The sequence below is a fragment of the Filicampus tigris genome, chromosome 7 (genome assembly GCF_054856515.1).
Source record: "Filicampus tigris isolate MCC_2025a chromosome 7, RoL_Ftig_1.0, whole genome shotgun sequence".
Classification (NCBI taxonomy): Eukaryota; Metazoa; Chordata; class Actinopteri; order Syngnathiformes; family Syngnathidae; genus Filicampus; species Filicampus tigris.
The window spans coordinates 20479526-20551417 of NC_141223.1; the positions used below are offsets into that span (position 1 = coordinate 20479526).

General features: G+C 41.2%; 5 protein-coding genes and 1 long non-coding RNA gene across 7 annotated transcripts; 5 read left to right on the forward strand and 1 right to left on the reverse strand.

Moving 5' to 3' along the window:
- Window positions 1-5077: 5077 nt before the first annotated feature.
- Window positions 5078-18976, reverse strand: LOC147145111 (extracellular calcium-sensing receptor-like). 2 transcript variants are annotated; one of them, XM_086035329.1, is made up of 11 exons: window positions 18965-18976; window positions 13955-14208; window positions 13587-13890; window positions 12212-12298; window positions 11019-11126; window positions 10395-10561; window positions 9867-10320; window positions 7318-7548; window positions 6801-6924; window positions 6262-6734; window positions 5078-5550 (listed from the first exon to the last, which is right to left on the reverse strand). In XM_086035329.1, the coding sequence occupies exons 2-11, from the start codon at window positions 14137-14139 to the stop codon at window positions 5116-5118; spliced, it is 2568 nt and encodes an 855-aa protein (XP_085891455.1). In that variant the 5' UTR covers window positions 14140-14208; window positions 18965-18976; the 3' UTR covers window positions 5078-5115. The 2 variants fall into 2 exon arrangements, with proteins under 2 accessions (XP_085891455.1, XP_085891454.1); XM_086035328.1 differs by lacking the exon at window positions 18965-18976 and having other exon boundaries at window positions 13955-14217.
- A 3229-nt stretch (window positions 18977-22205) lies between these two features.
- Window positions 22206-26006, forward strand: LOC147145112 (extracellular calcium-sensing receptor-like). The gene is made up of 6 exons (XM_086036061.1): window positions 22206-22294; window positions 22363-22654; window positions 22736-23530; window positions 23615-23836; window positions 23911-24034; window positions 25093-26006. The coding sequence occupies exons 1-6, from the start codon at window positions 22206-22208 to the stop codon at window positions 26004-26006; spliced, it is 2436 nt and encodes an 811-aa protein (XP_085892187.1).
- A 1545-nt stretch (window positions 26007-27551) lies between these two features.
- LOC147145113 (extracellular calcium-sensing receptor-like) lies at window positions 27552-32114 on the forward strand. The gene is made up of 6 exons (XM_086035752.1): window positions 27552-27700; window positions 27803-28091; window positions 28180-28992; window positions 29522-29749; window positions 29824-29947; window positions 31204-32114. Exons 1-6 carry the CDS (start codon window positions 27564-27566, stop codon window positions 32112-32114), a joined length of 2502 nt encoding a protein of 833 aa, XP_085891878.1. The 5' UTR covers window positions 27552-27563.
- Window positions 32115-38395: 6281 nt separating this feature from the next.
- Window positions 38396-40049, forward strand: LOC147145114 (uncharacterized). The gene is made up of 3 exons (XR_015087569.1): window positions 38396-38471; window positions 39231-39288; window positions 39367-40049. It is a non-coding gene; the product is annotated as an uncharacterized LOC147145114 (long non-coding RNA).
- A 1944-nt stretch (window positions 40050-41993) lies between these two features.
- On the forward strand, window positions 41994-44936 carry LOC147145115 (extracellular calcium-sensing receptor-like). The gene is made up of 6 exons (XM_086036062.1): window positions 41994-42173; window positions 42227-42526; window positions 42619-43422; window positions 43505-43735; window positions 43820-43943; window positions 44026-44936. Exons 1-6 carry the CDS (start codon window positions 41994-41996, stop codon window positions 44934-44936), a joined length of 2550 nt encoding a protein of 849 aa, XP_085892188.1.
- Window positions 44937-46130: 1194 nt separating this feature from the next.
- LOC147145116 (vomeronasal type-2 receptor 1-like) lies at window positions 46131-54102 on the forward strand. The gene is given in 11 exon segments (XM_086036063.1): window positions 46131-46264; window positions 46380-46665; window positions 46758-47576; window positions 47903-48124; window positions 48864-48987; window positions 49062-49964; window positions 51550-51605; window positions 51678-51801; window positions 53139-53256; window positions 53258-53473; window positions 53475-54102. Coding segments are annotated over 11 exon segments (3615 nt in total). The 5' UTR covers window positions 46131-46145.
- The last annotated feature ends 17790 nt before the right edge of the window (window positions 54103-71892 follow it).

A 71892-nucleotide genomic window follows, 5' to 3' on the forward strand; every position in this document is an offset into this window, starting at 1 on the left:
AATACATACATAAAACTAAACTAAAAACAACGCTTATTTTTACATATAAGTAAACGCTATAAATAGAAATAAAAAAACAAAAATATAAACATAAATAGACATGCCCCTATTTTACACGTGGATAGATAATCATATTCATAAACCAAAACTAAAGACAGTAAGTAAAGAGATTCACTTTCATTTCCTGTGTCTATACTTGATTTATATATTTTTGTAATACTATATTTTTATTCTATTTATTTGACCTCTTTTTAAATACTGAAAATGATTCACAACTTTTCAGTTGTATTTCATAATTGTTCCATAAATTCGCACCTTTTGAAGAAACACACATTTGCTTTATGTTTGTTCTTGTCCTTGATTTTTTTAAAGACACTTACCCCTTAGACTATAACAAACTTGTCTGATTTTGAACAGCTTCTGGATACTGTGGCAAAGTCAGTTATTGTAAGCTTTGTACATCATTTGTGCTGTTTTAAATTCAACAAAGTCATAGAATTTGAGAGTGTTTAACTTGACAAATAATGGATTTGTTGATTCTATATAAGATGATATAATAATTCGTATGGCCCTTCCCAATTCTTTTGTGTATGAAATGAGGGAAACACTGCTTATTGTGCAAAATACTTTGAGTGAATTGTGATCACTTGTGATTATCTAATTACAAAATTAGATCATTTCTTTTATAATCAAATGACTTGATTTGGATGGCACTTGATTGATTCTTTTGCAGTTTTGTCAATGGACACACATAAAACAATCCAAACATTTTATGACATGAAGGCTTATTAATGTTCCTGTTGAATTCAAGCTGAAGGGGATCAAGGGAATGAGAACAAGGAGTCGAGGAAAGGCGAGGAGGAGGAGGAAAGCCAGGAAGTGTGGCATAATTGGGCCAACACTTGACTCTTGCAAGGATGACAGCTCTCGACTCCTTCTTTTCTCTTTAATGCTTCTCATCCTAATTGGGCCCTATAATCAATGCCTCCTGCTGATTGCATTTAAGCAACACACGCACCCTCATGTCCACGCACCGATAATTCTACAGACAGTCATCCACGTCTTCACAGACATTATAGCTGGAGCCTGTCTCGGCCGTCTTCGGGCAGTAGGCGTCGTACACCCTGAATTGGGTGCCAGAAAATCGCAGGGCACACACAGACAAATACTCGCAATCATACCTAGGGACAATTTAGAGTCTTCAATGAACCTACCATGCATGTTTTTGGAATGTGGGAGGAAACCGGAGTAGCCGGAGAAAACCCACACAGGCATGGGGAGAACATGCAAACGCCACACAGGAAGGAAGGGATCCAACCCACGACCTCCACACTGTGAAGCAGACGTGCTAACCAGTCGACTACCGTGCTGCCCGAGACCACGATAACTTCCTATTTTCATAATGCTTTATCCCAATCAAAACGAGTGTATGCTTTAATTTAATTTGAGGAGTCAGTGCTCTTCACTATATTTCAACAGTATGATTATTTCTTCATTTTCCTTGGAACCTTTCGACATTCGGCATCTTTTGTCATTGAACAAATGCTGCAATGTCTGCGATTAGCTGGTAACCAATACAGGGTGTACCCCGCCTACTGCCCGAAAACAGCTGGGATAGGCTCCAGCACCCCCGTGACTCTCGTGAGGATAAGCAGTTTGGATAATGGATTTCCTTTAGTAAACCTTCACCACCTAATGAGAATGACGGATCACTTCCTTCTGAATAATCAATACAAGTCTAAAGCAGCTACAGCAAGTCACACGACTAAGATTGTTTGTTTCTGAGCGACATAAATATGACTATGAATTTTTAAGTTGAATCTTAATGGCTCACCTGCAATTTATTTATTTATTACCTGTTCATTCTAAAAATACAGACATTTCTGCAACAATAAGACAGACAACAATTACATCAACTCATAACAAGTGTAAAATTTAAAATACACTGTCACAAACACAAGGCTGTACAAAATATTTCATGTCTGATAATTATTACCTTATCCTGCTGGCAAGTCTGCTCCAAAGTTCAATATTAGATGGGTATATATCTAATGCCTCAACTAAAAAAAGGTTAAATGAATTTAAATGTACAGAGAAAAATAGTTTGAAATGGATTTGCAGATCTGGCTCACCAATATGTTTTAAAATATGTTTTAACATTTTTTTGTTTGTTCTTTGCTGAAGGCAGTGCATCACTAGCTTCTGCTACCACCTAGTGGTAAAATAAGGAGCAAATATGACTATTAATGATCAAGGACCAGTTATGTCTTATGTCCAGAATGTCCCTATTGTGGGACTAATAAAGGCTTAATAGGCAGATTCTAATACAATTTTATTATGCATCATAACATACAGTGCTTAGAAACGGTATTAAACATAGGTTTGTGCCACAGCTGCCCTAGTAGTAAGAACAAGTATTATTATGTTACTATTACCACCAGTATGTAGAAGCGCCAATGACATTCTTTATATATATATATATATATATATATATATATATATATATATATATATATATATATAATGGTCAAACTGAAAACAAGCTCACTTAAAATGATAGCGATAAAACAATCTTCATTATGCAGGATGGTCTGTATAAGATTTAGTTTAATGCATGTATAGATGCTGGATGGACAAATTGTCACTTTAAAATGTCACTCTAATTTGACATAATTGAATAAACTAAATTTGCATTTGGGGCTGAGCCAATTTAATCGACTTCTTACTACCACCGTGCATTGTCATGTTGCAGTTATAGAAAACTAAGAACATAATAAAAAACATGAATAGCTTTGAATATAAGGGATGTGTGTTGAAATGCTTTCATACACACAAGTGAAACACTTTCATACACGCTAGTGAAACGATTTCATACACACAAGTGAAATGCACTCACACATGCTATTGAAATGTTTTCATACACACAAGTGAAATGCTCTCATAAACCCTACTGAAATTTTTGTTTCTCATAAACACAGGTGAAATGCACTCATAAACTCTAGTGAAATGCTTTCATACACGCTAGTGAAATGCTTTCATACACACTTGTGAAATGCTTGCATACACACAAGTAAAATGCTTTCATACACACTAGTGAAAATGCACTCACACATGCTACCGAAATGCTCTCATACACACAAGTGAAACGCTCTCATAAACCCTACTGAAATTAATAAACAGGTGAAATGCACTCATACACTATAGACTCATACACACTAGTGAAATTTTGGTTGCTCATAAATACAAGTGAAATGCTTTCATACACACTAGTGAAATTTTTGTTGCTCATAAACACAAGTAAAATACACACTAGTGAAACGCAGACACCCAATCCACTCTGGACTATCACAACACAGATAGCCATTTCACCAAGTGGTGCACAGACAACCATCTCCAAATCAATATCAATAAAACAAAAGACTCACAGTTCAACAACCGACCCCCCCAACCCATCCCAGCACCCCACCATAAACACTTACAGTTGAAACAGTGAACACATTTAAATATTTGGGAATAACTCTGGTCACTTTCACCAGCACACTACGGACATTCAAAAAAGAAGCCAACAAAGACTGCCAGTTATGTGCAAACTTAAAGGACTCTTATGTTGCACCCAACCTAATGTTATTACTTTATCAAAGCATCATTCAACCCATTCTTTTGTATTATTCCACATGCTTCTTCACTATTCTTTCTGTAACTAACCGGTCCAAACTTGCACGCATCACAAACACAGCTGCCAGAATCATTGGTCTCCCCACATCTAATCTCACATAATTTAACAAAGGTCCATCTCTCGCCTAGCAAACACTATAGCAGCCCACCCACTACACCAATATTTCAGACTGCTACCATTGGGGTGAAAATACGGAATGATTAAGTTGAGGATGGCTCACCTGGAAAAAAGCCCAATACTTGCAGCTATAGCCACCTTGAATAGCAGGCCTCCCTTGCTGACTTGCCTGTATGCTACTGCCTTGTTTTTGTCCTGTGTTTTATTGTCGTTTATTGTTGTTTTGGGTGTTTGTGATGTGCAATTGTGCCCACTCTGTAATGTATACAGTCAGTGAAGATAAATTTCACAACAGGGACCAATAAATCTAATCTAATCAAATTCTGTTGCCTCTCACCATACAACGGCTCACTTTTTGTTGTCTCACTGTATCGCAGATAACCCCAATGAATGAGGCACTACTATATATACGTTTGTATGTATGTATGTATGTATGCATGTATGTATGTATGTATGTATGTATGTATGTATGTATGTATGTATGTATGTATCTATCCATCTATCTATCTATCTATCTATCTATCTATCTATCTATCTATCTATCTATCTATCTATCTATCTATCTATCTATCTATCCATCTATCTATCTATCTATCTATCTATCTATCTATCTATCTATCTATCTATCTATCTATCTATCTATCTATCTATCTATCTATCTATCTATCCATCCATCCATCCATCCATTGATCTATCTATCTATCTATCTATCTATCTATCTATCTATCTATCTATCTATATATCTATCTATCTATCTATCTATCATCTATCCATCTATCATCCATCCATCCATCCATCCATCCATCTATCCATGCAGACCATACTATATTTACTCACTAGAGATGCTGATTTTGATCTTTAAATGTATTAATGTGGCCATACTGCAACAAGTTTGTTTAGCTTTAATCAAATTTAGCAAAGTTGACCCGAACAGGTTTTGCTCTCAACCAATCAGATGATGAAAAAAATGCTGACATCATTGAGTATTAGTGCTCTGGGCTCTCGCCGTGTGAGGATATATTTGAAATGTGTTTTTTTTTCTTTTTTTAAAGTAACGGTCCTTTTGCTAATCAGCACTACGGATGTTGAGCCCTATGGGCAGATTCGATACATGGCAGCGCATCGAGACTGAAATCTGATTGAACAAAAAAAAATCTAACATCCATCCAACACTATGAAATGAAGACAACAGACTTTGGGGGATTAATTAGTGCAATTTTATGGAACAAACACTAGAAATTAAATGTAAGTGAGTGCTTCTGAAAGTGTTTCAGCCAACAGAGAATGCTTCCAGAACTATTACAACATGAGGAAAGTATTTCTTAAAACTTTTCCACTCTGGACATGAGATGCTTCCTGGTGTTTTTTTCAGGCTTAAAGAGAATCAAGTAGCACTTGGGTGCAAAGATGCAGCCCAGGAGGCCGTAGCTGGAGGCCAGGATGGCAAACACCTCAGTGACTGTGGAATATTTTCCTGGGGAGCTGATGTAGGCGGGAACAAAGGCCACCCACACGGCGCAGAAGATGAGCATGCTAAAAGTGATGAAACGTGCCTCATTATAATTGTCCGGAAGTTTCCGGGCCAGGAAGGCCAGCAGGAGGCAGATGCAGGCCAGTAGGCCGATGTAGCCCAGGACCAAACAGAAGGCCACAGGCGAGCCCTCGTCGCAAAGTAGAATGACAACGGCGCTCTCGCGGGGGATCAGCTGGCGAGGGGTCGGGGGAGCCACGATGAGCCACACAGTGCAGATGAGCACCTGTATGAGTGAAAAGTTTAATAAATATACAAAAAGTAGACCCTGCCAAGGTTATTATAGTTAACCAAAATGAACAAAGTAACTACAACAAAAATTGAAAAAAACAAGCTCTAGTGAACAAAATAAAATAGGGAGCTTTTCAAAAAATGTTAACTAATTAAAACTACATTTAAATTTTATAAAACTAAATAAAAATAACAATAATACTATACTCTTAGTGTTTAGTTTTTTTTCATATATATATATATATATATATATATATATATATATATATATATATATATATATATATATATATATATATATATATATATATATATATATATAAACTAAAAAAAGACCACACTCTAAGAACTGATTAAAATTAACTCAATTTAAAAAAACAAAAACAACAAAATGAAAAATAACCACTGAAAAATGCCAAACAGCTAATAGTAGAATATAAAAGGAAATCCCATATCATGGCCCATATAAATGTATATGGGGGATATTTTTTTATTGTTTTTCAAACCCCCCAAGAATCCTAAAAAAAAAAAAAAACATTGCTAAGCATTCAATATGTTTTCCATGAAAAATGGGGAGGAGGAAATGGGGGAAAGAAATCCCTGAAAAAAAAAAAAAAACATTCAAAGTCCTGACAAACGTTTTTTTTTTTTGTTTTTTTTTTTGTGGATGCAATATGCGAAAATATAGTCTATGAACAGTCCTCACCTGAACCAGAGTGCAAAGACTAATAATGGCTTTTTGCTGTGCGGGCCCGAACCATTTCATGACTCTACTCCCGGGAAGTGAGGCCTTGAATGCCATCAGCACCACAATGGTCTTCCCCAGGATACAAGAAACGCAGAGTACAAATGTGATGCCGAATGCCGTGCGGCGCAGCATGCAGGACCACTCAGAGGGCCGGCCAATGAAGGTGAGCGAGCACAGGAAGCACAACGTTAAAGAGAAGAGCAGAAGGAAGCTCAGCTCTGAATTATTGGCCCTGACCACGGGGGTGGTCCTGTGGTAGGAGAAGACGAAGACCACGACGCAGGTGCAGAAGGAACCAATGAGCGATATGGCCATCAATGTGATGCCCATGGTGTCGCTGAATGAGAGGAACTCCACCTGTTTGGGAATGCAGGCGGTCCTCTCGCTGTTGGACCAGAACTCGGGTAGGCAGCGCACACATTCTATGGCGTCTAGAAAGAGACGTAGGAACACGGTACCAGAGAGTCTTGTCACGTACGAGGCACGAGTATGCTCACCGGTCTGATTGCTAATCTCCCCTGCTGTACAAACCACGCAATCATGGCAGCAGATAGGGAAGTTAGGTCGGATTGCCTTGCGGGTGCCGGGAGAACAGATGTTGCTGCATACTGATAGTGGGACCTGTGCAACAAGGGCAACACTAACTACACTGGTTCGTATATAGTCACACAACAAAACAGAGACGGTCACCAGATGCGTCATTAGGTAAAGACACACAAGCTAAAGAGATGCAATACAAGAGCTGTATCCAAAACTCTTTTTCTGCATGAAAATTTACATTGTGCAACAATGACCGGAGGGGTACCACCACTTTTGTCCATGTGTTACCCATCGTAGTGAACGCAATAGAACAGCGGGTCGGACTTGGTGGGAATGGAACATCCTCATTTAACCACTCTCCATCTGTGCTGTATCTTTGGTAAAGGCAGATTTTGTTGACACTTTGATCCAGCTCTTGTATTGGATAGTGTACCTAATGTTGTGTTTCCACCAGTATTTCAATGCGATCTCTACTTGGGTCTGGTTGCCGTTCCACACAATGTCCTCGCTTTGGATTTGGAGCTTCTGCTGTCTGTCGCTGACCGTCTTGTCAAACTTTCCGATGGTGACAAACTGCATCCCTCCGCTTGGTCTCAGCTGCCAGTTGACCAGGTCGTACATGGCCGCCGGGTCGCCATTCTCGTCAAATGTGATTTCATCCCCAAAGGAGTTGAAGTACTCCACTTGTTTTACATAGTGAAGCAGCTAAGGATAAAGAGTATTGGTTAGATGATTAAGAACCAAAAATCACTACACTACTCTCAAAAAGGTGTACGGCTTTTGGGTGAAATTTCAGGATGATCCAAATTTTCAATTTTTCAGTAGTTTTTTGCGCAACTTATTGTTCTCTAACAAGGAACTGAATGGCAAAATTCACAACAGAAATGTAATCCATCAAGTGACCAATAAATCTCCAAGAGTGTCCACTTTTATGCCTTCTCGTGTCTCTCCCAACCTCTCTGTATCATTGTGGCAATCTGCTGATGACAATCTGTGCCACTGTAAGACCATTGGCCACATCCCTTTGACAGCATCCTGTTTGAAACCTTGCAATGGCAAGCCTGTTGTTCAATTATTAGTGTCATCTTGGTCTTGTGATGTTAAAATGTGAACAGCATGATGAATAGTTTTGATTAAATATCAATTCTAATTGAACCAGGAAATGTATTGGTCGATTCATGGATCAAATGCCTGTTGTGTATTTTGCTCTAGGTATTTTGGCTCTTTGTTAAAGAGCAAGGTATGCAACAAATATTGAAACATTGAATGATTGAACGTGCATTCAACAATTTAGAATGTTAGGTGGTAAAAATTAATTAAGTTCACCTGGAAAATAGGAAGGTCAGATTAACTCATTCACTGCCAACTGATTTCAAAGCAGGTTTGCCCATGTTTGCACAACCTTTTAAGAGCATTTTGACTGATCATTCAAGACCCACAGAATATTGTGTTCTGTGACTCAACTCAACTCAACTGTATAAAGCACTTTAAGACAACCACCACTGTATAAAAAGTGCTGTACATGGAGCAAAACTAAATCATACAAACAATAAATCAAATTCATAATGAAGACGATAAAAACCACAAAAAAACAGATTCATGCTGTATCAAAAGCCAAAGAATAAAACTGTGTTTCAAGACGAGTTTTAAAAATGGGAATCGAGGGGGCTTGCCTAACGTTTAGCGGGAGCTCATTCCAAAGAGTGAGACCGGCAACGGAAAAGGCTCGATCCCCTCTGAGCCTTCGCTTAGTCCTCAGTACCTCTACTAGCATCTTGTCCGCAATCCCGAGGCCCCAGGCAGGTGCATTGGGGCTCAGATAGGTAAGATGGGGCGAGGCCATTTAAAGATTTGAAAACAAATAATAGAATCTTAAAAATAACTCTAAACTGTACAGGGAGCCATTAAAGGGGCGCCAGAGTAGGAGTTATATGCTCCCTCTTACGAATACCAGTCAAGAGGCGAGCGCCAGCATTTTGGACCAACTGGAGAAACTTGATGGAATTGTCTCACTCCAAATCAAAGTGCATTATAGTAATCCAGCTGAGATGTGATGAAGGCATGAATTACTCTTTCTAAGTGCTGTTGAGAATGGCGTGTGTACCACTACACCATCAGTGACCCTGGCCTCAATGTGAAAGTGTCTTTTTTGATCAGCGAGACATAGATCTTACAGTCGTCCACATAGCATTCATTCATTCATTCATTATCCATACCGCTTATTCTCACAAGGGTCGCGGGCGTGCTGGAGCCTATCCCAGCTGTCTTTGGGCAGTAGGCGGGGGACACCCTGAACTGGTTGCCAGCCAATCGCAGGGCACAGAGAGACAAACATCCGCACTCACAATCACACCTAGGGGCAATTTAGAGTATCCAATCAACTTACCATGCATGTTTTTGGAATGTGGGAGGAAACCGGAGTACCCGGAGGAAACCCACGCAGGCACGGGGAGAAAATGCAAACTCCACACAGGGAGGCCGGAGCCGGGATCGAACCCACGACCTCTGAACTGTGAGGCGGACGTGCTAACCAGTCGACCACCATGCCGCCGTCCACATAGCAGTAGAAGGAAATACCATGTTTCATTAAGATGGAACCCAAATAGAGCAGATACAAAGAAAACAGGAGAGGCCTCAGAATTGAACCCTGTGGAACACCATATGAGAATGTAGCAGTGCAGGACCATGGGTAACAAAAAGTTCTGCCACCAGAAAAAACATTTACAGATGTTTCCATTCTTTTGTTTGTACATACCCTGTACGAATCTAAAGTGATGCAACACTGCCATCTACAGGGATCTGTTAGTCATTACAGTTGTGTACAAACCTGAATTTCATAGACAAGCTCAGCCTGTTCCATGCCAACCCTTTGAAAAACGTACTTGACGAATATATATTCCCGTGGCAGTGAACGGTTGGTTTCTAGTTAAATATAAACGAGTAAGTTCACATGGAAAGGTTCTAGCGCATTTTAGGTTAATCCTGAAATATCTCTAATTTATTGTGAGTTATGTATTTTGTACCTGCCATGGCTGGATGCTATGTACATTTGGACACGCCTGAAGAGTAAGAGGACCTTTCCCATCCTCACAGCCTCCCATGCTCCTCAGTGCATACACTATAGCATACACTGCTTTGTAGACATTGTAGGATATCCTCAGCTGGGACACATCCGAGTAGATATTTGCCACTGTCCTCAGATCTTCTGCGCCAGTGCACGGTGGTTTAACATTTCCCTCACCAAGACTGCATTGGAAAACCTCTTCCCAAAATGGTATCAGAAAAGGGTCTTCACTAGCATTGGTGCTAGATGGACTCAGGCGGAGCAGGAAGTCCCGCAGTCCGGGAATGTGCATTCGCCGGATGGCAAAGCCCATGGAGCCCTGCAGGATGGCACAGTACTTCTTGGGAGTAGAGAGGACAGCCGCTGTGCTCCAAGCTTCGCTGGCCAGCCACTGGATCCCTTCCAGACCCTCTCTGCAATGATGGAATAATGATATTTCAGTGACTGTCACACTCCGGGCTGGTTGAAAAATAAAGATGTATCCCACCTGAGAGCTACATCGAAGAGCGCCGCTGCATCTTGTTCCACGGCAAACACAAGGACCACACGCGCCCCGGAGGAGCGGATATTGGAAATGATGGATCGAATTGCCTTCTGTGCTCGGTTTTTGGGGATGATTTCATGGAAGGCCACACATGCGCCTAGTTGTCTAACCTGAGACGTACAGTAAGGCAGTGTTTCCCAACCTTTTACTGAGCCAAGGCACATACTGCACATTAGAGTAATTTCACGGCACACCACTCCATAAACATGCCGCAAATAGGATATTCGGTATCTTGTCTTAAATGTACTTACTCAGTGTGACCTGTTTAAAAAGTGAAGCTCTTACGCAGTTGAATGGATGGTGGTTGTTGGACACATGCAGAGTTTACCTTCTGCTCTGTACTGGAAGAGCATTAGATTGTTCTGCTTGTCACTATGTGTTGCTGGCATTGATAGATAAACAATATTATTTGTATTAAATACATAAATTAATCTTTTTACCAATCGAGTGAAATTGGAAAATTTCCCGTGGTGCCGTGGTCGGGAATCACTGCAATAAGGGATGTACTGGACATGTACTGCGTGTGGCAGCTGACTACAGCGAGATGGTCCCATGTTGTTGACTCACCTCATTAGCAAAGATGTTTGCACCACCATGGCCATATGCATCATCTCCTGCGATCACACCCACCCAAGTCCAGCCGAAATGTTTGACCAGTTGGACCAGTGCATCCACCTAAAGTAAATATAAACCATGGAGACGACATCCCACAATGGATAATCATACAGTAGTTTTATGCTTAAACTCGAGGTGAAATGGCAGAAAAAATGTACAAGATCAATATTATCATACCACCTCAAGTAATCACAGATACACACACACAGAAAGCATTGCAAAACATTCATTCATTCATTCATTATCCATACCGCTTGTCCTCACAAGGGTCGCGGGCCTGCTGGAGCCTATCCCAGCTGTCTTTGGGCAGTAGGCAGGGGACACCCTGAATTGGTTGCCAGCCAATCGCAGGGCACACAGAGACAAACATCCGCACTCACAATCACACCTAGGGGCAATTTAGACAGTCCAATCAACTTACCATGCATGTTTTTGGAATGTGGGAGGAAACCGGAGTACCCGGAGGAAACCCACGCAGGCACGGGGAGAACATGCAAACTCCACACAGGGAGGCCGGAGCCGGGATCGAACCCACGACCTCTGAACTGTGTGGCGGACGTGCTAACCAGTCGACCACCGTGGCGCCCATTGCAAAACATGTTTGATTTAAAAAAAACATTGTAAACAACAGCACCCAAAGTGAATTCACACCCATACAAACAACATACAACAAAATGAACTTAAAAATGACAAAGACAACAGTGATACATTTAAACATGTTTGGACTTAGAACATTTATCGAATTGTTTGTGAAGTAAAAATAAATATTTTACAAGATACAGTGCACATGTGTTTGATGTTTTTCAATGGAAATTAATGTTGGTCCAGGAATACAGATGAACACAACAAAAATTGATTAAAAAAGACAATTTTCCATCATGCTACTACATACACAGACAAATAGTACCATCCATAACAAAGCGGGATTATACAATTTCAAGCTGCATTTTGAGCTGCCAATATTCACAAGGCTTTAACTAATGAATCCAAATAGGCTATATTCAAGTGTTTAAAGGATTTTTTGCCAACATGAGTACCTTTCGCCAGTTGTTTGTCATTTCTTCTTGAAGCTACAGACTGAGTTTACTTAAATATATTTATATAAACATACACACACAGACATCTCAGCAATGAGTGTCACTCACCTGGAAGATGTCACTGGGCATGGTCCTTAGAAAAGCAGGAAACTCTTTTTTGTCACTCAGACAAGCACAGCTAGAAAAGTAACTGACCTAAGAGACATAAATAACATACGCAGTGTTTGAAACATCCATCCATCCATTATCTATATCGCTTGTCCTCACAAGGGTCGCGGGCATGCTGGAGCCTATCCCAGCTGTCTTCGGGCAGTAGGCGTGGGACACCCTGAATTGGTTGCCAGCCAATCGCAGGGCACACAGAGACAAACAATCACACACACTCACAATCACACCTAGGGGCAAATTTAGAGTGTCCAATCCACCTACCAAGCATGTTTTTGGAATGTGGGAGGAAACCGGAGTACCCGGAGAAAACCCACGCAGGCACGGGGAGAACATGCAAACTCCACACAGGGAGGCCGGAGCAGGGATCGAAACCATGACCTCTGAACTGTGTGGCGGACATGCTATCCAGTCGACCACCGTGTTGGAAACATTATTTTGGAAATTTAATTCGATACAGTTACAAGTTATCCTGTTGGAAAATATAATAGGAGTGCAACTATTTCAATTACTTTCTCAAAATATTATACAGTAACTGACTACATTTGATTACTTTTTATTAATTTTGAAAAAAAGCTCTCAAATGTTAACTTCACTTTTTAACCATTCACATTTTAAGACGTGACAGTGTTCAAATATTTTAGCAATATCAATGATTCAGTAACCACTTCTATGTTAGAGCAGCAGTATATGGTACAAGTACTGTAACTTTCCTGTAAAAGTTCACTTTGTCAAAGAAAATTTAATTCATTAAAGCAATTTTTCTTTACCATATAAAAATCTAACTGGACACAGAATGATTTATATATAAAACTAAAAGCTTATCTTTTGTCTGTCTGAATTGCTTGCTGTATTTGCAACTCAATAAGATTTTGTGTACCTGTAACATTATTGCAAATTTGTAGCTGACTGCTGCAACAATAAAAAGTCGATGAGACCTTGACCAAGGACAGCCAATCACACCTTGTGATTCACAAGCGTCGACTTTAGAAGGGGCAAAAGTGGAAGAAAAAAAAAATTGATAATCTGTGTTTTTAAGGCTATTTTCAAGTGTAAATAAAATTGTAATCATCAAACTTTCCAAAAGCAAGTGTAATTTCATTACATATTTTCTCCCAGTAATATAACGGTTTACAATTACATACATTTTGTAATTAGGTTACAAAATTGTATTATTACATGGAATTGATTACTCCCCAAACCTGCATCAACTGTATGCATCCACCCTTGATCAAAATGAGTCCAGAATTGTTGGCTTCAGAATGAATTCCATCAAAAAAAAACAAAAAAAACAACTGAAATGTTATTTGCCTCTGACCTGTGGCACATGGAAGACTCCCAAGAAACGGGCCACGACCAGAGACTGAGTGGAGCCTCCATCCCCTATCACGGCAGGTACGGCCCCCCTGCAGATACTGTGGTCCTGCAGCCCCCCTTTGGCCATGGAAGCGTTCTCGCTGCCTATCAGTTCCATGGCGGCCTTGAGAGCCTGGTGGGGGGTACTGCACGAGTCAAAGATCTTATATCCCAGAGTGATGTTGGGAAGCAGTTTACCCTCCCTGTTGATCTCCTCGATGGCAAAAATCATGGTCTGCATCCAGCGGAATGTCCGGAAGTTAAATCTGTGGGGAAAATGGTACTAAAATTAAATCTGCTCAGTTGTTATCATCTCCTCCAAGTGATTACCTGGTGCATTGCGTGGGTGGGGGCTTGGTGGTGAACGTAAGACTGGGCTCCACCACCATATCGTGAAGCGAGAAGAGCCCCCCCAAGATGATGTCCCCTTTTTTCCCCAGCACTGGCAGGCTCATAGAACCTGGGATCATATCACAATGTTGGTTCCGGTCTTGGTAGGATTTGTGGGGGAACATCGCCACCCACAGCACGCTACAGATCACCAGTTCTGTTCTCCGACACCTCCACCCGGGCTTACTCCAAACCTGAAACATCATCTTCGAATATGTCGCTTATAAAAAATAAATGATTTAAAATGCTGCAAGTTATTTTGTTTCAGCTGAAATGCTCATTAATGAGCATCTGACACAGTGCTTCATTATAACAGCGTAAGCGCTGCATAGACAAGCCACGGGCATTTATAGCCTTAAATGTACACTGTATATGCCTCCTGTCACATAGCATCGCTGTCAAATAAAACTGATTTCCCCCGAGCGAGCAAATCAATGGAAAAGGAAACCTGGTTTCCATGTAAATAACAACCATAACAAGGAGGCCCAAACAGACGAGAAATTAGCGGTGTCATGTCTCCATGTCACGCCTGAGCAGGCCTAAGTCAACCTTCAGTGATACGAAGAGACGGACCGATACACACACACTTACACATGCAAATATGCAACACTAGTCACACACACTAGTCTCCGTATTGGAGGTGTAATCAAATTGTAAAAGACGCAAGACCTCAATGGCAATACAGCAAACAAATGAGTGTAGTCAACACTGCACGCACTTAGTATTGTTTTTCACTATGACCCACTATTAGTAGCATTTTTTGTTGCCTTGGTATTTCCAACATTAATTTAGATATTTTATTTTGTGTATTTTATACATATACACACATATACAAACACACACACACACAAAACACACATGTATATATATATATATATATATATATATATATATATATATATATATATATATATATTAAGAATGTCAAAGTTACATTTTATAACGCACTAAAAAAGATAACTCAACTCAGTTTTATTTACTTCCTGTAGCAGCAGACCTCTGCTCACTGTGCAGAAGAGAATCACTGTCTGACTTTTACGTAGTTTTACTTTAAAAAATTGCTCAACGGCTCATTAGAGAAATCCTAAATAATTTGCACACTTTGAAAAGTCAAATTCAAATATCATGTTGGTTGTACATCTTTGGTGTATCATTCAACTGTTGTGTTTTATACAATACAATACAATACAATACTACTTTCTTTTTTATAGTGCATTTCATAACAGATACAGCTGCAACAAAGCACTTTACATTACATCAAGAAAAGCTATTAGAAAAGTCTTTGAATCAAAATATACTTTTATTTTTTTCCATATTAATTCCAAGAATTTACTGAAGTAAATATTGGTTCAAAAGCTTTGAGAAAAATTGTAGTTGAAAAATAAGATTAATCACGATTAATTATTGACATTTTTCTGATTAACTAATTTTCTTTCATCTTTTTGATGAAGTCACTGCCAAAGCGCAATAAAAGTGACATCTGTAAAAATGACTGCTCTCGCAGTTCTAAAACCAAGCAGACCTTGAGCAACAAGTCGCCCTCAAAGAAGCAATAAATATCTGTCAGAACAACACCAATGTAAATGATTGTGTGTGTGCGCGGACGCGTGTGAGAGTGCGTGTATGTGTGTGTGTTTGAAAGGGCTGAGGGGCTGTTTGCAAGAGTTGAATCCAATGCTTGTTTTTTCCATTGAAGGGGAAGTCAACCCAAACATTTTTTTTCAAGAATATGTTCTATGCATGCCCCTTAGTTGAAACAAGGCATTCTGATTAATATCGTGTTTGTGGAATATGAGTTAAGTTGTAAAATCCATAAATGTTTGACCATCTCAGGGGTCGGCCATTTTATCACTTCTGTCGACTGAAAATGACATCACAACTACTCAGGTCTCACATAACGATCAATCACGGTTCAGCTTCAGAAAACAGGTGAGCTGTGATTGGTCGTTACCTGAGCCCTGAGCAACTGTGATGTCATTTTCCGTCGACAGACGTGACAAAATGGCGGCCCCCTGTGATGGCTAAAAACAGGTGGATTAACTCTTATTCCACAAACGCAATACTTATCAGAATGCCTTGTTTCAACTAGTGGGCTCGCATAGAGCATATTCTTGAAAAATAATGTTTGGGTTGACTTCAATTTAATAGTATTAAAGTATTTGCATAAGAAAATCAATCCTCTTATTCATGTTAAGGGTATTAAAATGCAAGAAAATAATGGGACACAAAAATCAAGGGATATTTCTTACAGTAAATAAAATGTGCGATCAACTACAAGTTACCTATGAAAAAATGCGATTAACTACGATTAAACGTTTTAAGCAATTGACAGCACTAATATATGTATATATATATATATATATATATATATATATATATATATATATATATATATATATTCATCGGATACTCCTCACATCACTTCAGAGTTTGCATGTCTAACGTGGACAAACTAACAGATTGAAGGTATCAGCTGTGGGTATGCCTTGGGATTGGTGATGTTTTTCACTTTAATCAGTCAGTCAGCAGCAATAATAAGATGCCGGAGCGGATCATAACACACACTTGGGATACACTTAAATGTGTTGTTGTGTCGATTGAGTGAGAATGCGCTCCTTCGGCTGCCGGCTGACTTGATTCCCAGTGGGCTGCCAGGCAAGCAAAGACAAGCAAGAGTTTCCAGTAAGACTGATGCCATGTGGGCGTGAGGCTGCCTGGGAGACACACATGCTCATCAAGTGCGGCGTGGTTAATTTATTTAACGGTTAATTGGAGGAGCACTGGACAAGTTGAAAACAATTGAACTGACTGACTTTGGCACCTGATATTTACACATTTGATCAAATACCGCTTAATGTTGAGGTCATGGGAGAAGTCTGGCATATAATTACATTTTTATTTAAAGTGTATCCATGTTTTCTGCATTTTGTAAAGAATTAATTGACTGACCCTTAATTAAAACACACACACACTCACAAAAAAAAGGTTAATTTCTATTTAAGGATAGGAATAAGCAATAATTTTTCATTTAAAAAAATCACATACAGCGAGAGACCAAACACTGTACCTTCATGTTAACCCATGACATGTACGTGTTTGTATATATAAACGATGATAGAATTTTCTGTTAATGTGTTTAAATGGATGTGCCGAGTACTCAGCGAAGCCTCAGAGGGGATCAAGCCTTTTCTTTCGCTGGTCCTTACCTCTGGAATGACCTTACTTTAAATGTTAGGCAAGCCCACTTGCTGTCAGTTTCTGTCAGAAACCCGTTTGAAGACACATTTCTATTCTTTGGCTTTTGACCCGATGTGAGACTGACACTTTTCTGCTGTTTCTATTTGTGTTTTAATTTCCTTTTCAGGAGACCCCAAAAATGGCAATTTTATTCAACCATTAGCATTCCATCGTGAAAGAGAGCAAGCCATTTTCAACACTTTAGATTGGTCAATGATATGTAAAAATAACACCCATGTATGTGGACTGACTAACAGTATACTGTAGATTTTTGAAAAATATGAAATTCACCATAGTGTGACTTAGGAGGTTTAGGCCCAACCCAACGCTATATAAATCTTATTAATATTTACATTTTTTTTTCACACCCACCACCTGTGAGTTCTTTTAAACATAAGAAGCTGAGCACCTGTATCTGCACAATAAAAACAGCAGATGGCCCAGTAGTCCATCATATTAATGTATGTGTGTGCGTGTGTGTGGGGGTGTGCGCGCGTGTGGGGGTGTGCATGTGGGAGTTCGCATGCGCATGTGTGTGTGTGTTTGCATGTGTCTCTCACATCAAATTGGAAATTTTTCTAATTAAAAATCAACCCATCGATCACTTTCTCTAGTTCTTCTCCTCATCAAGGTAATGAGTAAACTGGAGGCCATCCCAGCTCATCAGCCACTCGCAGGGTACGTATAAACAAACAAAATTCACTCTTGCATTCACATTCACACCCATGATAATTTAGAGTCTTCAAAGAAATTAACATGCATGTTTGTGGAATGCAATTGGAGGAAGCAGAGTACGAAAAGAAAGCACACCCAAGCAGGGGGAGGAGAACATTCACACTGGACACAAGCAGTGGCGGAGCTCAACTTTTCTCCTAGTGGTAGCCAGTGGGCGGCTAAGGCTAATATGGGGGGGTCTGCAAATTACGACAATCAATTTGCTCGTCGAACAATCAAATGCAATCGGAATCTCTAAATATTGAAATAGAGTACAATTTATTCCAATATTTATTTAGCACACAGAAGAGTTATGTATTTTTTAGTTCATTAACAATGCACAAAATGTAAAACACAACTTGACAACGATCGATAAAACCAATTTTTCTTGAATGAAAATGGATACAGGCACACATACACACGCAGGTACACGCACACACAGATTATTCAATCAGAGTCACACAGTCACTCAATCTTACGCTTACAGTTACTCTCACTGCTACTTATTCACAGTTGCTTTAAAAGTTACTCATATACAGTCACTGCATTTACTCACACTGTTACTCACGGGCAAACACACACCGTTACTGTAGTCACACTTACACAGCAATTCACTCACTCTCCCACAGTTACACACAGTTACTTTAGCAATTACACTCACGCAGACACACACACACAGAGTTAATCACGCAGACAGTTATTGTCAGTTGCTCAATGATGCTCACAATTACAAGTTCAGTCACTCGGTACGCAGTGAGTCACACTGACAGTTTTACACTCACAAAGTTAGTCAATTGCACTCACAGAGACACACTTACATTAGATACCCACAATTACTCAATCACACTCATAATTATTCACTAACACACCTACTGTAATTTCACACATTTATCCCCACAGTTACTCACTCGCACTCTCAATTACTCACTGACAATAACTTAATCACACTTACAGTTACCACTCTCACGGTTACTCACAGTTAGCAGTGCTTCCACTCACATAATAACTCACTCCCAGTTACTCACTGGGTCTTCTGGGAAGAACAAAAGCAGAGTTGGATGCTCTGGGTCTGCCACTTCGAGCTCACCGTTATTCTCATCACAAGCAGAGAGGCCTGTGTGCCCTCCCTCGATGGAACTTTATTGTCTAAAAATCAAAATGCAACCACCATTTAAAGAACAACAAACGTCAGTAGCGAGCATTTCAAAATATCTAAAGCCTCAAATAACCGAACTGAGCATCTGTAGATACTTTGACCTGGTGATGACATTTGCCTAACATTCTTTATCCTGAGCAGTTCTTGGCTCAACTGAGATTCAAACCCCAAACTCCAACACACCCGATTCAAATGCTCAGCTCATCGGCAAGCTGTGCAGAAGCCTGATGACGATTCTGATCACTTAAATCAAAATCAGGTGTGTTGGATGGAGGAGGGAGACATCGAAATCATGCAGGATAGAGGACCTCGATGACCGGATCTGGACACCCTTGCCTAAGTCACGTTTATCTAAGGTCTCAAAATTTCAAGTAATGTTTAGCAGTTCCCAAGCAAGACTGACAGTCCAATTCTAAATTGGAAGCTGAGGGAAAAGTTGAAATCATTGTATTTTGTTGAACATCAAGGTCAAATACAAGTGACCTTGTTCAATGTTTCCCGTGCATCCTAAGACTCTTCTGGGAGGTTATGTTGCAACATTTTCAAAAGCAAGTTGTGACAAAAGGCAAGAGACAATTAATTCCTGAGGGACTTTTTAAGCTTGTTAGTGCGTGTGGGTCAGTGTGCGTGCGTGTGTATGCATGTGTGTGTTTGTATACCTCAGGTGTAAGTCAAGGTCAAGCCCGAGGCACCAGACCTTGTTCACATCCCAAATGGCTCACCCTCGGGAGAACTCCGGTGTTTGATACACTGACATCACTGCAAACACACAAACATCCTATTTTTTTTAATTAAATGTGGCCCTGAGAGGCGCATCAGCTGATTGTTAAACATCCCCTTCTGTGGCAAATAACAATAACAGCAAATTAAAGATGACACGGGCCAATGCTCTGCTTAATCAGGGTGTGTGTGGAAGTGTTTATTTTGACCACCTGTCAAAAGAGGAACTTTAATCCTCTTTTCCGAATGCATTTTTTTTTTTTTGCCAAATTATGAGGCAGTGATGAGAAGTTAAAGGACACATGGATGATAATGTTCCACTCAATGGTTGATGGATGTGGAAGAAATGAATAAATGCCGTTTTAAATGGTTCAACACTCAAGCATAAAATGTAAATTGTAAAGCTTTAACAGCTAAAGAACATGCATAATATTGTATAACTTGCACCTGCATACAGGAATCCTGATGTTATGCACTCTAATTTGAAAATGCACTGTATATATTTTGTGTTAGCGTAAATTAAAAGAGCATTATGGGAAGGTTATCAATGGAAGTTAATAAACTAATACACCACAAAACAAATTCCCAAACCTAACCACATTGTTTGAGTGTAGTATGTCTTCCATGCGTGTGAAGTGTTTGCTATTTTAGTTCGTGGAGTTCACAAAGATAATGCTCACAGCACAATAATCAGTTTTGTTGAGAGAAGTTAGACTTTAGTTTTTACGTTTTTGTCTGCTTTTCAACTTAATGGTTATTGGAAGACATTACTTATTGGGAAAAAAAACAAACCCAACTGTTTACCGCCCACGAGGAGGTTGGAATTTCCTTTATGCTTACAAATAAGGTCAAAAATTCAACTTTCAGAGTTGCATAGTGCAGTAATTGCCATCATCACTTCATGCACTCTGTTAAGCCAAAAATCAGAAAGGATGAGGCTAAGATTTGAGATAAAACATAAAGAAGCCTATCAATTGGAGCAACATTTGTGTCATCCCGCAGAGAATGACAATGAACAACCAAACCAATCGGTATTGGCTACATTGTCTGTTCATGTTGCTTTTGATCAAATAAAAGTACCTATGTACAGGTTTATACAGCCAAAATGAGTTCTCTTAAGGACAAACTGCAAATAATTATGTAAACGTTGGTATTCACCATCAAGTAGATCAACAACTGCTCCCTGCTGCCTAACGTCGCCCCAAGGTTGACGCCAATCAGACTGGAAAACTGCTCCAGGCAGGCTTGAGTTACGGCCATCATCTCTGTCTCCGAGCCCTCTTTGACCATTGTTACCATGCCACAAATGTCTGGGATTTTACAAATACCAGCAGTAAATGTTTGTGTCACTGTCACTCAATTGGCAGTCGCTGCTTTGCCTGTTTGAGTAACAGAAAGTAGTACCTAAACTCATAACACTTTGGCTGGTCCTGGGTGGCCAACAATGACTACGGCAACAATGGCATGGTTACATTAACTAGAAATGCGGATCAGGAGGGGTCAGTGAGAGGTACAGTATTCGCAATCCATCTCAAGGGTGGACTCTGCTGAAAAGGTGTGGAGGGCCATCAGAGTGATTGGTAGCGGAATTGGTCGGGTTTCAGTGGCTGTCATTGCATATGGCGAGATGGACGTTCTTGCTAGAGGAAGCTCAAAACCTCCACAGACCTTGCTGATTTTCTGATCATTTGAATCAGGGTGCAACGGACAACAGGCAGGACAGCGGCCCTCAAGGATCAGGATTGAAGACCCCTGTTTCAGTGTTAAGCAAGTTACCGCCCAGTGGCATTAAAAACTCCATAGAAAGCTTACACGAGAATGGCCACCCTGTCACGACTTATGAGTTGTGATTGTATAGCCGGCTGTACTTGAATTGTTTTCCTGAAATTAAATGTGGTTTTACTGTCTTGTGACGACAAATGCCTTAAAAGGTTGAAAACAAGAAAAAGGCAACACATGAAAAAAATCTTGCAAAAAAAGCTTGTTTCTAAAGTTTTAACTGTAGGAAAACTTGGGATATTTGAAATGACTAAATTCAACCTTCATATTGCGCAACTTGCATATTTAGATGTGGGGAAAAAAATGTTTCTGTGCACTTCCCTCCTCCTACCCCACCTCACGGGTCAGCTCTAACGCATATAAAAACCAGTGTGAGCTTTGATCCAGATGAATGATCTGTATGACATGTCACTCTGTGGTTTAGCTTCATGCTCAGGCACGATGGCATACACAAACAGGTGGGCAGAACAGGGTTTGGCACTTCTCCACCTCTTCCTAGTATGGTCTTTCTCCTGGTCTGAGCAGCCAATATGCAGGCGCAGAGGTGATCCAGAGACTCCCCAGCTGTTTAAGGATGGAGACATCATGTTGGGGGGAATCTTTTCTCTCCACAGCAGCTGGAAAGACAGATGTGATAGCTATGTGCAGAAGCCACAGCCGCTGCAGTGCACCAGGTAAAGTACTGAGTTCAGGTTAAACTATATTCCTGAAAATGCTGCTTCATTCAATTGTTTGCTCCCAGTTTGAATTTTAGGGGGTTCCAGTTTGCCCAGGCTATGGTCTTTGCCATCGAGGAGATCAACAACAGCACCGACCTGTTGCCTGGCCTCTCTCTAGGGTACAAAATCCATGATTCTTGTGGCTCCATTGCTAGAGGGGTGAGGGTCGCACTAGCTTTGGCCAATGGGGACGGAGACAGTCCTTTGGAGGAGCCTTGCCCCAAACAAGCCCAAGTGCAGGCCATTGTGGGGGAGACATCTTCCTCTCCTTGTATGGCTATAGCGACCACCATCGGACCCTTTCGCATCCCACTGGTGGGTAGAATTAGACCAAGGTGCACTGCATTCGCTCTCCGAAATAAATATTGTCACTAAAGCCTTTCTCTTTTCCTGTAGATCAGCCACTTTGCCACTTGTGCTTGTCTCAGTGATAAAGTCAAATACCCATCTTTCCTGAGAACAATACCCAGCGACTATTATCAGAGTAGAGCTCTAGCCCAGCTTGTCAAGCACTTTGGGTGGACCTGGGTGGGAGCTATCAGTAGCAATGATGATTATGGCAATAATGGAATGGCCACGTTCACAGAGACTGCCGGACGGCTTGGTATCTGTCTGGAGTACTCAGTATCTTTCTTTAGGACAGATCCACCAGACAAAATACAAAAGACAATCAATGTTATTAAGGCTTCTACTTCCAAGGTGATTGTCACTTTCCTCTCTCACATGGACATGGATGTACTAATACACCAGTTGTCTCATCACAATCTGACTGGCTACCAGTGGGTTGGTACAGAGTCTTGGATCTTTGATTCCCAAACCGCAGCTATGGATCAGACTCATATCCTAGATGGAGCCCTTGGGCTGTCCATTCCTAAAGCACACATTGGCGGCATGAAGGAGTTCATTTTAGATTTGAAACATCTGAATTCAACCGGTGATGACACGATCAGGCAATTCAAGCAGACGTTATTCAATTGTCAGATTGAACAAAGAACGTCATCAGCCACGAATCAGTGGGAGTGCAGCGGGTTTGAAGACCTCAGCGGCACGCAGAACAGCTTTACTGATATGTCACTCATGCCTATCTTTAACAATGTCTATAAAGCTGTGTATGCTGTGGCCCATGCACTTCATGGTATTCTTGGCTGTGACACGACATGCAATACCAGATTGCAGCTAGAGCCATTCGCAGTAAGTACAAACAAAAGTGTTTTTCGGTTGGTTTTTTTACACCACACTGACAGCTAAATAGCATCGTTGTGTACCTCACCTTAGATTTTACAACACATGAAGAGGATTCGTTTCAGAACTAAAGAAGGAGATGAGGTATATTTCAATAAAAATGGAGATCCAGCAGCAAAGTATGAAATTATAAATTGGCAGCCAACAGAAAATGGGACAATCAAATTTGTCACAGTTGGTCTCTATGACGCATCTGCGGATAAACAGCTCAATTTGCATAATAGGTCTCTGGTTTGGGCAGGGAACTCTCAGCAGGTGAGCTAGAGTGTGGCTACCAATGTTGATTGCAAAACGCAGATACAAAGTAGCCATTTATTTTTATCATGCAGGTTCCTGTGTCGATTTGCAGTGAGAAATGTCGCCCCGGGACACATAAGGTTTTGCAGAAAGGAAAGCCCATCTGCTGCTATGATTGCGCAAGGTGTGCTGAGGGGGAATTCAGCAACATCACAGGTAGGATATATAACAGGGTTGGGCAGCACAAAGTTAAATACACTCAGAGACCAAAACATTAGGTTCAACTGCACAAAGTCATGAGCTCTCATTCAAGATCTCTATTTTTTTTAATTACTTTACAAAGGTAAAATGCTAAGTTTGCATTGACGCTGTCATGCAGGTATTAATTAACATGTACTCTAAGTTAATCATCAGGCAGCATGCTGAACAAGTGGTTAGCATACCTTAGTCGGAGTCAAAAGGTCCTGGGTTTGAATCTCAGCTCAAGCCCTCATTTGTGGAGTTTTCATGTTCTTCTCATGCCTATGTGGGTTTTGTCCCAGTACTAACATAATCCCAAAAAATACTAGGCTCATTGAAGACTCTAAATTGTCTATAGGTGTGAATGTAAAGGGCAATGGTTGTTTGTCTAAATGTGCCCTGTGATTGGCCGGGGACCAGTCCAGAGTGTACCCCACCTCCTGGACAAAGTCACCTGATGTAGGCTTCAGCTAATGAGAATAACCGCTATAGAAAATGTATGGTGGATAGTTATTATTATATATATATATGGTTGTTTGTTCTATAGTTGTTGTTCTTTTTTTTATGAATGTTGCACTGTTTCTTCACTCAATATAATGTTGAAATTTTTGTGTGTATGACGATACCCAATCCTTTTTACTAGGGGTGTGCATCCCTCCACAAAAGACGATTCAATACAGTCTTCGATATGTTAGGTGTGAAACGATTCAATGACGTTCGATTTGAAAGTGGATCGATTCGATTCGATATAGTATGGCTCAGTTCGATAGTGTATGATGCAATTACTTTTTTGTTGTTATTTTACACACATTTGAATGGATTTGTCAGTATTGTAAATGTGCAAATTCCTTCTAAGATATATCTCTCCAATAAAAGACCATTCACTACATATTTCGATACATTTCAACGTGGAACGATTCGATTCGGTTCGATTCGATGCACTCGCACCTTTTAAATCAAAAAACGGTTTTCGAGTTCAAACCGTTTCTTGTTACACCCATACTTTTTACCAATGTTCCATCCTACACTTTCAGATTCTGTCACATGCACGCAATGCCATCCTGAGTTCTGGTCAAATGAGAGGAGAGACGCCTGCACGAGGAAGGAAGCAGAGTTCCTGTCATACGAAGAGGTCATGGGATCTCTCCTCACCGTGGCGACTTTATTGGGATTGTGCTCAACCGCCGCTGTGGCTTGTGTTTTCTTCAAATACAGAAAAACGCCCATCGTCAAGGCTAACAACTCAGAGTTGAGCTTTCTGCTACTCCTCTCTTTAACATTGTGCTTCCTATGCTCTCTGACCTTCATCGGCCGGCCTACCGAGTGGTCCTGCATGCTTCGACACACTGCGTTTGGCATCACCTTTGTGCTCTGCATCTCCTGTGTACTGGGGAAAACTGTCGTGGTACTGATGGCGTTCCGGTCGACACTTCCTGACAGTCATGTTATGAAGTGGTTTGGGCCTCTTCAGCAAAGACTCAGTGTCCTGGCATTTACTCTCATCCAGGTGGTCATATGTGTCATCTGGCTCATAATCGCACCACCGTTTCCTTTCAAAAATTTCAAGGAGTTTAAGGATAAAATCATTTTGGAGTGTGCTGTGGGTTCTGCTGTGGGCTTTTGGGCTGTGCTTGGCTACATAGGAATCTTGGCTTTGCTATGTTTCCTTCTGGCCTTTCTGGCCCGCAAGCTGCCTGATAAATTTAACGAAGCCAAACTGATCACCTTCAGCATGCTAATATTTTCTGCGGTATGGATCTCTTTTATCCCAGCTTATGTCAGCTCCCCTGGCAAGTTTAGTGTGGCTGTGGAGATATTTGCAATATTGGCCTCTAGTTTTGGACTGCTCATTTGCATTTTTATTCCTAAATGTTACATTATACTAATGCAACCTGAGAAGAATACAAAGAAGAGCGTCAGAAGTAAAGGGACGGTAAAATCCTTATGAAAACGTATCAGGTCATATTTTAGATTTATATAACAAGCGTTATAATAAGAAGAATTAACTGCTGATAGACCCAATAGTCACATCTAAATCAATAAATTAATCAATCAGGGGTTGGTAAGTCTCTTTAGCCAACTCTGATCCTTAATTAATAAAGTGCACAAAGATTGGATGATCAGTAAATTTTGCAGTTCCGTCATTCATCATTTGCCAATGTTCCCCCGTTCGTCATCATCTGTCCGTCATTATTTCAAGCCCAACCAAACCTTTCATCGTCGTTCCATCACTCCGTCAGCGTTATTTTAACCGTGCTTCTGCCATCGCTAAATTACAGTTCGTCACTACTATTTGAGGACCGTCAGTAAAAAAAAAAATAAAATAAAATAAAAAACAGGGGTGACAGCACTGGTGGATGCATCAGCAAATTCCACTGGTCATTCATCATTCACCAGTGGCCGGCCTGCTAGTTCGTCATCTTTATTTTAACCACACTTCCATAGAAGCCAGGACAACCACAGGTCACCAGATTGACTAGCGATGTTCAAACTTATTTTTTCTGTCGGAGCAGCAGCTCCTCCACTCCGCTCGAACCAACCTCTGTGTAGTCAAGTTAGCCCTGTAAATAAACACGTGCAAAACACGCAGCGCATTTTTCCGTCAGCCATCAGCGATGGAATGAGAAGGTTCATTGTTACTGGCCCGATTATTGACGATTCCAGTGACGGACTAAACCCGCTTCCGTCTGAGCATAGTTTATCAGTTTTTTTTAGGTTTCCTGTCATTCGTCATTGCAGCAAAACAACAGTCCGTCTGATGGATCTTGACTGTGACTGTCTCGCGGATCTTCCGTCAGTACTGACAGAATAGCCACCTCTGACTATTGGTATCGGGCCACCACGAACACCCAATACCAGCCACTGATTTTTATGGCAAAAAAAAATCTTACATGGAGTAAGTCCCCCTCGGCAGTAGTTGGTGCAATATTGCAGCAGTTTGACACATCAGCAAATGATCATCTGCGTCAGAAAGTTTTTTTCCCACATTGTTTTGTCATTGTGTTTCGTGAAATTGTATATATCAAAAGTACTAGAGGTTCCGTGAGAACTTAATATCAGTGAGTACTCAAAGAGTGAATACTGGTATCTGAAAAAAAAGTGTCATTGAACATTCCTAGTGGGAAGAGGGAGACAAATGTCATCTTTTCTTACATGTTCACACATCAGTGTAATTTCCATAAGTCTCAATACTTTTGTAAATGTAGAGTAATTTACTCTGACACAAGAAGTAGGTGCTTCACAACATTTTGCTGATCACCCATTTACGCTCCGTATACTTTGCAGAAATAAAATCCACATGTCCAGTAACAACACATTTTGACTTGTTTCTTGGAATCTCCTGAGGTACGAGATGAACCATGACAACTTGTCCCTCCTTGGGTGTATAAAGCCATGTCGTGCTAGCGGGGATGGCTGGCCTGGTCTGCACAGCGACACTATGTCGCTGTTGAGCCTGCTGATCTTGGTGCTATTCACAGAGAAGAGGGTGGAGTGTGTGTGTCGCATGCAAGGGCCACCGCTCCCGCCTGAGCTGGCGCAGGAAGGGGATGTTGTCATTGGAGGCATTTTTTCATTCCGCACAGGGCAGGATTATGTGGTTAATACATTTCAAGTGATTCCAGAGGTGCGAACGTGTAAAAAGTATGTACTGTTTAATGCTGTTAGACTGAACTGAGTTTTTCTGTTAATGCATAAATTGCTTGTAGTTGACACGAGTGAAGTTTGTATTTATTGCCATCTCAGCTTCAATTTCAGGGAATTCAAATTTGCGCAGGCGATGATATTTGCCATCAATGAGATCAACGAAAACCCTGCCATGCTCCCCGGCATCAAGCTGGGTTACAAGATCTACGACGACTGTGGAACCATGGATATTCTGAGAGCGGCACTGGCATTGGTGAGTGGCCTTGAGGGAAAAGTCAGGGTTGAAAACTGCACAAAAATTGAAACGGTGCAAGCCATCCTGGGACATTCAGGATCCAGACCGACCATTGCATTTGCACCAGTTGTTGGACGTTTCCATGTTCCAGTGGTAAGAGCTGTTTCGATGAAATTAATATTAAATAAAAAGTTGCCATCTGGGAATGTCACCAGCACTTCATTTGTCTTTGTGATTACAGGTCAGCCATTTTGCTACTTGTGCCTGTCTCAGCAACAGAAAAGAGTACCCAACCTTTTTCAGAACCATTCCCAGTGACTACTACCAGAGCCGAGCCCTGGCAAAACTAGTCAAGCACTTGGGCTGGACCTGGATCGGAGCCATAGCCGTGGAGAACGAGTATGGCCTCAATGGCATTGCTGCCTTCATCCAGGCTGCGCATGAATACGGCGTGTGCATTGAGTATTCCGACGCCTTCTCATCCTCTGGTCCACCTGCGGATCTGCAGAGGATAACATCCAAAATCCAAAGTGCTTCTTCCAAAGTGATTTTGGCCTTTATGTCTCACAGAGAAATTAAGTTACTGGCAAAGCAGCTGTACAAGCAGAACGTCACAGGTGTGCAGTGGGTGGGCAGCGACGCCTGGATCACAGATCACTCGCTGGCTGACAGCGACGGGTACAGCGTTCTCGTGGGCTCGCTGGGATTCACCGTCAGCAGGGCTCGGATCCCCGGGCTGGAGGAGCACCTGAGGGGGATCCACCCCTCGCTGTTCCCTCACAGCCACTTTGTGCGAGACTTCTGGGAGGACATGTTTGACTGCTCACTGAACGCAACCGCGGTGGGACGACGAAAGCCCTGCAGCGGCCTGGAGAGCTTGCGAGAAGTCGAGTCACAATTCATAGACGTGTCCGAGCTGAGGTTCACCAACAATGTCTATAAGTCCGTCTACTCGGTGGCCCACGCTCTTGATGCCCTACTCAAGTGTGAAGAAGGAAGAGGGCCCTTTTCCAATGGGAGTTGTGCTGATCCCGCACAAATTCAGCCATGGCAGGTGAGAGGTGGTTGAGTCATAATTGCAGGCAACTGCCTCTCATGTCTATCAGTTTATCAATTTATTGATAATGTAAATAATACATTTTAGTTTTTTAGCACTTTTCAAAGTACTCAGTTGTTTTATATAAAAAACAATAGCGATTTAAAGGTGTCCAGGTCTGCTCAGTTCCATATATGTGTTCCAGAAGTAATGGGAAAGCAATGGAGAAGGCTTTGTAAACACCCCCCTTAAATCCCCATTTTAGAAAATGCAGATATTTAGTAAACTAATGGAGATGGGGGTAGGTCTAAGGCTTATAGTCAAAAAACATATTCTTTTTAAATGAAAGTTGTAAAAATCATGCCTTATAAGTGACTCCTATTTAACCATGGCAAATACAGTTTTGGTGGCAAAATATAATGTGTTTTTTTTCATCTGTTGTGGCAAGATTCCATTTGTTGTCAAGTTTTGCATGGCAGCGAGGCTCACATTGGTGGATAACAAACCAGTTCAAATATAATGATATATATGTTGAACCTTTTGCCAGGTCCTGGAATATCTCAGCATGGTAAACTTCACTACCCCAGAAGGGGAGAGAGTATATTTTGACAGTAATGGCGACTCACCAGCCAGATACCAACTGGTCAATTTGCAGATAACAAACAGAGGCACCATGGAAGGAGTGACGGTGGGCATTTATGACGCTTCTCAGGCGGGCAGCCATCAGTTCATGATGAGTGACATTCCAGTGGTGTGGGGTAGCGGACACTCCAAGGTGAAGCGGGTTGTTGCATACACTCTACTTGTGTATGCTGTATAAATTAAGGAAATTGTGTGTTTGGGTGGCAGGTGCCTGTGTCAGTGTGCAGCGAGAGCTGTCTTCCGGGAAGCCACAAGGTCCTCCAGAAAGGACGTCCAGTGTGCTGCTATGACTGCATCATGTGTCCCGCAGGAGAGATCAGTAACTCAACAGGTAACCAGAGGTGGCAAAAGTGCTCACACTTCATACTAAAACAGAGATACAGACCTTCTACAGACCTTCTAAAGAAGAAGTGATTCAATTACTCTACTCAAGCAAATGTGGAGTAAAAGCACAAAATTATGAATAGTTTTACTGTCAATAATATATAAGCCCCGTTTTAATAACTTTGCAAACTTCTCTACGAAAGAAATTGTTTCCCTTTAAATAATATAGTACTGGGAAGAAGAAAAAATACGTTACGTCATGTATTACTGTAGCTAACATCAGCTTGACTTTTATGCTATTGCTAATGTCATTAACTGACTAACAAAAAACTAACTTTTGATGAGTGAAAAGATACTTTGTATATGGGTTTTTTTCAGGTTAGAATAGATTAGATTAGAACTTTGGAACGCTATAAACTGGTAGTTTTAAGATGCTACAAGGCAAAAAGCACAGGCCAGGAATCATTGCTTTAGCCGACAACATCAAACCATGGATGGGAAAAATCTTCCTTCTCTGAGTCTGTTGCTGTTGTCGTTAATGCTCCTGGTTCAGGTTCCCCCATGTTGCTGATTTCACTGCATAAAACACCAACATCTCAACAAATGCGGGTGACATTCCCTCCAACTATTATCATCTTTTTTTTTTTACGCTGCGTGCTCCTCTGCAGAAGTTTGAAAACGTAACCAACCTATTTTAAAGTAAAGGGTCTTGATATCTGTTATCAACTGTGTTTATTTTGGTATTGCTGGACATCTGTGCTGCAGAATGAGAATGAGGATAGTCAAATATTTGTTTGAGAATTGTTATTTACTTTATTTTACTACACAAAACTTCGTGACCTTTTTTTAATCTTGCACTCGACAAATACTCCATATGTGTGTGCGTGTGTGGGGGTGTGTGTGTGTGTGTGTGTGTGTATGTATATGTATGTATATAGATAGATAGATAGATAGATAGATAGATAGATAGATAGATAGATAGATAGATAGATAGATAGATAGATAGATAGATAGATAGATAGATAGATAGATAGATAGATAGATAGATGGATGGATGGATGGATGGATGGATGGATAGATAGATAGATAGATGGATAGATAGATAGATAGACACAAGACACAAGACAGGGACAGAAATGATAGAAGTTTTTCCACAGGTCATATCTATCATGTACTAGTGCTGTTGAGACATAATGACAGTTTGACCAACACTGTAAAAAAAAATGTTGGTATCAGTGCAATCAAACACTCTTCTGTTTACAGATTCTATACACTGCATGAAATGCTCGCCAGAGTTCTGGTCCAATGAGCGCAGAGACGCCTGCATCCCAAAAGAAATAGAGTTCCTGACCTATGGAGAAATCCTGGGAACTCTTCTAGTCTTGTTCTCTTTACTAGGAGTGTTCCTGACCACATTGACGACAATAGTCTTTTACTGCCACAAAGAAACGCCGCTGGTACGCGCCAACAACTCAGAGCTGAGCTTCCTGCTCCTCTTCTCCTTAACTCTGTGCTTCCTGTGCTCTCTGGCCTTCATCGGCCGGCCCACCCGCTGGTCCTGCATGCTGCGTCACACAGCCTTCGGCATCACCTTCGTGCTTTGCATCTCCTGTGTTCTGGGAAAGACCATCCTGGTTTTGATGGCTTTTAAAGCCTCACTCCCAGGAAGTAATCTCATGAAGTGGTTCGGACCCACGCAGCAGAGACTCTGCGTGGTGGTGTTTACTCTCATGCAGGTGGTCATCTGCATACTTTGGCTCACCATCAGCCCCCCTTTTCCATTTAAAAATATGATACTCTATCAAGATAGGATTATTTTAGAGTGTCAACTGGGCTCCGCTCTGGGTTTCTGGGCTGTGCTGGGCTACATCGGAGTCCTGGCCAGTTTGTGCTTCGTCATTGCTTTTTTAGCCCGAAAGCTTCCTGATAATTTCAATGAAGCTAAATTAATCACTTTCAGCATGTTGACATTCTGTGCAGTTTGGATTGCCTTCATACCTGCTTATATCAGCTCTCCGGGCAAGTTCACAGTGGCTGTGGAGATATTTGCTATCCTGGCCTCCAGTTATGGATTGCTTTTTTGCATTTTTATGCCCAAATGCTTCATAATATTGTTTAGGCCTGAGAAGAACACCAAGAAGCACATCATGGGAAAATCAAATAATAATAAATAATAAACACTTATAATAAAATGTTCAGCAGAATTATATCCACGTTTAATATCCATGCAGTTGTTTCAGAGAAAATATACTGTTTGTATGTCACTGATACTGCCATTCACAATAAATGAAATCAGTCACCAGGATCAATTTATTTTTATTATTGTTATTTACAACCATTAACATTATATTGACATTATCAATACTTTAGATCTGTCAATAATTTGTAAAAATAAATAAATAAATAAATAAATAAATAATAATAATAACAATAATAACACCCACACGTGTGGACTGACCAATAGTATAAATTTGGGGAAAAATATCAAATTCACTGGATTGTAACATAGGTGGTTTCGGCCCGATGCCAGTGATATAATACAATATATGAAAACAGGGAGCATACACCGTATATTGCAAAGGTTGCGTTTGAAATTATATGCAGTATACAGAGAGGAACTCAGCCATTTATAGGCATCCATAGAGTGCAGTTAGGCCACAATGTTTCTGATTTCATGCGGCATCAACACGATTTCCAGGTCATAGGCAGAAATAAGGAATTAGTTGGAGTTGCTCTAACTATGTATATTATCAATTATTTAACTAGATAACTGGAAAAAAACATGTGATAGCAGTCTTTCAATATGGCTGAGACCTGAATATCCACTCCAGAATCCCTGGACAGCTCTGCTCAAGTTCAAATAAAAGATGATGCAACAGGACACGTTGTACATAATACAAAAACAACAAAGAAGAGGGAGACCATTGGGAGATGTATACGTCCTCATCTGTTGTGTGCAGAACCCTTTTACCCAAAGGTGCCAGCCCACGGGGAGAGGACGAAAGAGATGAAACAATGTTGCTTCATCCTTACACAACATCTTGAACAACAGGTGGCATGTTGCCTCGAGCAGAAAACGAAGAGTATGTTCATTAATACCCTAATCACAACATGCTTGTCTGCTTTATGCAATTAAACGCTAGCTTGGATCTCTCAATATGCTACTGTTTTTCCCCCCAGCCATGACTTAAAGGCCTACTACGGATCCACTTTGAATTAGGTGTACTGTGTATGTGTCCAAATAGGCTAGGTAGGAATACACTATTTTAAAGTAACATTTTAGTCCTAATTAGAATTAATAATCCCATTATTGTGGGAACAGATTGGAGAGGCCCTTTTCTGTTCTTTCACTTTAATTTTCACTAACTGTAGGTGTAACGGCGAGGTCCCTCAATCCTTTCATCCAAACAGTGCATCCAAACTGTAAGAGAAAATTCAGATGACTTCATAATTAAGAGATACTTCCTGCATGATGTGCAGGATTAATGTGGTCGCCGGTCAATGTTAAAGTTCCCTTAGGGCAACAGAAATGGTTCATTTTTGTAATGATGTTGCATTAAGTGGAGATTTGATGTCTTATGAGAAGGATACTTTCAGTAACCCAGGAATGGGACCAATGACCTTCAAGATGCGAGACAACCATGTGAGCAAAGTAAAACAAGGATACATCAACATACTTCACGTCACCACTTCACAATCCCAGAAATATACCAATTACCACTTTGCTATTAGCCGTGCTTTCGCATTTTTGACTCAGTGATGTGTATCAGGAAAGTTCCAGAATCGATGCCATGAGAGATACTGTATATTTCAAAACCAAACCACAAACTGCTGTCTTTCTCCTTCGAAGTAATCCCACTGGAGTCTAATGCGCTTTCCCACCTTCACACGTGCTCCTGAAAGTATACGTAGCAGCTATCTTGATATTGTCCTTGCCTTCAAGACTGTTACCCGGGTTGACCCCTTTGACCTTGGAAATGAGAGAAATAAAGCACATGGTGTCAAGCCGGAGGAATGGGTAGGTTGCTCCAGCACGGCAATGTTCTTCTTGGCCAGGAACTGTAGGATGCTCAGACCATTTTGAACAGCTGCCACAGTTCGTCCTGAAACACTCTCACCTCATCTTACTCAGTGGGTCGTGTTTGTAAATATGGTCCGAGTGCGCACTGGTTCACTCCGACCTTGCAGAAACACAGAGCGTTGTTCAAATGTGCCGTTCAGTTATTCAGGGTGCACCAAAATGAGCGCCAGAGTGCCAGTGTGCGCTCTTGGCTAGGGGATAGGGGAAACGATGTGCTAGTGCTGGCTGTGTTCGTAAATTAATGCAAGCAGAGCACACTCACACATGAATTTCTCAATGCGCCCTGAATCAAGCACATACCACAGGATCACTTTGTAGATAAGCTGGTTGATTATCTGAACTACACTAAAGGGGAAAACATATAATTTTCAGTTTGGGTTTGAAATATAATGTATCTTTTGTGGCACCAGTCCTGAAAAGTTTGGTGACATCTGGTAGATACTCTCTAATAAATACAGATCGCAAACAACAAAAGACCTAGGTTAAGTAGCTGTCCATTACCAGCTCATTTGCCATCAACTCATTCAATGCCAGCCATTTGCAGCAGAGATAAGCTCCTCAGTGCCAGCCATTTTTGAGGATTTTGATCCATCTTTGAAGGCCCACAGAATATTGTGTTTTATGACTATATAGACATGGAACCTACCAAAAGAAAGATTAGACTCTCTTCTTTCGTAAGAAAAAGTTTATAGTTTATTTCTAGCATTTGTCATTCTTGAGTAATCTGCAGTAGAACATAGGCAAGTTTCACTGAAAATCCTGTTTCTAGAAAAAAAAACGGAGAAACTAAGGGTTTTGTGAAGACATATATAAACTATAAACGTAAAAATTTCAAATTTAACCCCATTATTTTTGCTTTTATGACACATCAGACATATAAACAGTAATTTTCTTATTTTAAAACCCCAAAACAATTCTAAAAAAGCAACTTTGATGCCAAAAAAACAAAAAATGTATGACGATTGTGCTACATACTGGCAATGGGTCTGATAAACGAAACTGGTGACATCTGCTGGCGATTGCACGTCATTACAACGCTTCCCAAGCTTGAAACTTTGTGATTAATTGCGTCAGAGAATTTGGGCATCAAATGCACACAAAAAATGCAAATGGCGAGTTAACTCGATGTTGGGGGTGTACTAGTAGATTATAAAAAAACGATTTAAAACTATGTAGGCATCAAATGAGTTAACTTCTGCCACTTCAAATAGTAATTCAGACCTTTCTCTGCATCAACTTGAGAAGTTTCCCACCCAGCAAAAATTGGTTGAAAAGACGTAGGAAAGACGTCACTTGTGTCCGTTCAAAAAACGGCCGAACTTGGTTGAAAAGTGAAAGGTGAAAAGACGTAATTTTCATGTCGTTGAAAAGACGTCTTTGAAAAGACGTCCTTTTACTGTCTAAATTGGGTTGAAAAGTGAAAGGTGAAAAGATGTCATTTTCATGTCGTTGAAAAGACGTCTTTAAAAAGACATCCTTTTACAGTATGAATTTTGTTGAAAAGTGAAAAACAGAGCTGGGCAGTCCGTCCCAGGGCCGGACCAGACACATTTGGCTAAAAAACAGGGCAGAAGGGGATTTTAGTCCGGCCCACTAATCTCCCCTCATGCCTGTGACAGTCACGAGGCAAACAATCTCAACCTACTCGGTGGTATGCGTATGTCATCAAGGCAGGGAGGTCATTGTTTGTTGTGCGGTGCTCGGTCATGGTTTATTGAAGTAGAATGCATGTGTTTAGAATTGTGGCAAATTCATATATTTTGTGTCATGGTCCTTTTTAGATATGAATTGGATGTATAAAACACCAACGTCAGTCTGCAAAATGTGTCAGTGACAATCACTCTGATTGGCTGCCAGCCAGGAAGTCCATCCCCATTCAAAATGGTGCGCGGGAGTGACGTATATTTGAAATATTTTTCATAAATGCCAATTACAATAGCAAAGAGGGGCAGCACAACTGGTTAGCACGTCCGCCTCACAGTTCAGAGGTCGTGGGCTCCGGCCACCCTGTGAGGAGTTTCCATGTTCTCCACGTGCCTGCGTGGGTTTTCTCCGGGTACTCCGGTTTCCTCCCACATTCCAAAACCATGCATTGTAGGTTGATTGGACACTCTAAATTGCCCCTAGGTGTGATTGTGAGTGCGGATGTTTGTCTCTGTGTGCCCTGCGATTGGCTGGCAACCAATTCAGGGTGTCCCCTGCCTACTGCCCGAAGACAGCTGGGATAGGCTCCAGCACGCCCCGCGACCCTTTTGAGGATAAGCGGTATCGATAATGGATGGATGGACGATAGCAAAGAAAAATTACATTTTTGAGACGATAGTTTGTTAACATCATGCAGCATTAAAAGCAATACAATTTATGTATATAGTGCATTTCACAACAACTGTAACAAAGAACTTTACATCTCAAAAAAACAATAATACAACATCAAAGACGGCGAAACACAACCCAAATTCAAACGACTATTTTTTAGCTAAATTTGGACCACATTGGACGGGCTAAACACAACACGATTATCAACAACTATTTTTGGACTAAATTTGGACCACATTGGACGGGCTATAACACAAGCCAGTTTTCAACGACTATTTTTGGACTAAATTTGGACCACATTGGATGGGCTAAAACAATAGCCAATTTTCGATGACTATTTTTGGACTAAAGTTGGACCACAATGAAGGGGATAAACAAAACCCAATTATTAACAAATATTTTTGGATTAAATTGGGACCACATTGGTTGGGCTAAACACAACCCAAATTTAAATGACTATTTTTGGGCTAAATTTGGACTATGTTGGAGGGGCTATAACACAACCCAGTTTTCAATGACTATTTTTGGACTAAATTTGGACACATTTGGATGACCCAAACACAGCCCAATTTTCAACGACTATTTCTGGGCTAAATCAAGTCTAAGACGGACCGACCAGATTTAGCCCAAAATCCAACGTCCAGAAGACGTCTGGTGCTGGGTGGGTTGCCAACCTGCTTTTTCCAGTGTCAACCCCAAAAGAGCATGTCAGACCTCTACTAGAATCTTCCATCTTGCTGCTGATTGCTGCCAAGATGGCTGGCTATCGGCTGTTGTCCATCGAGAGCTACTTCTCCACTAACATGGTGTGTTAGAGGGAGTAGAATACAGTATATTAGAATATATCCAAATAGGAACTTTTAGCAAAAGGTTGAAAGTCTTTGCAAAAAAAATAGCGAAATGGTGAGTTTACGAATAGGCAATGGTTCACTCTACAGCAATGTACTGCGCCAATATCGCCAAAGACTCCTAAATTCAGGTGATGGGTTTAGACACAATATAATGATTAGACACATTTGCTCGTTTGAGTATTCTGCCTGTTTCACTAAACGTCGGCTATGCAATCACCAAATAATCAATCGTACTAGGAACACCGTGAGTGCATTGCTGTTATGTGATTTCCTCAAGCTAGGTGCTTCCAGAATGGCCATCAAGGTTGCCTCCTACTCTTAGATGGCAGACAGGATGCTATAAAAGGTCAGGCCGCCCTCGGAAGAAGGCTGACTGTGCCAAAGGCGAAGCTCTGCAATGACATCAGTGGCGTTGGTCTTTTTGGCACTGCTCATTTGGAAGGTGTCACCTGGCTGCCGCTCTCAGCTCTGTCACCATGTCCACTGTGACAGGTCAAATAGGTCGCCTCAGGTTTTCCATAAAACTAAGCTAACTTGTGACAGGTGAGTGACATTCTGTGTTTCTTTTTCACCATTTTATTACCCAGTCTTTTTTGTCAAGGATCTGGATACCAGCGACAGAATCATCTGCAACCCAGCAAGTTCCTCAGCAATGAATGAAGACCTCATTTTTACTCTCAATTCCAAAGTAGTATTTGAATTGCTGTCATCTCATCGGTATTCGAAGCAAAGCACCTTTGTTGTTTTCGTTTTAAACGTCACCTCCTTTGAAAATAGATAACATGACGATGCTGTTATTTTTGCACCAAATGAAGGCTTTTGCTCCTCCGCACCTGTTTAGATCTCTTCTGAAGAATTCGGTCCCGCATGGGATCTTCTCAGGGAGCGATGTCAATTTTAACGACACACACTTTGATGGCGCCCTGACGCACAAAGATCAAAAGGAATCGCCTGCAAGAAAGCAAAAAGGTTTATTGTGTTTCCAGAGGTGGCAGGTCAAAGATCTCCTGTTGAGGATGCATGTAAGTAATAGAACCTCACGCTATATCCTGCTTCTATATCTGTGTATCTTCCTTACAAATAAAATGCACTTGTAGGAATATGCATGCATTTTGACCTTTGTGCAGATAAATGCTGAACATCGCACCACACATCTGATTCGCAGCAGTTTTAACGTCCCCCACGTCACTGCTCTCGCTCAATCGGACCTGCAATATGTGGACGGCAACACCGATCTCATAATCGAGCAAAGACTATTCAATGGACCTCAAGTGTCGTCACTTGTAAGTGTACTCGTGCTCCAGCCTGGGTACAGAGGGGTTCCGATGTCCTTGGCGGCAGCAGAGAGGGTTGGCATCGGGATCTGCTATGAGAAGGTTTTGCCTCTAAAACTTTCCTACAGATGAGATGAAATCATGTTTTCACAAGACATGAGCTGAATCTGTAAAATCTCTCCTTTCCATATGTAGTGGGGTGGTTTATTTTCCATACTGCCTCTGAACTGTTCTTGACCATCCCACTACACATAGATAGTAATGATTGTTAAGTTTTTCATGATGGTGTCTGTGTATTTTCTCAGCCATTCAGGTCATGATAATTCAATAGAGTTGAATCAAGGCAACTGGACTCATTTTGGCTGTTAAAGAAGTTCTGTATTTGATACATTAAAGTTTGTTTAATAGATAACAATTCAACAATAAGTTTATTATTGTAGTTGGAGAATTTCACTGCTCTGTGTTCAGTTCAGTTGAATATTTGACTTTACAGTCCCAAAGGGAAACTTATTGCAGACAGGGTAAAAAACAGCAAATAGACTAGATTTGAAAACAGTCAAGATAATTCACACTCAAAAGTACACGATACAGCAAGGACATAGACGGACGCACACACAGGCTGATGCACTAGTTAGACTTCGACGTTTGTGTGTTGTTGTGCAAGTTAAGTATAGACTGTCCTCTATAAGAGGACTATCAGTTTTCTCAAATCGTGGCAGGTGCCATTTTTTTCCTGCATCAAATTGAAGTATTATTCTTCAAATACAGATCCTGTCAGGAACCTTGACAACATACTGTCCAAAAGATTCCTTTCTCACAAGAACAGGTAATAACACATGGGAAGAGAAAGGCAAAATGTTAGGAAAGGTTCTATTAAATGTGTTGATTTTTTGTCCATCCACAGACACCGTCAAATTCAGCCCAGCCGGGGAGGAAGGTTGGCTTCCCGCCAACACCAGCAGATGGGTCGGGCAAGTGCTTCTGGCTGCCGTTTTGCTGGCGTGGGTTCACATGACCAGGATGAAAATGTCACAGATCAGATTTGGCAACACCACCGTTGTGACTTTTTTTTCTTTCAAACTGCGCTGGATCCCGCCACCGTTCACCATCCGTCCATCTTGGATAACGTTGGCCACCTACCTCAAGTATTCTCTGGGCCAAAGTTCACTTTTGCTCATCTCCTGCGAGGCTGTCCATTGTGCCATGAAGTGGTTCCGACCCACTCGGCAGCAATGCCGAGCGCTCCCAGTCACTGTGTTCATTCTCTGCTTGACTCTCTGCCTTCATTTTCCAACCAAGAGTGACAAGCACTGCTTTGAAGATGTGCTTCTTGGGTCAACATTGCAACTCTGGCCTGTGCTGGACCACTTGGCGTTTGCGTCTCATTTGTGCTGTCTGTTTACGTCACTTCCCACGTTGTTGCTCTGCATTTGTACTCAGCTGACTCCCATCAGCATTCTCTTACATGTGCAGCTGGTCGCCTGTGTGCACAGCTCGAGGGTACCAACAAAGTATGTGGTGGTCATTAAGATAAAGCAAATAATGCAATGTCACATTGCAAAACAACTTACCCTTCAGGACATGTTGATATTTCACACCATTCAATCATCTATTAAATGTTCATACCATGTACAGTTTTATTATGTCTAAAATATTTTGAGTCTACATACCAGTGCCGTGATCTACAATATTTGTGCAAAGAAAAGGAAAAAATAGGTGAAATAATTCTTCTAAAAAATCTTAAGATGGTAATTTTTTCAAATGTTGATGTGTAATATTTCACTTTAAATGCAGTTCAGTTCAAAATTAGCATGGATAAAAAAAAGAAAAAAAACAATCAAATAATTAAAAGTTCTGTTTGTTGAGTGTCTCGTTGAAAACTATGAATGAACAATTTTTGGCATTTCCATAATGCCGTTACACTTTGTGCCTCTAGCAAATAATTTGGCTTGAAATAAATGATTTTGCGTGAATTGTAATGGCAGACCTCCACAAAATATGAAAACATAACATGTCCTTTCAAATAAATTGTCAATGTGACAGACCTTCGAATAAACAATATTGAATGTCTACCTATTTTCATTTGTTTCCAGGAACTCAAATAATATTTGTGGATTGCATATACACTTTATACCTATCACAATTTTCCACATCACCATCTTTCCCAGACTATGTGTCATGTGTCACCTCCCAAACCGCTTATCCTATACAGTGTCGCGGGGAGGTGCTGGAGCATATCCCAGCCGTCAACGGGCGAAGGCAGACTACACCCCGAACTGGTCGCCAGCCAGTCGCAGGGTACGCACAGACACCATCACTGAGCGGGAATCGATCCCACGCTGCCCGCACACAACTTAGGCGTGTGTACCACTACACTATCAGTGACCTCTTTCCCAGACTATTGTAAATTAAATATGCAATTGTTCCAGGTTACAAAAATGTGAATCCAGTAAAAATATTTTTTTCTTAACTTCAAACATACAGTAAGTCCAAAGGCCAAGCTACAAATAGACATGTCATGAACTTTGTTGTTGTTTTTGTATGGGTAAGTCAAGCCATAAATGTTCTTAATAATAATATTTTGTGTGCACCCCCAGTAGTGTAAACACGGCATTTGAAATAATACATTGTGTTTATGGAATATGAATTAAGCAACAAAATCCACCCGTTTTGATCCATCTCAGGGGGCAGCCATTTTGCCTAGTACTGCCACTTGCTGTCTTCTAAAAATGCCATCTCAGTTCCGAAAGGCTCGGCTCGCAAATGTCACATGACCAAACCCAGAAAACAGGTGACCCGTGACGGTCGTTACCTGAGTCCTTAAGGTGTGTGATGTCATTTTCAGTCGACAGCAAGGAGGAGTACAACACAAACTGGCCACCCCCTGAAATCGGTAAAAGCGGGTGGATTTTTCTGCTCAATTCATATTCCACAAAGGCAATATTAAACACAATGCCATGTTTAGACTAGTGGGGACACACAAAACATATTAGTGTAAAAAAATGGATTCCTACAAAAAAAATTACATAATTTATAAAAATGTATTAGTATATTAAACAAAAAATGATAATGATGCAGTAGAAATATTTGATGACAAACATTGTTCTGGATTAGTGAAAAGGCATATCCTTTGTCTTTTAATTGAAAATAATTAGCTCTAATATTAACCTCTAATCATTTAAAATGAATGACAAAATACAGCATTTTTGAACTGCCTGCCTGCCATGACACTGAAACCTACCGGTAATCTTAATTGTTTTAGTGACTTATTGTGTGATCAAATTCATGACATTTGACAAGTAAGAAAATTTTGATGACCGAAAGAATCCCTAAATGTAGTTACTTACAAAACTGAAAGTAGTTCATTATAAAATGTCCTGATTAATCTTTTGCGACCATTTAGAAAAGATACTCACTGCAAACCATGCAGTATTCATTTGGGAATTGCCAGAAAGCGCACATTGGCTGCTGTAGTCGTTATAAAGGTCAGCTCCCAGGGTCAGTGTTGCATCAAGAGGAGGGTGGCTGACAATGGGGTGGCTCATCGTCATCTTCATCAGCTTGCTGGCAACGGCCAAGGCAGAGAACCAATCGTGCAAACTGATTGGGCAGACAGGCTTCTTGGAGTTCTCCAAGGAAGGAGATCTTCTGATAGGAGGGATTTTCTCCCTGGCAAGCACTCGAAAACTCAACGACAATGACTACGAGGCGGTCCCGTATTCATACTGCGTTAAGTGAGTGAATGTGTAAAGCTCCATCTTAAGCCCACATGTTTATCACTTGAAATGCTTTTCAGATGGAATGACAGAGAGCTGAAGTTTGTCCGCACGGTGATGTTCACGGTGGAGGAGATCAACAGGAATGCGCAGCTCCTTCCGGGAGTCAGTCTGGGCTATCGGATCTACAGCGGCTGCGGTAGCGAGAACCTGATACGAGCGGCGATAGAAGCTGTAAGCCAGGAGGAGTCCGCGTGCAGCGGTCGAATCCAAGCCCTCCTTGGTCACTCATCCTCCGGAGTTAGCGAGGATATCAACATTCTTCTGAGCCCGTTGTCCATTCCACAGGTGAGGTGCTTCTCCTTACCCTGAACACGATGCGAGGCATAGAAAATGGATGGATGGAGGAATTAATGTATGTTTCTTGATTTCACTTGAAGGTCAGCCATCTTTCAACATGTGCGTGTTTGTCAAATAAGAAACTCTACCCGAGCTTCTTCAGAACTGTACCGAGTGACCGCTTTCAGGTGCTGGGCCTGGTGCAGCTGATGAAGAATTTCGACTGGCGCTGGGTGGGGATCATTTATTCTTCGACCTTGTATGCCAAACAAGGCACAACTGAATTCATGGTTGAGGCAATGAAGGAGCACATTTGTGTTGAATATCAGCTAGTTTATTCAAAGACTTCTACAAAATCACACGAGGCCATTGTGAAGATGCTGAGGGAATCGTCATCTAAAGTGGTCCTGCTCTTCATGTCCTTATCTTACACCAAGTCCTTCTTATCCAAAATGGCCAGTTACAACATTAGTGGGAAGCATTGGGTGGGCAGCGAGGCATGGATCACACAACAGGACCTTGCTTCTGTGGAGAGGCAGAACATACTACAAGGGGCGATGGGCTTTGCGCTCCCAGAGGCGTCTATTCCCGGGCTGGGCGAGTTCCTACTGGACTTGAAACCATCTGACGAGCCCCAGAGTGGAACAATCAAGGCTTTCTGGGAAAAGTTCTTTGAGTGCAGCTTCTCTCCCTCCAACACTTCAACCTTGTGCACTGGTGGTGAGGACCTGAAAACCATCTCCAGTGACTACACGGATGTGACCCACTTCAGGGCTGAGAACAATGTATACAAAGCAGTGTATTTGGTTGCATATGCACTTCATGCCTTGTTGCAATGTGAAAATGGTGCCAATCCAACCACAGGAAATGCGTGTGTAAACAAAAGCCAGGTCCAGCCTAAGATGGTAAATAGAAAACACACAGTATTTGTCTTTACATGTGAAAATGTTTTGTATAGCTTTTCTGTTTGCTGAAATGTCTTCTTAGGTGTTGGAGCACATCAAGTATGTGAATTTCATAACTCCGAATGGAGCCATGGTATTCTTTGACGATAATGGCGACTCTGTGGCCGAGTATGACTTAGTCAACTGGCACATGCGAGACGACGGCTCGGTTGAGATCGTGAACATTGGCCAGTACAACGCATCTTTTCCAGAGGGTGGAAAGCTTACGCTGAAAGTAGACGCCAAAATAGTTTGGGGAGGAAATAACACAGAGGTAAAATGATGAGCTTTATAGTCTATTTGAAATGGAGGTGACTGGATAACAATTACCTCTTCCCGCTTTGTTTTGCCTTTCCAGGTGCCACGGTCTGTGTGCAGGGAACCATGCCCTTCTGGGACCCGCAAGGCCATCAACAAGTACAAACCCGTGTGCTGCTTTGACTGCTTTGAATGCCCCGAGGGAACAATAAGTAATCAGACAGGTGAGGGGATCAAAACAGAATCTGTTCTGTGCATTGGAGCAGGCTCGAATAATTCAACGATGTGTGTCATGGGTGTTTCCAGATTCTCCTGACTGTTTGGCATGTCCACCGGAATTCTGGCCCAATGCCAAGAAAGACCGTTGCCTTCCTAAACCTACTGAGTATCTTTCTCATAAAGAGATCACGGGTGCGCTTTTAACCGCCTTGAGCTGTGTTGGTGTCTTTTTAGCTTTTCTCGCATTACTCATATTTCTGACCCACATAGAGACTCCCATCGTCAAAGCCAACAACTCAGAGCTGAGCTTCCTGCTTCTCATCTCCTTAAAACTATGCTTCCTATGCTCACTGACTTTCATCGGTCGACCGACCGAATGGTCCTGCATGCTGCGCCACACGGCCTTCGGCATCACCTTCGTCCTGTGCATTTCTAGTGTGCTGGGGAAAACTGTAGTGGTGCTAATGGCTTTTCGAGCCACATTTCCTGGCAAAAATATTAAACTGTTTGGGCTTGTCCAGCAAAGGCTCAGTGTTCTGGCTCTCACTCTGGTTCAGGTTTTGTTTTGTGTCATTTGGTTGTGTACAAATCCGCCATTCCCTGCCATGAATCTGAATTACTACAAGGACAAGATCATTCTAGAATGTGCACTGGGTTCAGCAATTGGGTTCTGGGGTGTGTTGGGTTACATTGGACTTCTCGCGCTCTTGTGTTTTATTCTTGCTTTTCTGGCCAGGAAGCTTCCAGACAGTTTCAATGAAGCCAAGTTGATCACTTTCAGCATGCTGATATTCTGTGCAGTGTGGATCGCTTTCATCCCGGCCTATGTCAGTTCTCCTGGCAAATTCACAGTTGCCGTAGAGATTTTTGCCATTCTGGCCTCCAGTTTTGGATTGCTGGTTTGCATATTTGTTCCAAAGTGCTACATTATCATCTTCAGGCCAGAGAAAAACTCCAGAAAACATCTCATGGGAAAAGTACCATCAAGAAATCTTTAAAAGTGTCCCTTAATTGATTCAAATACTGATGATGTATATTAAAGATATACTTGACTCATTTTGCAATTTTACAATTTTGCAATTTTACACCTTTAAAAAAATAGTAAAGTATCTCTTTAAAGCAGGGGTCACCAACTACGGTCCTCGAGGGCACCTGTCATGCAGGTTTTCAATCCCTCCATGCTGTAACACACCTGTTAAAATGATCAGTATCGTTATCAGGCTTCTCAAGAGTTTGCTGATGAGCTGATCATTTGAATCAGGTGTGTTACTTCAAGGAAAGATTGAAAACCTGTAGGACAGGTGCCCTCGAGGACCGGAGTTGGTGACCCCTGCTTTAAAGGCAGGTGGACTCCTAACTTGTACTATGTGTACTGTATTCATTCATTGAATAAATTAATCTAATGACATTGGGTCCCTGTTTTCATGAAAAACACAAAACCAACGCATGTCAGGGTTTTGCAGACCAGGTGTCCAAAGTTTGTAATAAAATGGCACCAAACGTCAAGCACTCTGTAACACTCAACCTGGACCATCCTCGCTAATGAGCGAGCTTTGTGCACAAGAACAAACCCCCAATAAATGACCAGTCCTCCACAGACATGAAGTGAACTGAAAACAGTTTCATTTTATTTTTATTTTTCATAACTTTGTGGTCAGTGGCTTATGGTTAGATATTCATTTCAAGAAAGAATGACTATTTTGAGAGCAGATTCCACATTTGCTGCCATAAACGTCTTCTCTATATTTGCTATATCATGCTAAGTTCCACACTGGCCAGACCTAACCAAGTTATACCACCTTCTGGCGTGTCCTTTGCTTGTTTTTCGTATACTTTTACAAACAACCCTAAAAATTGTGCTTTTACACCAACATTGAACATTCTCCCCAAGAGACTTAATTTCTATGATTTGCTCTAATCGTTATGTCCATAAAGAGCAATGTAAAACCAACAAATAGCTTATCTTAGATCATATTCCACTCTCGTTCTTCTGTAGTCTCTGAGCACAGACTGACTGTCTCCTATGGGGATTATTTCCACTGTTTATTAAGAGAACAGGTTCATTTGCATCATATAATAGCCTAGTCCTCGTGTCTCTTAAATAATGCAGCGCAACCATGCTGGGCAGAAGCTTCCTCGTGTCCTCTCTCTTGTCTCTTTTGCACTTTGACGCAGTGACTGGCTGTGAGCTGTTCGGCAAGTTCGACATGCCCAGTCTTTTACAGAGAGGAGACATCATGATTGGGGGCATTTTTCCGGTTTTTAACAAAGAGATAGGCAGCACCTCAACATTTCAACAAAACCCTCCTGCAGTCAAGTGCGAAGGGTGAGTTTATTACCATCTGAATAGTTCATCGACCATTGATCAATTGATTTATCACAGATTTATTTTTTTTATTTTTTTTTGGGGGGGGTGCTTTTTTGTGTGTGTTTTTTTTTAGGTTTGATCTGCGAGCTTTTCGGTGGACTCAAATAATGGCATTCGCAATTGAGGAGATCAACAAAGATACAGCACTCCTGCCAAACATATCACTTGGGTACAGGATCCTGAACTCATGTGCATCTCCCACCAACACTTTACGCGCTGCTCTAACCCTTGCTGGCGGAAAAGAAGAGACAGAACCTGGCTCATCTTGTCTGCCGACTCTATCTGCCCTCATAGCTGAGTCCGGATCTTCCCAGTCTCTTGCTGTAGCTGAGACGCTTGGACCGTTCCAAGTACCAATTGTGAGAGCTTTAAGGTTTTAACTCCATTATTATGTCTTATTTGAATTGAACATTTTTATGTTTGATCTTTTTGTATGTTTTTTGTCTTGCAGGTGAGTTACTTCTCAACATGTGCCTGTTTAAGTGACAGATCAAAGTATCCTACATTTTTTCGAACGATACCCAGCGACTATTTCCAGGCAAAAGCTTTGGCGGCCCTGGTCAAACGCTTTGGCTGGCGGTGGATCGGAGCCATACAGTCAGACAACGACTACGGGCGTCACGGGGTCCTCGCCTTTAAAGAAGAAGTGAAAGCATTTGGGGTTTGTGTGGCATTTGTCGGCACAGTACTGCGCACATACTCTATGGACAAGCTCCGGGCTGTTGTGGAAATGATCAAACAATCAAGTGTTAAAGTTGTTCTTGCATTTGTACCCGAGGGTGACTTTTACCCTTTAATGAAAGAGATTGTGAAACAGAACATCACAGGGATCCAGTGGATCGCCAGTGAGGCCTGGATAACAGCCCCTCGACCGTCCAACCCGGAAATTTACCAAGCTTTTGGCGGGGCCCTTGGCTTTGTGGTACCTAAGATGGCAATTCCAAAATTGAAGCCTTTCCTCATGGCCATCAGTCCTTACACAGATGCGAGCGCAACATTTGTGAAAGAATTCTGGGAGATAATGGCAGGCTGCAAAGCTGTTCTACCTGGGGAGCAAGCCGACACCTTACATGAAATATGCACCGGCAATGAGACATTCATAGAATCCCAGGATGATTTCTTCAATGTCACTCAGCTCAGAGTGTCTTATAATGTGTACAAGGCGGTTTACACCATTGCACACGCTCTGCACCATCTGCTTTTCTGTAAATCTGCTAGTGAAAAACCAGCAAGACTATGTATGAACGTGTCAGACATTCAGCCAAAACAGGTGAGACTGAAAAACTCTTTTGTGTCTTCTGAACAAAAACTGCTCTATTGTGACCCAATGAGCAAGAAGTTACTGGGTTCTGATAAGTTCTGCAACATCCCCTTCTTCCACAGTTCAAAAAGTATAAATATATATTAAGTTATTTGAAGACTCAAAGTTGAGTTTAGAAATAGGTATGGTCATTTTCGTCATTTTCCTGGTGGTCATTCCAGGGTGTGTAGGCATCAGCATCACCCTTTTTTTTTTTTTTTTTACAGTGTATGTCAAAATGCATGATTAATGAAAAGAATTCATTTAAAGACTGCTGGTCTTGCATTTTTCCTTAGGTGACCTATCACCTCCAAAATATAAAATTTAAGAACCAGTTCGGTGATAATGTCTTCTTCGACAAAAATGGCGATCCGCCAGCTTCTTATGACCTCATCAACTGGCAGCTGAGAGACGGGAAGGTGAAACATGTGACACTGGGTCACTTCGCCTTGGCTGAAAACGGCGACTACGAGCTCAGCATCGACGAGGAGCAGATAGTGTGGAGGACGGGAAAAATGGTGAGTTGGTCACTTTTTATTCTTTCATGCTCTGGTTTTGCATGGAAGTACAAAATTACTCAGACTCTGTACATAACTGGAAGCGGAAGCACGGTGTGTGTGAATTGTGTGTGTGAGGGAGGAGTCTCTGAGTAGAGATACTGATTTTACTTAAGTAAAATTTAAAAAGGATCGACAGTATAAATGTTCTTAAGTACAAAAGTTGAATGCAATGCCAGTTTTAATAATGTGGCACAATGGGTGCAAAAATCTTCCTGCACCCTCTTTTAATAATTTATACCATGCTTGTAAATATCACTTGTAAAAATCACCTCTCATGTTATTTTTTGAAACCAGCATGTTGCTAACATTGGCTCATCTTTATGCTATCAAAACAAGTTTCCATAGCTTTGCCAGCGTTGTGATATTCAACGGCTAAATTAGGGGATAATTTAGCTAAGGCTAAAGCTAAATTAGCCAATAATAGCAAATGAAAGAATGGATGAAAAATTACACCTTACTTGTACTTTTTTGAGTTCTGAAGGACAATTTTAGAAATCCCTAAACTGGTGGTGCTAAGACCGGCACAAGACACAACACATTTGTCACAAATTGTAGCCAACAACATCAAACAATTCTTTCAAATCAGGCCATGGATTAGTGGGGAAAAAATCTTGATTCTTATTATTTAGTTCTTAGTATTTGTGCTTCCTTACTTCTCTCCATAGCATTTAAAGTGTACTTTTTTTCAATTTCTCAGGTTCCACTATCGGTGTGCTCTGTGGAATGTCCGGTGGGGACCAGGAAAGCTCAAATAAAGGGAGAACCCATCTGCTGTTTTGACTGCATCCCATGCGCTGATGGTACGATAGCCAACGCGACAGGTGTGTGCATCAATATTTGTCATACCCAAGAATCATTATTTCAGATGTGGGAGTTAAACCTTGCCGCCCTACAGGTGCAGCAGATTGCACGCCATGTCCACAGGAATTCTGGTCCAATGAGAGGAGGGATGAGTGCGTTCCAAAAGCCATAGAGTTCCTGACCTATTACGAGCCGATGGGCATAGCTCTGACCGTTGTGTCGCTGCTGGGGGCCTCGCTGTCGCTGGCCACTATGCTCATCTTCATCTACTTCAGACGCACTCCGGTGATCAAGGCCAGCAACTCGGAGCTGAGCATCTTCCTGCTGTTTTCTCTCTTTTTGTGCTTCCTTTGCCCACTCACGTTCATCGGCAGACCCACGGCGTGGGTGTGCATGCTGCGCCATACAGCGTTCGGATTGACGTTCGCTCTCTGCATCTCCTGCGTCCTGGGCAAGACGATTGTGGTCGTGACAGCTTTCAAGGCCTCATTCCCCGGCAGCAAGGTTGCCGGAAAGTTCGGGCCGACACAGCAGCGGGTTATCGTTTGCGCATGTACTCTGGTCCAAATACTAATATGTGTACTTTGGCTCAAATTGAACCCACCCTTCCCAGCTACGGTTTTCAGATACAGCAATAAGATCATTTTAGAATGCAACACTGGCTCTGAAGCAGCATTCTATGCAGTGTTGGGTTACATAGGCTTTCTATCAATTCTATGTTTAGTTCTAGCATTTCTAGCAAGAAAGCTGCCGGATAACTTTAATGAGGCCAAATTGATCTCCTTTAGCATGTTGATATTTTGCGCAGTCTGGATCACCTTCATCCCGGCGTACGTCAGCTCTCCTGGCAAGTTCACTGTCGCTGTGGAGATATTTGCCATTTTGTCTTCAGCTTTTGGTTTACTAGTCAGCATTTTTGCACCTAAATGTTACATAATCCTAATAAAGCCAGAAAAGAATACCAAAAAGCACATCATGGGGAAAAAGTTTAACACCGGTCCATGAGATTTGTATTTTAGTATAATTTGCAGTTCATCTCTTTACATGCATGTAAAAATGAATGTATTGTGGTTCAGTAAAAATATGTACTGTATAATTTAATGGACATTATACTGGGAGAAAAAAAACAATTTGTAAAATGTTTACTGATTTCCTTTGTTGTTGCTTTGATAACATGCATTGTTTCCTAACTCAAGGGCAAACTGCAGCCAACAAAGCCGGGTTCACGTGAGGCTAATCCTGACCCAAACCCTTAAATAAAGGAATATAGAGTATAGTCTAATGCATATTGTACTGTATATAGTAGGCACACTTGCTCTAATGAGATCCAATACAAGAGCTGAATTAAACATTCTACCTTTAAAAAGATAATGATCTATTTTGATTGATTGCGGACATGGTTTGCATTGCACTGCATCACACCGAGAGGTGTTTCCAATATTTTGGTGAACATATTTAGCAAAGGTGTAAGGAAAACCTAAAATTAAATGTAATTAATAAATTAATTAATTAATTAACTTAATGCATCTTTTATACATAGGGTCATTGATGGTGTAGTGGTACACCCGCTCAGTGACAGTGAGTGTGTGTGTTCCCTGCGACTGGCTCGGACCAGTTCAGGGTGTAGTCCGCCTTTCACACATAGTCAGCTCGGATAGGCTCCACCACCTCCCCGCGCCCCTGTACAGGATAAGCGGTGTGGAAAATGACACGACACATCTTTTATACATTTTAAAATAAGAATCATTTTCAACATTTTTACTTTTGAAAGGTTAATATAGATTGATACTTGTATCGGCATTAGAAGTATCGATACACAATTTTTTCCCAGCTATATATATATATATATATATATATATATATATATATATATATATATATATATATATATATATATATATATATATATATATATATATATATATATATATATATACATATATCAAACCGAGTTAAGTGAATGAAAATCGAGTATAAAACATTCAAAAAAGTTTACATTTCATTATTGTACTGTACATCCTTAATCTGATTAGTTTATCCTAATAATTTTTTTCTGTAAAATGATGGCATTTTGTTGTGACATTATTCCTATAAAATTATGACTTTTTTTCCTGTACTCTTCTCTGAGATTCTTCCCTTGAAATGTTACTTTTCCCGTTCAAACATTTTCAAAAAATATGTTGTAAAACTACAACTTCATCTTTTTAAGAGGTATTTTCACTTCAATCTCATAATAGTTTAGGGTATTTTTGTCTTCATTGTGGTCCTAACATTCCTTTCTAGTCATCTCAGACACTTATTGATGATCTAACTAAGTTAATAATCTATTTAAAAGTTGTCACGGGTTCATTAGTCAATCAGTCAGTCATCAGGGGCATGCTGAAGAAATTAAGCCCATTAAATGTTGGTGCAGATCTAGATACAGATGCTAACTTTTACTTTTCGCCATTTGAGTGTCTATGGTGTGAACGGACCAGCCTAATCCAAATTTAAGAAAAAGGTCACAGTCCACTTGAAGAAAAAACATCTCACATCATTCAAAATTCAGCATGTTGGTGACATTAAGGAGTCTGCGTTTAAAGGCGAAGAGCTCACACTTCATGATAACAAAATCATCTGGAGTTTCGGATCTAAAAAGGTTATTGTCAGACGTAATATAAAGTATAGCAATGTTTTAATGATGTTGAATAAGCGTTTTTCTCTTGTGCAGCCTCCTCGGTCTGTGTGCAGTGAGAGTTGCCCTCCAGGTTCTCGCATGGCACGAAAGAAAGGACAACCTGAGTGTCGCTTTGTCTGTATCCTTTGCTCGGAAGGCAAGATCAGCAACATGAGTCGTTTTTTTAAAGGTTTTGTTTTCAATTGACCAGTACCAATCAAGCACGATAAGACATACTGATTTTTAATATCTGAACCAATTTCTAATGTAAAATTATCGTGCAATGTGTCTCATGGTGTGTGGTGTACTGTACGTATTTGAGAAGTATGTCTGTCATAGCATCAAGTCTGACCTGTGAAAGTCTGACCTGTGAAACACAGCATAGGGCCACATGGCATCCAGACTGCTCTAAAATACAAAGTAGAAGAAAGAGTAAAACAGCGAATCCCCACTATTTGTGGTACATAGCAAAAACATGTGACTAATTGACGTTTGCGATAGAAGACTTGTATTTCATTTGCTTTATTTACTGTGCTCTACAAAAACACAGACAAAGAATAATTTGCAAAGCATCAACACCATGCATCTAGAATGTACACAAACATGAGCCCATGTTACATATGACTGTATTGAGTAGTTAAATTATTCAACACAAAATTCACCCTCACATAAGGCTCATCAACTAGCCTAGCCTATATAACATATTAGCACAAACTGACGTGGAATCACACATGGGCAAACAAACAGCAAGCAATCTGCCTTTGTGACGGACCGGTCTGCCTATCCGCATATGATGGACACCCATTTTGTAGGCGATAAACGATAAAAGGAAAACCTAAAAAAATAGTTGGACTAAGCATGGTCGGAAGCCGATTTTTACTCATCTGTGGCGCTTCCACTGTTTGGACACCTTGGAGAACTATCACCCCATAGTCAAGGAAAATGACATTTCACATTGTGCAGTTTGCTTTTGAAGGATACTGAGACAAAGAAATAAAGCCAAACAAATCAAGATGGGGAGTTAGCCCAACAGTTTAAACAGCATTGTGATGGAGAACAGAGATATCAAGGAGCAGCACTGTTCAGTTAAGATGGCTAGATCTCAATATACTATTACAGCCGAACAAGATGTAATAGGGCTTTACAAATATTGTAACTAGCATAATATAGCTAGCGGCTCGCCTCATTAGGTCACCAGGCCTATACAAACATTGTAACTACAGCATCATGTAGATAGCCTCATTAGCGAAACTGGGTAAGGCCCCACATTACAAAGGTTGGAATTTTGCTTAACAAGCTATCAACAGCATAATACAAGGACATTGCTTACCTTGGAGCAGACAAAAGTGTACCTGTTGATTTGTGACAGATGTGACAGACTGCATATTCTGCATCAATGTGGCAGTTTTAGATGCTTTAAAATCCCTTCCCTCCAAAACTCGCTTTTCACAATTATCTTTCAAAAGTGCGTGATTATACTTACAATCTTTACAATCGCTTAAACTGTTTCTACAGATTCCATGGAGTGCTACAGTTGTCCAAAAGATTTCTGGTCCAGTCCTCAGCGTGACCACTGTGTGACAAAGAAAACAGAGTTCCTTTCCTACCCCGAGCCCCTTGGTATCTGCTTGACAAGCTTTGCTGGGTACCTTATTCTGTGCCATTGTCCTGGGGATATTCATCTACCATCGCAGCACGCCCATTGTTCGGGCCAACAATTCTCAACTCAGTTTTCTGCTCTTGATGTCGCTCAAACTTTGCTTCCTCTGGTCACTGCTTTTCATCAGCCATCCGAGACTGTGGACATGCCAGTTGAGGCATGCGGCCTTTGGCATCAGCTTTGTGCTCTGTGTCGTGCCTCCTGGTTAAAACTGTGGTGGTTCTGGCTGTGTTTAGAGGCTCCAAACCAGGGGGAGGAACCACTCTCAAGTGGTTTGGCGCCATGCAGCAGAGAGGCACAATTATGGCTATGACTTTCATTGAGATGGTTGCCTGCACGACTTGGATCGTCTCCGCTTCACCAAGTCCGTATAAAAACATTCAATACTACAAAGACAAGATTGTTTATGAGTGTGTGGTTGGGTCCACTGTAGGTTTTGCAGTGTTGCTGGGCTATATTGCTTTAATTGCTATTCTCAGCTTCCTACTAGCATTCATGGTAAGAAATCTGCCTGACAACTTCAACAAGGCCAAACTGATTACCTTCAGTGTGTTGATCTTTGGTGCGGCGTCGGTCGCATTTGTCCCGGCTTACATCAACTCTCCGGGAAAATACGCAGACGCAGTGGAGGTCTTTGCCATTCTGGCCTCCAGTTTTGGCCTCTTGGTGGCGCTCTGTGGACCCAAATGCTACATAATCCTGCTGAGACCAGAGAGAAACACAAAGAAAGTCATCATGGGCCGACGGACTGACAAGTCATACAAGCACAAATACAAGCAAGAGAACCGCGCTTTCTGTCATCATGTAATTGAACGTTAAAGCATGCATTTGTTTTATTTTTGAATATCTGAGCTATAATAATTATCAGAGCTGAGCATTTTACTCAAATTTACTGTTCTGTTTATCGCCTTCCGTCTGCAGCGTGGGTACACTTCCGCCGTCCGTCAATCCACCATTTTGTCAAGCCGGACCAAATAGTAATCGCATTTAGGTCAGTCCAACTATCATTTTAAACGGACTTCCGTTAGCATTTCCGTCGACAAACCTCAATCAGCCTTATGTGCCTAATGAGCCTAATGTGCTGATATTTGTGGGGGCGGCATGGCTTAGAGGTAGAGCAGTCGTCTCCCAACTCAGAGGATGGGTTCGATCCTCTGCCCCTGCACGTTGAAGTGTCTGGAGCATGATACTGAACCCCCAGTTGCTCCTGATACTGCATCATCTGTAGGTGAATTTGCGGAGCACCTTGTTGGTGGAAAAGCGCATTACAAGTGAAAGCCCATTTACCATTATTTGAACTCAGCAACCTCAAAAACACATGAAACGATTTTTTTTATATGTTGTATTTATTCTTTATCAATTATTATTCTGTTTGGTGATTCAACTAACTTCTTGCTCGTCATCGCCTATTACATGACCACTGTGCCTGTCATTACACATCGGCGCATTAAGATCTCCAACTATTTATTGGAAATAAAAAAATGTTTATTTCAAACAATTTTATTTCCTTTCTTGTACATACATTCAATTAAGTAAAATAAATGTGTTATTTCCGTGGTGTATAGTAGTTACTATATCGCTTTGATGCTCTCGCCGTTTTGTTTTCCTGCTCCCAATGCATCGTGGTCTACAGTATATTAACTTGTTGAGTGACCATCGGTGCTCACTATTTTTGCAAGTGCATTGTGAGTAATTTGGAGTGCATTCAATTTTTTTTCTTGGACATTCAGGCTCCCCTACAAAATGACGTGACCCCTGTATAAGGCTCTATGCAGGTACACAGTCAGCAGTAGACAACAGAAGACAACAGTATTAGAAGTAGGAAAAAATATCATAGATGGATAACTGTTAGCTTATCTGGTATCTATAATCACAATTAAAACTCTTCTCCTTTCCATTTTTTGTGGTGAATGATTTAGGAGTCATGTTATACAAGCACTCAGCTTCCGCGCAAACAAAGGCCCTACCATTTGTGTCCGGCAAGAAGGCAACTGCTTCAGGTTACTTCCTAATTGGCTATTGTTCCATTTCATGTCACAATAATGGAATGTGCGGTTTGCCATCGTAAATATTGAGTAGGTGACCTTTGAGATTGTTGGTCAGACCAGGTACACAAAAAAACCCTCAGCTTGATTATCGATATATATGTACCTCGCTTTGACGAAGATCGCTGAACTCATAGTGGGACCCATATTAAATTTTTTTAAAAAGCAACACATTTTGTGTGAGTGCGTGTGCATGCGTGTGTGTGTGCATGTGTTTAACATGTTTTTGTCCTGGAATATCTATATATTGTCAATGTCTCCTTAAATTCAAATCTTGGATCTTGGTGAATTTTCAAATATGACATCCTTAATTTTCTTGAGAAATTACACAAACTTACATCAGTCATTCAAATGTCTTAGAAATGGCACAAAACATAATATTATACGTCATTTAAAACAAATATGTAATAAATAAGCCTAATGTAAAATGGAAGGATGAATGGTTTTGTATTTTTAGCCCGACAGACATCGATGGTCTTACAAAATCCCCAAAAGTTACTTCTGCAATAAACAGTACAAATGTAAAAATATACAGCCCAATAAAACGGGTTATCAATGGACATTTATTGCTGCGTTTTTGTTTGCATAGACATGAAAAACACTTTTTATTTCAAAATCTAAACCCAAAGTTTATTTCAACCAATTTATCAAAGGATCTAAACAAATTAATATCCGGTGAGATGAGGTGTACTCTCTAAGACACAATAGGGATAAGAATGCCCATAACCCCCCCAAAAAAGAAAAGAAAAATGTTGTATCACTCTACTAGTAAAAGTACAAAGTAATGTATCAGACATTTTTACTTCTATGATGAAATGTATATTTCATTCTAAAGTCCATTACTACAAATCGAAAAAAATAATCATATATTTCATACATAATGGATTCAAATAAACGATAACCTGGCTGTAATTTTCTACCTGGCCATCAAGTGTTTCTTGGTGTTTCTCTCCGGCCTGACGAGAATGATAAAACACTTGGGAGCAAAAATACAAAAAAGCAAGCCATAGCTGGAGGCCAGAATGGCAAAGATCTCCACAGCGACCGTGTACTTCCCAGGCGAACTGACGTAGGCGGGCACGAAAGCCACCCACACGGCGCAAAAGATGAGCATGCTGAAGGTGATGAGCTTGGCCTCGTTGAAGTTGTCGGGCAGTTTCCGGGCGAGGAAGGCCAGCAGGAGACAGGTGCAGGCCAGCAGACCAATGTAGCCCAGCACCAGAGAGAAGCCCACCATAGAGGCCATGTCACACTTCAGGGTCACCTTTAACCCCGGGGTATCAAAATCCGGTTTAGGTTCAGGGGGGCTGAGGGACAGCCAAATTATACAGATGATGATCTGATTGGAAAGAAATAGGGCACATCCTCTGGTTAATACTGTACTCACAAACAGCTTTGACAGGCTTTTGGGTGAAATTTCAGGATGAACCCAAAACCTATAAAGGTGAACTTACTTTAACCTTCTCAAAACTTTTGAATGCACATCCATCCAACTGATCGTTGTTTTAGTACTTTTTGCACAATGTGCTATTCTCAAACAAGACGCTGAACCCCCAAAATGTCCAAAAACGTCCACTTCTAGCACTTTCTCTGATTCTTCCAGTCCCTCTGTATCTCTTTTCCAAACTGCTAAACTGAGCGGCCAGTTTCCTCTGAGACCATACTGTTTGAAGCACCACAATGGTTAGCCACTGTTGACCCATTTTGTCATCTTGGTCTCATAATGTCAAAATATGAACAGCATGGGTGTTTAAATCAACCCAGGAAATATAGTCATGGATCTAACACCTGTTGTGAATTTTGCTCTTGAACTCCTTTTTAAGAACAGCAAGGTGTGCATAAAATACTCAAAGATTGAACAGCTGAATGCAACATTTTAATTTACCTGTAAAGATTATACAATAAAACCCCATTCTATCACGGGGTTACATTAGTGACCACACCGGCAATAAGTGAAATCCGTAAATAAATACTCCCAAGGAATGTTTTTATAACATTTATGGCACTTATTTTTAAGGACTTTAACCACATTTTAAAATAATATAAGCTCATTCAAAAATATTGAATATATTGAGAGAGCAAGAAGAACAACAGATAAATACAAATGAAAAATGAATAATAAAATATAAATAAAAATAAATAAATAAATAAAAATAAAAATATGGTACAGTCTAACAATGTACGCCTCCTTGTGTTTACAGTAAACAAATCTCGTTTTTCCAAACTAACAAATGTAACTTAAATCGTACAAATTATGAATAAACAATGTTTGTTGACTTTATTTTCAAACGTTTTGGTTTAATGTAGGCCAAATGCTTAAAAAAATAACAATTTACAATTAACTTTTCTTTACTTTAACGTTGTCTGCAGTGTTTGGTTTCCATTCAGCATTTTCTTTAATGTCAGTGGTATTGACTTGAGACATTCAATGATCTCTTCTTAATCTCTTCGTCATGAGCAAGGCTGGCACCTCCCGTATTTTTCTTTCAAATTTACAGACAACGTTTAGACACAATACTGTGCCGCCACCGAGTGGCTGAATGTGGACTAACGCACCAACATTAACAAAAATTAGAGTTACAGCTGGACAAAAATAAATAAATAGCAGGACCACAAACCTGGATGCCGCAATGGAAGTAGGCTTACTGTATTGCATTTTAGGTTTGACCAACTTATTGTAAATAGTGCTGACAAAACAGGTTTTAACAAGCCCCCATTTACAAACTGACCTGTACGCAGGTTAACACACAGACGCTCCCTCTCTGTTGGCCCGGACCGAACCACTTCATCAAGGCTTCAGCGCCAGGCCGGGCCGAGCGGAAGGCCACCAAGACCACGATGGTCTTTACTTGCAGGCAGGACACGGAGAGCACAAAACTGATGCCGAAGGCAGCCTGTTGGAAGCGACAAGACCACACGGATGGACGGCCAATGAACAGCAGTGAGCACAGGAAGCAGAGTTTGAGAGACAAGAGGAGCAGGAAGCTCAGTTCGGAATTGTTGGCTCGGACCTGGAAGAGGAAAAAGGGACACATCTTGTCATGTCTGCATTGTTGCTGTTGTTACGTTCCTGTAATTGGTACATTGTATTTATGAGTCATGGTCATATAAATAATACAAAATAAAAATATGTATACAATAACTTTGGAAGACCACATGAAGTTTTGCAATGCAATTACATCGTATCCCTTTAGGTGCTCAACTTATTATTTTAAAATATTAAAATATTTATTCACATTCACATATATTTTTTAGGGTCACTGATGGTGTAGTGGTACACACGCCTGAGTTGTGTGCGGGCAGCGTGGGATCGGTTCCCGCTCAGTGACGGTGTCTGTGTGATTTCAACTGGTACTTGATGTAAAAAGTTTGAAAACTACTGTATTGGAAAAAAACCGAAGGGTTATGGGTTCCAATCATGACTTCAACTGTCCGCTGTCCAAGTGTCCTTGGGAAAGACATTGAACCTTAAAATGCTTCCAGATCACCATTGTAAATGAAAAACTGTTCTTGATTGTCCTACCTGATTAAATAAAAATAAATACTTATAGTATTTAAAAAAAAATCTGATTAAACTCTTAGTAAGTGTGCTATGATTTGTGTAAAATGCTTTTAACTCCAAGATAAAAACTGCCCCCCCCCCCTCGTATCGTTGATTATGGTCTTCTAAATATTTTAAAATGTTTTTTCTTTTAGTTATCTTAGAAACCTTCTCTTATTTCTGTAATTTACTTTTTAATGTTTTTAAAGTTTTCTGTTAATGTGTTTAAATGTTGTCAATGTAATTTAGTAGTAATTTTGGGAAGCTACTTTTGTTTTCCCAGCTGTGCATCTGAATGTGTTAACTGTTGTTTGAAATGCTTTCAGTTATTATGCCTTTGCTTGAGTGAAGGACATTGAGTTGCCTTGTGTATGAAATGTGCTATATCCCGGTAAATAAAGCTGCCTTGGCTTACCTTGCCTAAAAGGTTCAAAAGTAGCAGTTTGTGAAACCTGAGCTCATGAGACAATCGACATGTCACTCACCACAGGTGTATGTCTATAGTAAATGAAGACCACAAAAACAGCGGTGGTCACCATGGCGCCCGAGACGGCTACCGCAGTCAGGGTGATGCCTAGGGTCTCGTTGAAGGCCAGGAAATCCAGCTGGCGGAGGATGCAGACTGTATGCTCCGCGTTGGACCAGAACTCAAGTGGACAGCGGTCACAATTGGGTGAATCTGAAATATATCAAGACAAGGGACCAGGAAATAAGACAGCATATGAACTACAAGTGTTTGCTGACCAGTCATGTTGCTGATCTCTCCTTCAGCACACGGGATGCAGTCAAAGCAGCACACAGGTTCTCCTTTCCTGGTGGCCACCCTGGTGCCAGGAGAGCACCTCTCACTGCACACTGAAGCGGGCACCTGGAAAGGCAAAGGTAGGCAGCTTTATTTATACAGCACATTTCATGCACAAGGCAACTCAACGTGCTTCACACAAGCAAGGAAACAACACCTACAAGCATTTACAAACACAAAAGTTAACAACATTTCAAAAGTAAAGCAGAGAAGCAAAAGTAGCTCACATAAATTACTACAATGTACGTTGATAACATTTAAACATATTAACACAAAACGTTAAAAGCATTCAAAGTAAAGTAAATAAACAAGAGTGCGTTTCTAAAATATACAAAAGAAAAAAATGGTTTAAAATTGTTTAGAGGACCTTAATCAAAGGTAAGAGAAACAAGCAAAGTTTTTAACCTGGATTTAAAAGCATTTACCCTCGAGGCTGACTTCACTTCTGTTGGCAGCTTATTATGTGCAGCATAACAGCTAAATGCTTCACCATGTTTACCTTGAACTCTGAGCTCCACTAATTGACCCAAGTCTGCAGATCTCAGAGCCCATCATATTCAATTAGCATTTCATTCATGTATTCAGAACCCAAACCATACAGTGAATTATAGACCAGTAGCCAATTTTTAAATCTATTCTACAGTTAATTGGGAACCAGTGTAAAGCCTTTAGGACTGGAGTAATACTGTATGTTCTGATCTCTTTGTTCTGTTAAGAACCCGAGCTGCGGCGTTCAGAATGAGCTGCAGTTGTTTGATGCTCTTTTGAGGGAGACCAGTAAGAAGACAATGATCAAGTCTACTGGAGATGAAAGCATGGATAAGTTTCTCCTCGTCTGCTTGAGCATGCAACCCTTCAGTCTAAATATGTTTTTCAGTTGGTAAAAGGTTGTTTTAGTGATTGATTTTATATTATTACTGTAAGTCAGGTCTGAGTCTATCAGCAACACAAGATTTTGAACTTGGTCTTTGGTCTTGGAAATTTTGGTTCATCCAGTTGTTCATTTCCTCAAGACAGTGACACTGTACATTGATTGAGCTGCTGTCATTTGGGGACATTGATAAATATAGCTGTGTGTCATCTGAATAATCATGATAGCCAACATTAGAGCTCTGAAACATTTGGTCCAAAGGTAGCATAATTAAACAGACTGAACAAAATGGGTCCAAGGACTGACCCTTGAGGAACTCCACGTCATGGCCATCCGATCTGATTCAAAACTTCCAATGGTCACAAAGTAACTTCTTTCTTCCAAGTACGACCTGAACTATTTTCGGACCGTTAAATTTAACGCCACCCGAGTCAAATTATATGATCATGTAATGTGTGCAACAAAATGTTAGGAAATTGGCTTCTTTTGGCACCTGACCGGATCCTGAGCGCCACTGCACAGACGTGGCGTTCATGAGGATTTCGTAGCCCTCCACTCGACCGATCAGAACAAGTTTCAGGGAGCCGTCGGGGAGCTTCTGCCAGTTGACCAGGTCATACTTGGCAGGGACGTCGGCCCCTTGAAAAAAAAGCCTTTCCCCCTGTGGCGTGGTGAAGTTGACGTCATTTAGGCGCTGCAGCAGCTGAAAAGGAGACATATTATAACATTTTGCCATAAATTTAAAACACTTAACCAAGTGCATTAGTAACAAGTTTTTAGTACGACTTTTTTTGTACTGTATGTACAGTATGTTTGTTGTATGAAAACGTGGACTACAGACTACAAACAACAGCTATAATATTACTTATTTCTAAAAGATTTATGTCTTGTTAGGTAAAGATGATTGATAATGTATTAGACTAAGTCCAGTAAATTACTGATTACAGTAATAAGGAGGTTAGATCTTGTGAAGACGTGGGAGTAAATAAGTTTCACTTCTTCCCAATCCTTTTCAAAAACGTAAAATCAAACAGTTCTATTTTTCATTTGTTTCTTTTGCATATTATTTCTATGTTTGTGTGTTATTGTACTTATTTTCTTACATTTTGTCATACATATTTTAATTAAAAATTGCTAACTAAACTTATCTGTATGCTTCGGTCAAACTAACCTAAGCTTCAAGAACTACAGCATAATTAAAAATTCTACTGTAGTATGCAGCATAATATAGTAATAGTTTATCCAGGTGATGCAATGCAACCTTTCAGCGTTTTAGTATTGAGTCTTTTTCTCCACTATGTTAAAATAAATTAATATAAAGTATTCCATTTAAATTTCAAGTGAGAAAAATATACAATTGGGAAAATTTAAGGGGTTTAATTTGAAAATGTTTACCCTATTTTTCTGTTTTAAAGTGGTTATTTTTTATTCATGAAAACATTCATTAATATTTTACTTTTTTTGTAATTGTATTTTTTATTTTCATACACCGGTATTTTGTTTTTAATTTGTTAGTTTTAATTATTATTTCATATTTTATTATTTATTACCATATGTATCAGTTTCTTATTATTATTTTCATATTGTATTATTTTGTTATTATTTTGTGTTTGTCTTTTTATTGTATTTCTTTTTGTATTTTTGTTTTGTTTTCATTATAACAAAATAATATGGATTTTCCATTTTTCAGTCTTTTATTTATTTGGTATTTTATAAATGTTCATATTATTATTTTCAATTTTTTTCATTCACGTTTCAATTTTAATACATTTATTCATGATAAATAAAAACTGCAAAAAAAAAAAATGAAGGATTGAAACACACAAGGACGTACTCCTAATTGTGGAGGGAGGTGGGGGTACATTGAGAAAACAATAGAAGTAAAGGACACTCCTATGACAAACAGAAATGTCCACAGTATCAGTCACCCTGAGGTCGTTCACCACATCAGTGTAATGTCAAATCCATCTCGTAACAAAGTGTGCTTACCTCAGCAGGCATGACATCTGTGGGGGAGGAGCAGGTGGCGCTGCCGTCCCTGGAGTAGGTGTGTGTGTTAGGGCAGGCGAGGCTGTCGTGAAGGGCGTGAGCTGCGGCGTAAACAGCCAGGTAGACATTGTAGGCCTGTCGTAGCTGCGAGGTGTCAGTGAAGAGATTGTCCACCCCCTCCAGGGACTCGTCCCCTCGGCACAGGGGCAGGGAGGCGCTCCGGTCAGACGTCTTTGTGCCGTTGGAAACCCGAGGCCTGCATGCAAACTGCATCTCCCAGAAGTCCCTCAAGATGGTATCACCCAGGCGACGAGACGGAGTCAAACTTCGGAGGTAATCTTCGAATCCGAGGATCGGTGAGCTCCGAATGGCCGTGCCCAGGACTCCGCTCGCCACTTGCGAGGTGACAGGGTGTTGGAGAAGATTGCCACTGGTGCTCCAGGCCTCGCTGGCAAGAAACTGCCTGTCTGTCACCTGGTGTCAGCATACATAAGGATCACATGACGACTCTGAAATCTTGTACTGAATGACTGTTTGCCTCTCACATTCAGTTCGGCCAGTTGCAAAAACAGCTCCCTGACGTCCGTGTACCACGTAAAGATCAGAATCACTCTGGCACTTGATGCCTTAATGGCAAGGGCCGCTCTCCTGGCATCATTCACAATGTTTTGTCTGTTTAGAGTCTCCACAAAGGCAAGACACACCCCGGATCTCTGGGTCTCCTCCTGGAACACCTACTGGCCCATAATATGACAACATTGATCAGAACTTACTGCTCTGGTGAGGTGCAGCTGTGCACCAAATGACAATAAATTAGTACCAAACAAAACTAAGCATTATTATTCAAATTTCTGATGCAATTCCTATATTGCATTGTGATTGCACCTTGACAGCCACCAGACCATAGTCATTGTTTGCAATCACGGCGCCGATCCAGGTCCACTTAAAGTATATGGTGAGCCTGGCAATGGCCCGCGCCTGGAAGATGTCGCTGGGGATGGTTCGGAAGAAGTTGGGAAACTGACGCCTGTCACTCAAACAAGGGCAGCTGGACTGGTAACTCATCTGGTAAGGAAAATGATGTCATGATTAAATGTAGTTTCACCATTTAAAAATAATTTTTGTGACCTCATATTGACTTGATATTTACGGTAGGTTTTTGTTTGTTTTTATTTTTGTTCAAATATTATATTCTAAGGTGTATAATTTAGGAATGATGTTCTGTAATGTGCACTAGATTTCATTTTTTTATCTTGTTTATTTTGCCTTTTCAAAATATTCAATTATTTTTCCGTGTTAATTTTGTATTTTCATTGTATTTTTTTTATCTATGAACATTGCTCTTCTCATTTGACTGAATAAGTAATCCAAATATTGTGCAATAACAGCTCCCAATATTATGCAATATTGGTGCACTGTGCACCTGTGCGATGCAATTCCACCCCATGCAAAAAATAAGCATAATAATATGACATATTGTTAAATTATTATTATTATTATTATTGCTTTTAAGTAAGTCACCTAAAAGTAATTTAATGAACTTACTAAGGGCACAGAGAGTGGCCCCAGCACTCTGGAGAGTATCATGGCCGTTTTGGATGAAGCACCTCCAATGATCAATGGGACACCTGATAGAACATTTTGCACAGTATCAAAATGTGTTTAAATAAAACACTCTGACATTTCATCGATGCCATTTGATGTTACCTTTCCCACTGCCGCCTTCTTCAGAGCCATCCTGCGGGATCGCCGCGGGGTTGCAGGTGCTGCTGTCTCCGCTCACCAGCGAGAGGGCTGCCTGCGTGGCCCATGGGTGCAGGGCGCAGCTGTCACGGATGTGGTAGCCCAACCTCACGCCCGGCAACAGGCGAGGACTGCGGTTGATCTCCTCCACGGCAAACACCATGGAGTAAATGTACTGTAAGGGGAGTTGCTCTAAACTGGAGTGGCGGGACAAGACAACCAAACACTGAATGAGTTGAGTGTGAAGCCTGAATTGACCTGTCCATCCTAAATTCAAGTCAATCAAACTTGAGTATTATTATCTTTGTAAAGGCAGAATGTTCATCCGGTTCTTGAATTGGATTTTACTGCAGTCCATGTTGATTCGGTAATCAATCAATGTGATGGAGCTGAGAATGCAGAATAATAAATAAACAGTGAAAGCCAGAGTTATACCCTGTACATTCTTTGTAGTCTGGTTCAGCAGCAAAGTCGTGGTCTATGACGGGAGGCTTGTAGTGGAGATGAAAGAGCCCGCCAATGATGACATCTCCATCCTGGAAAAGCCCCCGGCTAGCGGGAGTTCCCCACCGAGGACAAGTCAGTGCGTGAGCCGCCTGCGGACCCACAATGAGGCCCGGCTGCCTGCTCACCAGCCCAACCAGGATCACCAATGGGGCTGAGGAAGGCCACCGACGAGTGGAGAACCAGGACAGCCAAGACATGGATGCACTGTGGATCCGAAAACACACATGAGACATTATCATTCAAACACCAACGACTATTGCAAGTAAACGACATCAAGTATTATACGACCTACACCTGAGAGGTACTTTGCCTCAGTGGCCGCCTCCTGCTCTCTCTTGTTGCGCGGCTATTTCTAAGAGTCACAAACAGCCCAGGGCGAAATGACGCCCAAACAAACGCCCTTCACCCAAACACAAATCAAAAACAGTCATTAAAGGCAGGCAGCTGTGTTTTTCACAAGCAAGGCAACATTGGCCACAGAGACAACCGGCTCATGGGTACACTTGTTGAGAAGAGGCCACTCGGCATCGCTATTGTTGCGTTTTAAAGTTCAATCAGTTGGCTTTCACCATTCAACTTTAGTCTTGTGTACATATTTCTTTAGATAATAAGAAAAGGTAGAATAGACTACAATACATGAGTGATAAAGCAGTTGTTAGGTGTTAGGGTTTGAAGGGTTAACGTTGGGCTTAGTGTTAGCATTTGTAGCAGGCATTGATGGCGTTGTCAGAGCTTGGCATTCCGTCTATGTGACGGACCGGACTGTCTATCCGTCACTGTCAGAGGCCCGTTTTGCTGACGGTTGACGAATGACGGGAAACATTTTTAAATAGACGGATTAAGCATAGACGGAAACCCCTTTATTTAGTCCGCCATTGGTCTGCAGTCCGCTATTAGTTTACAGTATTTTTCTTGGCGAGGCTTCGATGGCCGCGACGAGCGAGCGGAGGAAAATAGTGAGTTGTTGTTGCTTGGGGGACAGATTTGAGTTAAGGACCAGGCTGGGAAGAGGTTTCCTAAGCGCGGTGAGTCACTGACCCAATCCCAATAACCGCACTTGCACCCTACGGTCTTCGCTGAAGTGCACACGTAGTCGAAGTACACGAAGGGTTCAAGGGCGCAAGTTACAAGCAGGGGCGGAGCCATGGGTGGGTCTGGGTCTGCACAGGCCCACCCAGATTGACAGTCTACCCACCCAAGTGAGATTCATGAAAAAATATATACTTGTACATTTTTTGTAAATTATTATTAAATTATTTTTGAATTTGTGTTTTTTTACTTTATTGAATATTAAGAATGACATAATTATGCTCGTCTCAGGAAGATCTGAACTTCATGTTATTTAGTTTGCCATTTTATTTGAATATACAATGTGTCAGGACAGGAGGATGAGAGGGTGAGAGAAATATTCAGGCCCACCCTGATTTTTCCAGGCCCACCCATTAGCTACGTTCTGGCTCCACCCCTGGTTACAAGTGTACAAAAATTGCAGAATTGGGACACCTCGTGTGACGTCATGGACTTGTGCCCCTGCGTCAGCGAGCCTGGTGGCACGTTGTTGTTTTGGCAATTCTGCTGTTTAAAATTATATTAAAACTTCAGTAAAGTAGTAGTAAAGTAAAAATCGGGCTCGGTCTTGCAGTCAATGGGCGCTATGGTTACATTATTTGGACTATTTGCGGCTCTGCACGATATGCGGCGCATGCGCAGAAGGTTGCTAAGTACGGCAGCTAAACTAGGACAAAATGCTTAAATAAACGGGTAAACGGTGATGTTAAAACATCGATTGAAATTACACGTATACACATGATAAACTTTGTAATAATTAGATATTTACACTTCAAGCGACATTTTTTTCGGCACAGGTTCCCGCTATTTTGGTCAAATCCGCAATGAGTTGTGGGTAAAATTGTTTTGGCTTAGTGGCTATGGATGTGGGCTCAGCCAAAGTGCGGAACAAGGGCGCAAAGGGGTACTGCCATCTAAATCATTTGCAAATTTAGTTAAAATTAGAAAACAGTCCACTCCAGTGTTCCGCCATAGTCCCGGCTCACTTAGGAACCTTCTGTCCTGAAGTGATGTGGATATCCTTCAGGTGTGGATAAACCACAAAGTAAAAACCCTGCCACAGTTTTAGCCGCAGGTGCTTCTACTCCCAGGAGCTCATTCACCTGCCGGTTAAGAAGCACCGGCTGTGCCTAAAGCTAAACTGTGGCAGAGTTTTAACATTCTGGATTTGCCACCTGTGAAGCTCAGGTTATAACGTCATTAGCAGATTTCCCAGAAGAGGTTCTGGCGAACTACCTGACTCTTCAGTAGTTGGAACCGGCTTTTTGCAACTGATGCCATCCTGGTGGCTTCATCAAGCTCCCACCTTCAATTTTTGCTCCAGTTTATAGCTGGGTGTGAAACTGGTAGGATAAGAATGAGCACCTCCAAATCAGAGGTCATTGTTCTCAGGCTGAAAAGGGTGGACTGAGCCATCAAGACCGAGAAGAGAATTAATGAGGTCACTGTATGGGATTTATGCAGACTGGCCTTTAGTATGGGTGAAAAGTGTGAATATCTTGGATTCTACTTTACTATGTGTTTGCTTCATGTAAAATTCACACGCAAATGGCACCAATACAACAACTAATATACAGTAGATGCTACAAAAATAATAGAAACCACTCTCAATACAATACAGAGCAGGTTTATATCACTGCCGTTGTAAATTCGGGTGCAATATTGGGTTGCATTTACCTAACACTAATACAGACTGACACATCTACATAAATTGTGTTACAAAGATCATTTGAAGCATTTATATGATGCTTATCAGCAGTGGACAAGGTTATTTAAATGAAAAACTATCACAAATCAACAGATTTTTAAGTGGTCATTTACTGGAAAATTGCAATTTAACATCATTTTATTCCCCCTTAAAAAAAATCTAGCTTAGACTAATGGTGCTTGTGAAATAACAAGTCGAAGGCAACAGCAAGCCAAGGAAGGAGTAAAGTCACAATTTGAAGGTATGACATTGCCATCTAGTGGTTATCCTTTGGTGTGTAGGGTTTATGCAGCCATAACCCACAACTACAAAAACTTAAGAGTCATAATCAGGGGGGGAGTCAGAACGTGACTAATGAGTGGGCCTGGAAAAATATGGGTGTTAATGTATAACATTAACAGCAAACATTCAGAATCAAACCTATGTAAATATACGTAGTAACCATGTGTATATACACATACACACTAACATACATCTACATATAAAGTATGAAGAAACACTCATTTTAGCCTGTACATAGTACAGAGGAAAAAACACTCTAAGTGACAGACAGTGCTGCAGTGAAAAGAAACAGCATTGGATAAAAATAAAAATGCAGTAGTGGGGAATGTTGAATATTGCACAATATAAGCTCAGGTGCAGGACTGCACAATTGCACTAATGTCCGCCAGTTTGTAGAGACTACCCAATGTTCTTGTTAAACAGTCTGACAGCAGCAGGCAAGAAGGAGTGGCGGAATCTCTCCTTTGCACAGCGAGAGTGTAACAGTCTGTCGCTGAAGGAGCTGTGGAGTGCTGTTAGGGTGCCCTGGAGGGGGTGGGCCAGGTTGTCCAGCATTGATGACGGTTTAGCCATCATCCTCCTGTCCCCTACTGAGTCCACCGAGTCCAGGGAGCAGCCCAGGACAGAGTCGGCCCTCTTGACCACTTTGTCCAGCCCTCTTCTTGTCCCGGGCCGAGACGCCGCCTGCCCAGGTGACCACTCCCTGCAAAATGACCGATGCAACCACCTAGTCATAAAAGTTCCTGAGGAGTGTCCCCTGAACCCCAAAGGACCTCAGTCTCCTCAGTAGGAGGAGTCTGCTCTGACCCTTCCTATAGAGAGCGTCTGTGTTGTCACTCCAGTCCAGTTTATTGTTCAGAAGAACACCCAGGTAAGTTGAAACTCTCTTAACATCTGTTCCCCGGATATTCACTGGTGCAGGTACAGAGTGTTGGCGCCTGCAGAAATCCACCACCATCTCTTTGGATTTCCCCGCATTGATCAGGAGGCGGTTCTGCTGGCACCAGTCCACAAAAACCTGAATAAGTTCTCTGTACTCCCGATCATCTCCGGCTGTGATGAGGCAGACAATTGCAGAGTCGTCAGAGAACTTCTGCAGGTGACAGGCAGGGATGTTGTAGTTGAAGTCCGAGGTGTAGAAGGTGAACAAGATGGATGTATCACGGTTGGTGCTTGCGGTCTTTGGCAAGGTGTGAATCAGAGGAACAGCATTTGAAACAAATTCCTTACTGCTTCAAAAAGGCCTTTCTATCATTCAATGTTTTGTTGTGTAATGCTCTACATCGCTTAAGAGGATGTGGTTTATTGTGTAGAGGGCAGCTGTTGTTCGGGTCAATGTCGTTTGTGGAAACATCCGTTTTCTGCACTGTGATTGGTCGGTTAGAGTTGAAACTCCTTGTATTGGGTTTATCAGGTTTTGTTGTGGAAGCTAGGGTCGTTTCGTTTCTTTGCCTCATAACATATAAATTCATAGAAGAATTGGAAAAGAGGAAAGTGACCATCATTCTCCTCCTTGTACTGTGACCCAGAGGACATCCACTTCTCCTGAAGTCCAAAAGGAAGCTTTTCCACAATTGGTCCAATTCCTCGAGACGTGTCTTAGTATGTGAGGCCTATGAGGTAGCCATCTTTGGCACCTTGGATTTCCATGAGCAAATCTCCAAATTCACGTAATTTCAAGTTATCTTTGCCTGTAATCCCGGGAAAACAGTCCAACCTTTGAAAAAGTGATTTTTCAATGAGTTCAGGGGATGCATAGCGCTCATGCAGTCTTTCTCATGCTTTGTATAAGGCCAACTTGGGGTTGTTCACCATGCACTCTCTTTTCCGAGCCATTTTGTCATGAGATCCAGTTCTTCCATGAGATCCACCATCTTGAAGATTCCTGCGTGAAACTGTCCATTTCTATCTGTGTTGTAGAGAAGGTAAGTACTCACGACGCCAAAACTGATCTGCCAATGCCTGCACTTGTCTCCATTGTTTTGTGTAGAGGTCCTTATCCGTGAAATCTCCAAGTGGCGGTCGAACTCCTGTCTTCTGTGTTAGCAGCATTGACGGTGGCAGAATGAAAGGCTGCTGTGGATCCGCAGATACAGGTAGGAGTGGTCATGCATTAATTATAGCAGTGTCCTCTGCCCTCAGTGTGCAGAGTACGTCATGGGTTATGCGAGTCTTTTGTTGCATTAACATCGAATCCAGAATTCTTCTGGCAACTCCAGTCAGGCGCTCCCAGGAGCCTCCCATGTGGGAAGCATGTGGCGGGTTGAATTTCCAGGTGCACTGCTGCTCACAAAGATATCCTTGCACCGTCTTGCGGCTTAACGTGAAGTTGACGCACATGATTTGCCTTCGCAGCAGGGGCGGAGCCAGAACGTGGCTAATGGGTGGGCCTGGAAAAATCAGGTTGGGCCTGAATATTTCTCTCACTTCGCACAATCCTTCTGTCCCGACACATCGTATATTCAAATAAAATGACAAACAGAATAATATGAAGTTCAGATCTTCCTTACACAACCACAGTTATGCCATTCTTAATATTCAATAAAATAAAACCACAAATAAATTCATAATTTACTAAAAATGTCAAAGTCTATACTTTTTCATGAATCTCATTGGGTGGGCAGTCTGTCAATCTGGGTGGGCCTGTGCACACCCAGACCCACCCATAGCTTCGCGGGCCACATAAGATGAGGTTGTGGGCCGGATCAGGCCCCCGGGCCTTGAGTTTGACACCTGTGAAGTCCAGCTGGCGAGAGCCGCAGTCTGTACACTCCACATTCGAACAGAACTCAAGTGGATTACGCTCACAGGCGAGAGACCTTTGAAGAGAAAGTACTGTAAACACAAGTTTGTCTCCACTTACCGGTTGTGTTGCTGATCCCTCCTTCAGCAAACGGGATGCCGTCAAAACAGCAGACAGGTTCTCCAAGGCCGTACACGTGGCCAATCACAGACAGTTTCAGGGAGCCCTCAAGAGTCTTCTGCCATTTGATGAAGTCGTATTTGGCCGGGATGTCGGGAGATTGTAAGTGTCACTTGTCCCAGTGTGATGTGCTGACACATATATTGTTTAAGTGCTGCAATAGCTGCAAAGCTAGCCTTTCTGTTGAAGAGACTGTTGACCTTTTGAAAATACAGTTGTGTGGGCGAGTGTGTGAGCGCGTTGAAGGAACGTATGACACAAAGCCACTAGAGAGCGCCAAACACATGCTGAATATTCTGATCTAGTGAAAACTGCTATTCAGTCTATCCATCCGTTTTTGATTATGATGTGGAGCATATCCAAGCTGAGTGGGCGAGAGATGGGTTTCACCCTGGATCGGTTGCCAGCCGAGGGCACAATGTAGACAAACTGCTATTAACAATTTAGTCTTCAATTAACCTAAAGACATGGAATGTAGGAGGAAATCTAAGTAATTTGGGGCGGGGGGGGGGCATGCAAGTACGGGGAGAACATGACAAATCCACACTCAAGCCGACAATCACAGGACTGCAAGGCGTTGTCCTAACCAGTGGGCTACAGTGCCAAATGTATCAAACAAAAAGTGTGAGTGACTCACTGGGGCAATTAAGTCCTGTTGGGAACCACGGCAATTACAGTTAACTGAAACTATACCTAAACAAACTAAAATTGGGGGGTTTGGTTCATGAAAATAACATAAAAACGAGAGTGCTTTTAAATAAACAATAACTAACTGAAACAGCATTTGTTTTTATGTTTATAAAACTAACTAAAGCAAAAATTATCTTAATTCTCATCTTTATATGTTCATTTTAAATGTATTTATTTCGTTCTTACTGTACGACCATAAACAGATGAAGGCTTGTCGAAAAGCCACAATTGCCTTTTTTTTTTTTTTTTTTTTTTACCTTGCACTAGACAAATACAGTATAGTGCAGGGGTGTCCACACTTTTTCAGCCCGAGAGCTACTTATGACATGACCGAGTCGAAATGATCCACCACCTACTAAAAATGCAAAACACATTACTTATAAATATATTGAGAATTATTTTTACATTATTTTACACTGTATATGCTGGTGTTCCTTGCA

Bases quoted from the DNA above. Each gene is read 5' to 3' on its own strand.
- LOC147145113 (XM_086035752.1), top strand. From the start codon at position 27,564: ATGCAAGGGCCACCGCTCCCGCCTGAGCTGGCGCAGGAAGGGGATGTT. The intron at 27,701-27,802 runs GTATGTACTGTT...TTGCCATCTCAG, and splicing joins GAGGTGCGAACGTGTAAAAA to CTTCAATTTCAGGGAATTCA. The intron at 29,948-31,203 runs GTAACCAGAGGT...TTCTGTTTACAG, and splicing joins AGAGATCAGTAACTCAACAG to ATTCTATACACTGCATGAAA.
- LOC147145115 (XM_086036062.1), top strand. From the start codon at position 41,994: ATGGGGTGGCTCATCGTCATCTTCATCAGCTTGCTGGCAACGGCCAAG. The intron at 42,174-42,226 runs GTCCCGTATTCA...CTCCATCTTAAG, and splicing joins ACGACAATGACTACGAGGCG to CCCACATGTTTATCACTTGA. The intron at 43,736-43,819 runs GTAAAATGATGA...TTGCCTTTCCAG, and splicing joins GGGGAGGAAATAACACAGAG to GTGCCACGGTCTGTGTGCAG.
- LOC147145112 (XM_086036061.1), top strand. From the start codon at position 22,206: ATGTTGGGGGGAATCTTTTCTCTCCACAGCAGCTGGAAAGACAGATGT. The intron at 22,295-22,362 runs GTAAAGTACTGA...GTTTGCTCCCAG, and splicing joins CAGCCGCTGCAGTGCACCAG to TTTGAATTTTAGGGGGTTCC. The intron at 22,655-22,735 runs GTGGGTAGAATT...CTTTTCCTGTAG, and splicing joins GACCCTTTCGCATCCCACTG to ATCAGCCACTTTGCCACTTG.
- LOC147145111 (XM_086035328.1), bottom strand. From the start codon at position 14,217: ATGTTTCAGGTTTGGAGTAAGCCCGGGTGGAGGTGTCGGAGAACAGAA. The intron at 10,321-10,394 runs GTGGGATACATC...CCATCATTGCAG, and splicing joins CTCTTCGATGTAGCTCTCAG to AGAGGGTCTGGAAGGGATCC. The intron at 6,925-7,317 runs GTAGAGATCGCA...CTTGTTGCACAG, and splicing joins GGAACGGCAACCAGACCCAA to GTCCCACTATCAGTATGCAG.